This window comes from Felis catus, chromosome D2 (assembly GCF_018350175.1).
Source record: "Felis catus isolate Fca126 chromosome D2, F.catus_Fca126_mat1.0, whole genome shotgun sequence".
Taxonomy (NCBI): domain Eukaryota; kingdom Metazoa; phylum Chordata; class Mammalia; order Carnivora; family Felidae; genus Felis; species Felis catus.
In genome coordinates this window covers 80008530-80078656 of record NC_058378.1, presented here as the reverse complement: position 1 = coordinate 80078656, position 70127 = coordinate 80008530, and the positions used below count along the sequence as shown (strand labels likewise).

Genomic DNA, 70127 nt, shown 5'->3' with positions numbered 1-70127 from the left:
GTGTCCACATCCTAGTCTCCAGAACCTGTGAATGTATTATCTCACGTGGCACAAGTGACTTCGCAGACATAATTAAACTAAGGATCTTGAAATGGGAGACTATCCTGGATGATCCAAATAGGCTCAGTGAATCACAAGAGTCTTTATAAGGTAAAGGGGGAGACAGGAAAGTCAGAATCATGACAGTGGAGAGGGAGACATGACAACAGAAGCAGAGCTAAGAGACAGAGAGATTTGAAAATGCTGCATTACTGGCTTGGAATGGGAAGGGGCCATGAGCCAAGAAATTCAGGCAGCTTCTAGAATCTGGAAAAAGGAAAGAAATGGATTCTCCTCTAGAGCCTCCAGAAGGAATTCAGCTCTGCTGACACCTTGAGTTTAGGGCTCCTTGCCTTTAGAGCTAGAAGATGATAAATTTGTAGTGTTCTAAGCCACTGCCCTTACAGCAATTGGCTACGGCACCAATAGGAAATGAATACAGGGCCTTAGTCCCTCAGCTGAAGAATGACGTTGGCCCACAGTGACAACATGGTATCGTGGGCCACTGACAGGCTTGGACCCGGTCCAAAAGCTCATGACCTTTCTCTGAATATAACGGGTGAAGGGCATTATATAAATTAGGCTTGCATTTGGCTGCGTGTAATAGAAATGCAAGTACAGTTGCTCAACCAAATAGAGGAACGATTGCTCGGATACCAGGAAGTCGAGAGGAAGGCGGGCCTGGGCAGGTCAATCGCTTCCAGGACCATCAGGAAATAGGCTACATCCGTCCCGTGTTCTGCTACCCTTAAGGTGAGGCTTTTACCTTCATGCTTTCATGGTGCCTGTTGCATTAAAATCACCTGGAGGACTTATTTAAAAACACAAGTTTGGGGACGCCTGGGTGGCTCAGTTGCTTAAGCATCTGACTTCAGCTCAGGTCATGATCTCATGGTTCGTGGGCTCTCTGCTGTCAGCACAGAGCCTGCTTCGGATCCTCTGTCCCTCTCTCTCTGCTCTGCCCCACTTGTGCTTTCTGTCTCTCTCAAAATAAGTAAATAAACTTAAAAAATTTTTTCTTAATTAAAAAAAAAAACAACGTAAGTCTGGTTCCAGGTGATCTGGGATGGGCCTGAGAATTCGCATGACTTAGAGGCTCCCAAGCAATGCTGTGCTTCTGGTCTCCGGCTCTAGATGAATGTTTCTCAGTTTTTTTAACCACATGTTTATTTACGTATTTTTTTTTTTAATTTTTTTTTTAACATTTATTTATTTTTGGGACAGAGAGAGACAGAGCATGAACAGGGGAGGGGCAGAGAGAGAGGGAGACACAGAATCGGAAACAGGCTCCAGGCTCCGGGGCATCAGCCCAGAGCCCGACGCGGGGCTCGAACTCCCGGACCGCGAGATCGGACCGCGAGATCGTGACCTGGCTGAAGTCGGACGCTTAACCGACTGCGCCACCCAGGCGCCCCTTATTTACGTATTTTTGAGAGAGAGGGTGAGCCCAGGGGAGGGGCAGGGAGAGAAGGGAAAACAAGAATCCGAAGCAGGCTCCACACTGCCAGTACAGAGCCTGACACGGAGCTCAATATCATGAACCGTGAGATCGTGACCTGAGCTGAAATCAGGAGACAGACGGGTAACTGACGGAGCCACCCAGGCGTCCCAGAGTTTCTCAAGTTTTAAGGTAGATGTGAATTTCCTAGGGGAACTTACCATAAAATGTATATTCTGATTTAGTCGGTCTGGGGTAAAACTTGAGATTCTTCATTTCTTTTTTTTTTTTTTTAATTGAGATTTTATTCTTAAGTAATCTCTCCACCCAGTGTGGGGCTTGAATTTACAACCCTGAGATCAAGAGTTGCGTGCTCTACCGACTGAGCCCACCAGGCGCCCTGGGATTCTGCATTTCTTTTTTTTTTTTTTTAATTTTTTTTCAACGTTTATTTATTTTTGGGACAGAGAGAGACAGAGCATGAACGGGGGAGGGGCAGAGAGAGAGGGAGACACAGAATCGGAAACAGGCTCCAGGCTCTGAGCCATCAGCCCAGAGCCCGACGCGGGGCTCGAACTCCCAGACCGCGAGATCGTGACCTGGCTGAAGTCGGACGCTTAACCGACTGCGCCACCCGGGCGCCCCGGATTCTGCATTTCTAACAAGCTCTCAGGTAGGCTGCTGATGCTGTCCACGGATCATACTTCAAGTAACAGGAGTCTAGATTCCAGACTCTAGCATGACCTCTCATGCTTATGGCAGCTCTGAAATTCCATGATGCTGTGGTGGTGTTTTGTTGCTATTGTTTTCTTTTCCTAAAACGAGATCACTTTGCAGAGGAAGATGTTCGAGACGTGGCCCACCTACGTGCACATTGTTAGTAGAGGTACTGATGACCTAGGTTGTAAATTACGTTCACCATTTGCTTCTTCCCTCCTTCCTGTCGCTGCTTGGCAGGTCACCTAGCGGACAGTGAGGTGAGGCTCAGGCTGTCAGCTCCAATGCTTTCGAGCAACCCTGGACAAGGATGTGTGGGAGAGGACACAGTGCGTGATACTTTCCTGGGACTTCGTCCTTCGTTGGCCTCTTCTTGCCATGGAGACACCAGTTCCCTGTTTGTGCAAAGAGTGGGGAGTTGGCAGTTTTAAATAAGTGTGCGGAATTATTAGGATTGGCATCAGCCCATCGGCACACTCACATGAGGTACTTTTTGTCAGAGAGACTCTTTCCAAAGCTGTGGGCAGGGGTAAGGGATTTTCCCTAAGGGGGTAGGATCCAATATAGACCCATATCCATATCTAAACATTTCTGGATCCTTTTTTTTTTCCCTTAATTTTTTAAAATGCTTTTGATTTTTGAAGGAGAGACAGAGAGTGAGCAGGGGTGGGGCAGAGAGAGAGGGAGACGCAGAATCCGAAGCAGACTCCAGGCTCCGAGCTGTCAGCACAGAGCCTGACGCGGGGGCTCGAACTCACGATCCGTGAGATCATGACCTGAGCCAAAGTCAGACGCTTAATGGACTGAGCCACCCAGGTGCCCCTCTGGATCCTATTTTTACTTTCATCTTCGCCTGTACCACCTCTTAAGGTGTGGGATTTCCAATCCATTTTAATCGGACTATAGAGCTTTGGGTTTATGCTACGGGGCCACCGTGTATTCCTTTGAAATCTTCAGCCTGCTGAATGCTGGGATGTCAGTGGGTGCAAAGACAAATGCATGGGCCTTGACTTTAGGAAAGTCCGAGGATCAGTCTATACCCCATACGGTGTGATAAGGTCTGTGCCCATCAGCAGTCCTGGACCTTGGCGAATTGATTTCCAAAATGGGGGAGAGGCAAAGTGAGCGTTGGGAAGGCTGTAAGACAATTTACAGGATCAAAGAAAATGCAGGGCAACCAGCCCTCAGAAAATACTAGAACCATCAGCTCTGGGGGTGGGAATCAGCAGACGACTTTGTTCAGGCATCACTGCTGGGCTCATGCAGCCCCCGCTCAGTGTCGTGCGGCTTCAGATTCCCAGGGGAGAAGGCCTGGAAGGTCCCGCAGGAGCCCACTCCCACCCCCTGGCTCACCGGGTCCCTTGCTTGGCAGTCCCACATCTGAAGGGGGGTGATCTGAGCAAAGTCAAACTACTGATACCAGAAAAGGGGTGAGGGTGCTGATCAGGCAAAAGCAAGATGCCTCCCAAGGCCGTAGGGAGGGCTGGGCACCGTGTGGGAAGGAGCGCCCCGGGGAACCCCGGTTGGGCAGGGCAGGACTCACAGAGAAAAGAGCACTTGGACAGAGGAGACTTGAAGCTGAAAGCAGGTTCGCAGGCAGATGTGGGACGGAGAGAACATTGCTGGAGCGACACACACGGGTGTGAGAGCGAGTCCTACCGGGGGCCTTGTCTCGTTGCCAGGACTGGAGGCCCTCTCAGGGTGTGCGATGGTTAATTTTGTATAGCACCTTGACTGGGCCCTGGGACGCCCAGCTATTTGGTCAAACGTTACTCTTGCTGTGTCTGCGAGACCATTTTTAGATGATATAAACATCGCCATTGGCAGACTGAGTGAAGCAGATTGCCTGCCCCGATATGGGTGGGCCTCATTCAATAAGTTGAAGGCCTAAATAGAGCAAGAAGGCTGACCACCACCCCCCTGCCCCCCACGACTATGCCAGCAGTTCTCCTGGGCCTCCGGCTTGCCGGCTCATCCTGTAGATCTCGGGTCTTGCCAGCCTTCATAACTGCATGAACCAATTCCTTTAAAAAATCTCCACCTCTCTCTCTCTCTCTGTCTCTCTCTCTCTCTCTATCCATATAGCCTATTGATGCTGGTTCCCTAGAGAAACCTGACTAACAAGGGTGGCTCCCATCAAAGAGAAGAGGAAGGTTTATAAGGATACACAGAGGCTCCTGGGGTCCCGGAAGCCCCTGCACAGCCGGCCTCTGGAGGCGTGGAACTCAGGCAGGGGCTGGTGCTCGCCCATCTGCCAGTGTCTCTCGCAGATTCCCTGCTTCGCTCCGCACATGTGTTCTGTTCTGCTCTCGCAGCTCAGGCCGAGTGTCTACTGCCTCATACCATCCGTGATCATGTGGCCCCACGGTGGCCACCCCGTCTCCATATTTCTTGCCCACTGAGCTCAAGCTCCCACCACTGGCAGGAAATGTGCCATTGGGTCTTGATCAGACTCTGGGATCAGACTCCTGGGGTCTGACTCAGCCAGGTCACCTGGTTGAGCTGACTGCTTTAGGCAGCCCAGGAATGGGCCAGCCCAAAGGCTGGGTGTCCCCTCTGCTCCCCTGGCCCACTGACCAGTCGCCGGGATCCAGAGGCTGGGCAGAGTCTCCGAGAAGGCAGCACGTGTGGGCAGGAGACCCACACACATCTCACATGGAACACCACCGTGCGGGGACCAGGCAGTGAGTGGGGTTGGATTGTGAAGAACCCCCACCCCCTGCTCGGTGCTAAGGCATTTGGTCTTCACCCCGCGGACCACGGTAGCCACAGAAATGCCGCGAGCCCTGGTGAATCAGGTGAGGTCCCTCGGCGTGAGCCCAGCTGAGGTAGCCGACTTGCAACCCACAGATGTGCTTCTGATGGTTTGTTTTTCAACATTTTGAATTGCTTGCCAGCATTGGAAACTTTGGACTTGTCACATAGGAATCCAGCTTCCCAGCTACTCGGGGGCAGCATGGAGATCAGGCAGCGCTGATCAGCATTCTTACAAGGTCGCCACCCACCCGGTGGAGTCACAGCAGCCCCCGGTCGGGGAACACTGGCACTCCAGCTGGGTTTACTGGTTTAGGCCACGGCCACGGCCACGGCCAGGTGCTCTCAGGGCTGCAGTCTGCACACCCACGTGAGGTGAAGAGCTTGGGGAGAAGGCAAAGCTAGGGGCAGGGGGACCAGAGACTAGAAGTTAAGAGCATGAAATTTAGGGGCGTGCCTGGGTGGCTCAGTCAGTTAAGCGTCCAACTTTGGCTCAGGTCATGATGTCACGGCTCGTGGGAACGTTTGAGCCCTGCATCGGGCTCTGTGCTGACAGCTCAGAGCCTAGAGCCTGCTTCAGATTCTGTGTCTCCCTCTCCCTCTGCCCCTCCCCTGCTTGTGCTCTCTCTCTCTCTCTCTCTCTCAAAAACAAATAAACATTGAAGAAGAAGAAGGGGGAGGGGGAGGAGGAGGAGGAGGAGAAGAAGAAGGAAGCATGAAATTTAGGCACAGATGTGGGGAACAGAGGGCTTTGACGCTTACCTTGCAGGACACTTGCCTAAGAATGACGATCATACTCATCTCCAATCAACAGGAAAGCAGATGCTTCATATATTTGCAAAGTGCCACCTTGGCTCCTGTCTTTATTCTGCACGCAGTGTCTCCCTTCGGAAGGGCATTAACACGGCATTCGATGCTCACAGTGAGCAACAGCCCAGACTGCATTCATTCGCATCCCTCTTCCTTCTGGCCCTGTCCCTCCCTCATCACTTCTCACCCAATATGTCCTCAGCTTGTCACTTGGCATTTCTCCCCCATTCTCCTTCTTCCAATTACATGTCTCTATTTTTCCAGATGCCCAGAGCAATTTGGTTTGCCTGGCAATCCCTGTGTCTTGGGCTCCTCCCGGGAATATCGTAAAACAGTAGGAAAAAACACTGAATGTAAGAGCCAAAGCTGGATCCCCAAACCTGCGCCACAGTCTCCTCCTAGGTAGTGTTGGGCTTAGTTATTTCCTGGCAGGGCCTCTCACATATCCCAGCTCCGTGTGTAACTTTGAAGGAAAGCCATTCGATCAATGTCTGAGATTAGATTTCACCCTGGGGCAGCAATGTGATTTCCTTAATCAGAATTTTACCAAAGCAGGTTCCGAAATCTCACCGCCCAGGTTCAGATCTTAGCCTCACCACTTCCTCGCTCTGGGGTCATGGGCAAATCGGGGATAATAACAGTGCCTGCTTCGTGGGGTTGTGGGGAGGATGAAATGAAAAAACCCCGAATAAGCAAAGAGCTTGGCCGAGTGCCTGGTTCAGAGCAAGTTCCCCAAAAGAGCAGCTATTATTAATATCGTCATTATCGGAAAAAAATTAACATGGATTCTACTTATCAATGTAACCCCTGCTTTATCCCCTTCTTTGATGCTTCCTCAACATTGCTGAGATAAAGAAGTTGATTTTTTTTTTTTTTGTAACCTGTTGATTTCCAAGAAGAAATACTGATTTCCTAGAGCAAACTATGCTAAGTACACATTTTTGTTTTGGTTGCAATGGGGGACGGTGGGAAGGCTACCGTGTGAGCTTTCACAAGTGAAAACCTCCAAGGTGGGTTTTTAAAAGAACTTGCTCTGCTTGGCAGTCGGAGTTCAAAGCCCTGGTGGGAAACTGTAAATGATGCTAGCCTTTAATTGTAAATGAACTCTCCAGCAACAAGGGGTATAGAGTCAAGTAAACGTTGACAACTGATTCTGCTGTTATCAGTAGTTTCCTTTTAAAATCCAGTGCCTTCCATCCCCCCCTCCCCCTCCCATTTTGCAGACCGTTTCGGAATTGAAATACATCTTGGGGAAAACTGGCTGAGGTCATGAGTAATGGGGTTGCCCACAAGGCTATCCCTGCAGTTGACTTCTCTCCCTTTGTCACCAAGCCGTGCCTTATGAAGCTGTCTCTTTGGCACATAGGTCCTGCCCAGGGGGCTGGCCCAGAACTGCAGGGTTTTACCTAGAGAATTTGTTTGTTTTATTGCAGGAACATAAGATGTTATCTAAGGTGCTTTGACACGGCTCATAATATTGCTCTCCCTCTGCATAAATAGCAAATTCTTTCCGTGTTAACACTGTTCATGTCTCAGGCAACAGCTCTTCAAGGCTGTGCTGGAATTATAGGCCACTTTGTTTGTGGAATAGCTTGGGAAGCTTGGCACCATTGATTTGCATCAGTGCCTCTGGAATAGCCTTTGCCTTCTCCTTAAAGATACTATCTAAACTGTGAAATTCATTAAATAGCCCCAGAAATGGATCAGGTTATTTAACACAACATCCCTAATGGCGCAATATCTCAGCTGTCTGCACTGATAGTGAACATTGTCTTGGACAGTGTTATCAGCCCAGGACACCCGCTATGAATATTGATCCCGAGCTTGTTATAGCCATCAGTTGCCATCAGGACAGGTCAGGGTGGGAGCCCACCTAGCATCAAAGCAATTTAAAGACAGCACTCAGGCAGAATTTTAATGCCCACGTTGAAAAAACAAATCAACTCCATGCACAAAGGGAAGGTGGCTTGCTGGATATGGATATATTTATTATACAGGAACACCTCGGGTATAAATACATGGGTGAGGACATTAGCGAGTGAACACAAGGCCAAATTGTACCAATCGGAGGTCTCACTGCCTCCTGGTCATTCACAAAGCCGGTGGCCAGAAAGACGATTCCCTAAGGCCTCCCCCGCCCCTCGCCAAATTGCAGAATTTTGCCTGTCTGTTGGGTGGGGTGGTTCTCTCTAAAATGGGTAAAAGGGAGCATTTTCTATTCCTTCAATGCTGCTGGTACACACTGCAGTGTTTCTTTTGCATCATCTATTTCCAGAAGCCAAGCACATAACCTGAGCTGCACTGAACACACGTATTAGAAAGAGAGATGAAAAAAATAATAGTAAAGGGCCAGGAAAAATTGATAATAACTAAAAGAAGTTATTAAAGATGGAGTCTTAACGAACGTGGCCTTTATGCGTCCTTGACTTTGTCTCCAATTTGTTGCTTCTCCCTTTTCTGCTCCTTTTCTATATGTGACACCTGCGGACCCCAAAGGAATGGGGATTCGTATCATTGAAAGAAAATTCTTTTGAGGCAATTTATAAAGCGAAACTGGAAATGACCCAGGCTGGGATGGCTCTTAGCCGTCTGCAGCCATCCCTGTCCCTCTGGTTTGGGTATGAGGTGCCTCTGGAATGACAGCCCATCTTCCCGTGAAAATGGCCTCAAGGTTGCCAACAGGAGAATAGAAGGACTATGGGATGGCACAGATGCCCATTCTGGAGCTACCTTAAGCAGATCTCTTTCTACCCTGAAGAACCTAGATATGAAAAAATATGAATGTGGGTGGGAAAAAGTAAAAGGGGGCTGGGATCAATATAGGGAGGGAGGGAGAAAGAAAAGGAAATTAAAAAAGAAAAAAGCGTGTGATCTGGGTGAGAAAGAGCTGTCAAAGCAGAAAGCAAAATACCCTAGTGGGTATGTGTTCAGGAAGGTTCTGTGATGTGCAATCCAGGGTCCTGGGTGCCACTGTTTAGTTCCAGGGCCACCTTCTCTTTGGTGTTCACAGGGCGTGCATTCCCTCTGGTGGGAGGTGGGCCAGGGGGCTCGGGCAGGGCACTTCCTTTCCTGCTTTCCTGTAAAAGCACAATCCATCAGGCTTTAGAACGAGAGCTGGTTTGAATTTCGGCAGGGCTTTAAAGTCGGCAGGGAATACAGGGGCCGCCTCTGGGAGGGGCCACAGGTTTGAATGAGAAAAGCTACAAGAAACCGGCAGATAGGGTCTTCTCTTCAACAACAGATGGGATTAACAGCGCCCCACCCACGCCCGCACTTTAATGGGCCAGTTTCTCCACCTCTTCCTACTGCTACCTTCTCGGACCATAGTAATTGCCAAGTCATTGTTTGGGAGCCCCATGGGGCAGGGAAGAAAGGAACAGCAGAGTTTGAAGTGGTTCTGGGAAGAGGGGTGGGAGAAACCTCAGAATTTGCCGCTGGGATAAATACTTACTGCTCATAGACCGCTCCCCAAGCGATGAGAGGAAAAAGGAATGTTAAGATGGACCTGGCTGGGGGAAGTTTCCCCCAAGGACTGATGTGCATCATTCCATGGGACCTGGCGGGGCAGATGGGAGCCCTTTCAATTATCTCTGTTCTCTGACTTCAAATTCAAACCAGACAAGCATCTTTTAACCTTTTTCCTCCTGGGGCTAGAAGGAGATGGGGGTCAGAGATGCAACCTGGGTCCCAGAGACCCAATTTCTGTTGCAAATGATTGAATCTGTAACTGTGAAGAAGGGCTGAAGGGCATCAGGGTTATGCTTGGCGTCTCAGTAAGCGGGGGGCAGCCACCCTCGCCTGGCTCACCGGGCCTCACCAGGGCATCTCCCTCCCCTGGCTTTGAACCCGCAACCTGACACGGTTTCCACAGCGGCGGGGCACCCTGGCGGGGGGCGGGTGGGGGGGTTGGACCTCTCTCCAAAACCCCTCCAGCTCTCCTGACCCTGCTGGGCTAGGCTCCGGCTGGGGGCAGAAGGGAAGAACTTTCTCCCTCCATTTCTGAGATGGCAGGATATACTGGAAAGGATACAGGTCCGGGAAAAGAAGACCTAGGTTCGAATCCGGACGCTGTCACCAGTCAACAGTAACCCTGGGCAACTCCTCATCTTTGAACCTCAATGTCCTCATCTTTAAACGGGGATAATAGTTTTGCCGGGCCACTCCCACCTCACAGGGATGCTCAGAGAATCAAACGAGATCGCGCAAGCCCTGGGGCACTGTGAACCGTAACCCGTGAGAACGTTAGAGCCTTTCAGTCCGAGGTGACCAGGTCTGAGGTCACCCCTGTGATCCACAGGCGCGGCAGATGTGCTGAGCGTTGCCTTCGAGTAATCAGTGCTGGCCTCAATTACATCCCCAATTCAAAGTCACGGGGGAAAAGTCACAAACGCAAGCGCAAGTGAGTGTGTGTGTGGGGGGGGGCGGGGGTGTCCCCCAGGAGGGAATCGTCGCGCGATCCCTCGCTCGCGCACGCCAGCAGTCCCCGTGGGTCGGGCGGAGGCGCGCGGAGCCGGCGGCGGTGTAGGGGCGGGAGCGCGCGCCGGGCTCACGCAGGCGCCCCCGTGCCGAGGCCAGCGGCCCCCGCGCGGCGCGGGGCAGTCGTGGGGCTGCGGCGAGCGCGCCCCGCACGTGGTGGGGGCCCGGGCCGAGCAAGTGCCAATCCCGGCGCTGCGCCCCCGCGGCTCTCGCCCAGCCCCGCCCCCGCGCCCCCCTCCCCGGCTTCACTTGGCCGCCGCGACCCTCCTACTGGCCGGAGAGCGGCGGCCCCGCCACAGCCGAAGGCAAGCCCAAGCGCGGCCATCCCGGACCCCGCGCCGCCGGCCTCGGGCCCGCGGGCGGCGGGCATGCTGGCATGGCAGGACGGCGGGGCCAAGGCGGCTCCCGCCCACCACAAGATTTCCTTCTCTGTCCTGGACATCCTGGACCCGCAGAAATTCACCCGCGCTGCGCTCCCGGCCGTGCGTCCTGCTCCCCGGGAAGCCAAGAAAAGTTTGGCAGAGGCCGAAGCGGGGAAGGACGCCAGCCCGGGGGACTCAGCTCGGCAGCGGGAGACCCCTGGTAAGGATGCGAAGCGGTCCCCAGTTCCGGGAAGCCTCAGCCCAGATGATGCCATGGGGGAGTTGGAGGCGCGCGGGGGGGAGAGGGGGAGGGCAACCAGGGACAGAGTGAGCGGCCCTTAGCGGAGCGTTCGCCAAAGGGAGAAGGCCACCCGGGACGAGGTACAAAGTGTTGCCTTGCCTCTGTGTCGGAACTGAATTGAAGCAGAAAAGAGGCCCCCAACATCCTGGGTCAGGGATTTGCCTACCGAAGCTGGTCCCTACTCACCGGCCAAGTCACTAAGCGCCACAGTTCTATTTTTTGGCTCGGCAGTGGAAACTAAACAGCGGGCGTCCACCTTATTATCCAGGCTCACTCATTTATCGGGCATTTAATGCGCCCGCTACGTGCCAGGGCCTAGCCTAGAGACGGGGATAAAAGTCATGGAAAACTTCAGAACCCACGAGGTAGAGAACATCATGAATACTGCCTCCATTTTATGATTGAGGAAACAGAGGTAAAATCATGTGGAGGGGTCTTCGTGAGTGCGAGGTCAGGTTTAAGCACCGCGTGCCCACTTCCAACCACCCTTCCCACCATAGAGACACCTGCAGAGATGCCGCTGCCCCAGGCGCTCTCTCTCCCCAGACCCAACCATTGACTGGGGTGGGAGCAGGGATGGAGTGGGGCGAGGGGAGGCCGCCGTGGTCCTCTCTCCTCGAAACATTTTGACCTAACTCTGGTGGACACTTGATGAGAAGCCTGGGAGAGTTTGTGTCCGGGAGGTGGGACAAAAGACAGCAGGATCCGTGCTGGGTGAAGCGTGGGCACGAGGCTCCCTGGAGAGACGCTGAGTCCGGGCGCAGGTCCGAGAGACGCTGGATGTGGCACAGCCCCCCGCTTCTCCTCCCCAAGTTTGGCAGTGATTGTCTGGGCCTCCGGGCGCCTCTGGCGGCTGCGCTTGGGCCAGGGTAGTCTGCCTGGTAATTGTTCGGATCGCCCCTCGGAGGGGCCGCTCTCCCCTCCCCCCACCTCCATGATCGATATTCTATTACTGGCGCCTGCATATCTCCTGGCCGCAGCTTGCAGGTACCGACTTCAAACCCCCTTTCCCTGTCTGATCCTAATATTGTTCGATTAAAACTTACCTTTAATAGATGACATCTATCGATCCGGCCCCGCACAAATCTGAAACTCTATTAACACGGCAGGAGAGAGAAGATGGGAAAGAGGGAATTTCACTTTAAGGCGGGGGGGGGGGGGGCTTAATAACTTCTTTTTTAATTGCTAGGAGTTCCAGACCAAAATAGGCTTCTAGCGACCAGAGAGACACAGCCCTAAACGCACTTGACATTTCGATGTCTCAACGTACAGTGATCCTGCCCTCCCAATATTGTCCAGTATGGTCATTATTTTTTCTTAATGCAAGGTGTCACTCATTCATTCAAAACACACTTCTTGGAAGTCAGCTAGGCGGCAGCTGAGTAAAGGGCAAGAGGATACCGCACCCCTAAACCCCAAATCCTGGCTTGCGAGGATGTGTGGTCGCGGGGGTGGGGGAGGGGGGAGCGCGATGCCGGAGAGGGGCCGACCTGGGGGCTCTGAAAAAGAACAGGAGGAGGAGGTCTGGGGACCCGGAGGGGCTGGGTCGTGCGGGGCTTCTGGTCACCCGCCCCTTTTCCACTAGATGCTGCGGACCGCGGCGCGGGCGCGGCGTCCCCCTTGGAGGGCTCGGAGGCCGAGGAGGCCGAGGAGGAGGAGGAGGAGGCCGAGGACGCTGGGCGGCGGCGGCGGAGGGAGCGGGCCGCGCGCCTGGAAGCGGACCCGGCGCGTTCCCCCGAGTCCCGGGCGGCGGCGTTGGCGGCGGGGGAGCGGGCCCCCGGCGGGCTGGCGGGCTCCCCGGGCTCGCCCGACTCCCCGCGGCCCCGGCGCCGGCGCACGGAGCCCCGCTGCGCCAAGCCCAGGCGCGCGCGCACCGCCTTCACCTACGAGCAGCTGGTGGCTTTGGAGAACAAGTTCCGGGCCACGCGCTACCTGTCCGTGTGCGAGCGCCTGAACCTCGCGCTGTCGCTCAGCCTCACCGAGACGCAGGTCAAAATCTGGTTCCAGAACCGCAGGACCAAGTGGAAGAAGCAGAACCCGGGCGCCGACGGTGCGGCGCAGGCGGGGAGCGGCGCGCCCCAGCCCGGGGCGCCCGGAACGGCAGCCGCGGCGGGCGGCGGCGGCTCGGGAGGCAGCCCCGGCGCCCCCGGGCCGGGCGCGCTGCCCTTCCAGACTTTCCCCTCCTACTCGGCGGCCAACGTCCTCTTCCCAGCCGCCACCTCCTTCCCGCCGACGGCCGCCGCCGCCGGGGGCCCCTTTGCGTCCTTCCTCGGACCCTCCTACCTGACCCCTTTCTACACCCCGCACCTATGAACCTGGAGCTTCTCGGGGTCCACTTCGTCGGGACTCACAAATGACTGGCGTCGTCGTGTGGTCCCGGTTCCACCGAGGGGCGCCGACGTGCACGGCCCGCCCCCTCGTGGTGAGCGGGTGTCTGCGCGCCGCTTCCTTTCCAGCTGTGGGGAGGCGCCACCGGAGGGCAGGGAGAGGCCGCCTGCCGACTCCCGCAGCGCCCCTTGCCGCCGCGCCGACCCCCTGAATCCACGAGATCCGCAAAGGGGATCAAGGATCTGCCGTCTTTAAAAGTGCCCCGAGATGAAGGCTGTCCTCAGAGCTTCGCGTTTCTGAACTTGGCTCTTCGCTTTGGGTCAGGCTCCATTCGGTTCAAGGGCTCCTTTTGAGGGTCTGGGTGTCCCGAGCTGGGCTAACACTGCTGCACTGCGGGGTTGCAGATGCCGGGGACCCGAGACTTCCTGCCCACGGGTCGCTCACAATTAGGATGGAATCTTCGAACATTTTAGCTCACACACGTGGTAAGCAGCTTGCCCTTTTCGGAGCGGATGGTCTCCCTTTCTGTACTTGATTATTGGCCCCAAACCAAGGCTTCCTCCCAAATATTGAACGAGCTGGGTCCACGAGCACACACTGCCGCGGTGAAATGGACTATTTTTCAGATGCACAAATTTCTACGTTTTTAGATTTTCATTTCAGATTGGGACTTGAGCACAATTCTTGTTCCAAACGGACTCTCCTGAGAGACTAGGTCTCTTACTTTTCTGAGAAGCCCTAGAAGTCTCTGCTAGGAAACGTAATGGCTTTGTGGCCGGGCTTACCTGCTAACGCAGACACAGTCCGCCGCGCTGCACTTTTCTGAGCAGTTTCCCGAACCAGGCAATGGCCTCAAACGCGTAAAAATGATAAGGAAGGGACCAGTGGTTCGAAGCCTATGCCTCAAGCTGCCTGTTTTGATTTCCAGTCTTTGATATTCTTAAAATTTCAGTCCTGGCTCTTACGTCGGTCCGGGCAATTCCTAGGCCCGCAAATAGTGAACCAACAGCTGGGAGAGCGGAGCTCCTCCAGCACACATGACTGTCATGAATTGGACTTTTTTTTTTTTTTTTTTTTTTTGAGCAGCAGGCAAAAGTTTATATTAGAGTATCAGATCAGAAAAGAATGGTATGAAAGCTGTCTTTACAGAGAGGGGACATTCGAAAGTGAATGCCTGCTGGGCTATTTTTTAAAAGCACAAACTCAACATTATTAGAGCTTCATCGAGAGCAATTCTTGTTCCAAACAGACTCTCTGATGGCATGGTGAACATGTGAAGGGTTGTCAAGGGTGTGAAGGAAGTATTTCTTGGGCTAAAGCAGAAGCAAAATCGTACCCATAATGGATTCAACTGCCACAGCTTAATGTATGGCCCTTAGTTCCAACTGCTACTTTTTTCTCCCTTAAAAAATTAGTTACTCTGTAAAATTCTCATGCCAGACTTGTTTGGAATGCTGCTTTTAGTTTTCTATGTAATGTGTTTGAAGCTCATATCTCAGAAACCCAGCTCTGCCTAACCAGGTCACGTTTATTTCTTCCTTACCTGGATTTGATTATTTGAGGCCTGCTGCTATCTACGTGGATAGCATCCTGCTTGCCATTTTTTGATAGCCTGTGCCCTTAAAAATTAAATTTAATGATCACGGGCTTCTAAAGTGCATGCAGTTTGGTCTCATGAACACATGATATCATAATTTTGAAATATCTAGTTCTATGGTTATCAGAAATGATAGAAAATATCCCCCCTCCCTTATGCCAAATTCAATGAAGACTCCGTATTCACAGGACTCTCACAAGATTTGAGAATGTGTATCATTTAATTGCGTATTATTTACTAATTACTCTTTTCCTTCTATTTTAAAGAAGAGTGTCCCCAAACGGTGCATTGTTTCTAAAAGACAATTGATGCCAGATGAGATTAAACATGCAGTTACTATGGTAGAGAACATTTTATTCGCTTTACGCGTTGATAAACACTCCCTCAATAACTGCTCCTTGGCTTCTGAAAAGCAACACCCATGTGTCACAAACAGGCAATTCAAGTACACAGAGGCAAGATCTGTAAGGAGAAGCTGGATTTCCATAAGATGTGGAAACATTTCATCTCTCAGGTACCAGAATCCCAGAAGACTCCAGTCGGAAGAGAGGGACCAGGGAGGGAGGCGGGAAGCTTATCTGCGGACTAGCTTGAGGTGCTGTCATTCTTGACCTTTCCTGGTAGGACACCTTGTAGCAGGGTAATGCTCCAAGTGTGTGACTTTGGATTTGTGCTGCTTTGAAAGGCCCCGTGGCTTTCCAACCAAATCCATGGATGTGTTTGTCTAATAAATCCTTTTTGTAATGCTTTCTCATTTAACTGTTTCTTGTTTTCTCTTAGCAAAGTTTTCAACTATTTTTGTAATTATCAGAGTTTGTATGTGTGTGTCCCCTCCCCTCGCCAGCGAATATTCACAAATTGAGGGTATCTCCACCCTGACACTACTTTTTCATGCCAGGTTAGGTACTTTGCCAAACCCATGCCAAACATACACGGAGTGGCTACCCTGGCAGGCAGTATATACAAACACACAGGGCCATTTTCTTTTTTTTTTTTTTTAATTTTTTTTTTTAACATCTATTTATTTTTGAGACGAGAGAGACAGAGCATGAACAGGGGAGGGTCAGAGAGAGGGAGACACAGAATCTGAAACAGGCTCCAGGCTCTGAGCTGTCAGCACAGAGCCCGACTCGGGGCTCGAACTCACAGACCGCGAGATCATGACCTGAGCCGCTTAACCGACTGAGCCACCCAGGCGCCCCAACAGGGCCATTTTCAAAGCAAAAGTGAAGCATCTTACAGAATTTTGTTAGTGGCTACAAATTAAATCAACACCTATGTACCAGATTTTTAGGACATTAACTTCCTAGACTTACTTTGCAAGTTCTTAGTACCTTATAAAGTGCCTGGTAGGTCACTTTTTGGAGTTGCGCCATCCATTGGTCATAGATTTCTGATGTTAAAAAATGACCATTTCAAAAAAAAAAAAAATGACAATTTCAGATCCCCACTTGAAACCCCACAGCCAAGAAAAAGGGGAGTGAGTGGAGAGCGTCTCATACGTTGAGAAATCCCCATCCGTTTTATGGGCACGGATCAATTTAGTGTATTTGTCTTTTTAGAAATAACTGCTAAGCACCTATAGAACTAGTTTTTAAAAAAAATTTTTACATTTATTTATTTTTGATAGACAGAGAGAGACAGAGTACAAGTGGGGGAGGAGCAGAGAGAGAGAAGGAGACACAGAATCCGAAGCAGGCTCCAGGCTCAGAGCTGTCAGCACAGAGCCCAACGCGGGGCTCGAACTCACAAACCGCAGGATCATGACCTGATTGGAAGTCAAACGCTTAATCGACTGAGCCACCCAGGTGTCCCTGAACTAGTTTTAAAAATTATCAATAGGCCAACAAGATATTCTTCAATAAATGCTAATAAGTACACTTAAAAACATAATTCCCCCTCAGGGTGCCTGGGTGGCTCAGTCGGTTACGCGTCCAACTCTTGATTTCGGCTCAGGTTGTGATCTCAGGTTTGAGCCCCATGTCCGGCTCTATGCTGACAGCTCAGAGCCTGGAGCCTGCTTCGGATTCTGTGTCTCCCTCTCTCTGTCCCTCCCCTGCTCACACTCTACTCTGTCTCTCAAAAATAAAATAAGCATTAAAAACTTAAAAACAACAACATAATTCCCCCTTAAGGTCAACTGAAGGGAAGCATTTAAGCGTGAATGAAGTGGGAAGACCCGATTCAGGGAAAGAGAAATAGGAAATGTCCCTTCTTGCTTCTAGTTGGAAGAAAATCCCCCGGGAGCCCAGTTGTGGAGACAAAGGGAGAGGGAGCCTTGGAGACAGGAGGACTCGGTCCCTGCAGGAAGTGGGAGGGGAATGGCAGCTGGAGAAAGCCAGGCTTCCCCATACCTAACCCTCCCTGGTTCTCTGGGGCTGTGGTTATCAAGGACCACAGGTGAGACCTGTGACCTCTGAGTGGCTGGGTTCGAAGCCACTTCCACCCCCGAGTCCATATATGAACTTGGCAAGTTCCCTGTGTCTTGGGCCTCAGTTTCCTCACCGTGGTGCCTAGCTCAGATGAGCAATTTGTATGGAAAACACTTAGTTCCTGGCACACTGAAGGTAGTTGTTACTCCCAGCTTGACGCCGGGAAGGACAGTAAGCACGCTGTACCTAGCCCGACCACCTCATTTACAAAATTTTTACTGCAGCATAATAAACATACAGAAAACTGAAAATACCCGACGCGTACAGCTTGGTGCCTTTTCACAAACAGAATACACCTTCCTAGGGGCACGTGGCTGGCTCAGTCAGTGGAGCGTGTGACTATTCATCTCGGGGTTGCAGGTTCAAGCCCCACTTCAGGTGTAGAGATTGCTTAAAAATAAAATCTTGAAAAAAAAATATACCTTTATAATCAGCATCCAGATCAAGAAACAGAACAGGATGAGCATCTCAGAGCCCCCTTGTGTCCCCTTCCAGTGATTGCCTCCCCCACGGACATCCGAAAGCACAGATTACTCGTGCCTCGTTTTCTTTTTCTTTTAATTATGGAAAAGGAATCCTGCAGTATATATACTCTTTGTGCCTGGCTGTCTTTGCTCAACATTATTTATGAGTTTCATCCATGTTGTGTGGCATATAGTTGTAGATTATTCATTCCTATTACTGTTAGCATAGCACTGTAGACACAACTCATTTATCCATTCTACTGGTGGTGGGGGATCAAATACTCCTTCATTATTTTGACTGAACTGTCTTACACACATCTTTTGGTAAACATATCTTCCTATTTCCGTTGATAATGTATCCAGCAGTGGGGTTACTGGGTGCGCAGATGCCTAGCTTTGGATACAGCCAACCAGTCTTCCAGCGTGTGGGGGCAATTTCCATTCCCACCCGCAAGGGAGGAGAGTTCCAGGTGTTCCACATCCTCCCAACATATAGTACTGACCACCTTTTCCATCTGATGGTCCTGGAAGCTATGTAGTAGGCATCGCACTCTGGTTTTAAATTTCATTTCCTGACGGGTAATGATGTTGACTGCCTCTCCATATGCCTGTTGGCCATTGGCGATCTGTTTCGGTGAATGCCCTGTCACATCTGCCCACTGGTAAGACAAACTGAGTCTTAGAGAGGAGGGGACTTGCCCCAGGTTGTCCGTGTTACCGAAGAGACTGAGACTCGGCGAGGTTATGAGACTCGCCTAAGGTCTCACAGTAAGAGAAGAGCAGAGCCTGAAAGCTGGGCCTGATGACTCCAGGATGATTTAAATTGTACATGAGGCCACCAGTCATATAAAATATTTGGTAATTTTTTTTTAATGATCTGAGCGCTGCTTGGGCATTTAAAAAAAGTTTATTTTTGAGAGAGAGAGAGAGAGAAAGAGAGTGCAGGGGAGGGGCAGAGAGAGAGGGACAGAGGACCCTGAAGCAGTAGTTATAGCTAAGTATCAGTGTTGGAAAGAAAGGGTATGCCATTGCTCCTCCGTCCTCCCTCCCCCTCCTCCTTCCTTCCTGCCAGACTTGTACTGAGCACCCATTCTGTGCCAACTGTTTTGGATGGTGGAAATTTAAGTCAAATGAGTTCCCAGACACAGGGTAGGTTATAGTCTGTGTATTCCTATCTTTTCTGTGATCATGGTGGTTTGTGGAGACAGAAAGAAGACAACCCACGGGGCACCTGGGTGGCTCAGTCTGTTAAGCGACAGACTGGCTCGGGTCACGATCTCATGGCTCGTGAGTTTGAGCCTTGCCTCTGGCTCTTGTGTTGACAGCTCAGAGCCTAGAGACTGCTTCCGATTCTGTGTCTCCCTCTCTCTCTGCCCCTCCTCTGCTCACTCTCTGTTTCTCTCTCTCTCTGTTTCTCTCTCAAAAATAAACATTAAAAAAAAAATAAAGAGGACCCTTTATTTTCCCTCTACCACTTACCAGCTATGCAATCTGAGGCGAGTTTCCTCAAATGTCTAAGCCTCCAAGAGGCACATATACGCTCTTAGTAATTGTTAAGGTTCTTCTTGCCAGTGTAGAGATTGGCTTATGTAGGTAACCGAGGGGTTGGACCAAGGCCCAACCTTGGGATTTTTTTTTAACGTTTTTGTTTATTCTTGAAGGAGAGAGAGACACAACATGAGCGGGGGAGGAGCAGAGAAAGGGGGAGACATAGAATTTGAAGCAGGCTCCAGGCTCTAAGCTGTCCGCACAGAGCCCAATGCGGGGCTCGAACTCACAAACTGTGAGATCATGACCTGAGCCGAAGTCAGACCCTGAACCGACTGAGCCACCCAGGCGCCCCTTAAAGATTTTGTTTTTAAGTAATCTCTACACCCCATGTGGGGCTCAAATTTAAAACCCTGAGATCAGGAGTCACAGGCTCTAATAACTGAGCCAGCCGGGCACCCTGGGGACTGCATTTTCAATAAGCGCTCTTTTTTTTTTTTTTTTAAGTTTTATTTATTTAAGTAACTTCTACACCCCATGTGGGGCTGGAACTCATGACCTTGAGATCAAGAGTCAGCATGCTCCTCTGGGCCAGCCAGGCGCCCCAATAAATGCTCTCCCGGGCAGCTGCTGATTACACAGTGCTCATCCTTTGCGAGATTTACTCTGGCCAAGAACACAGGGGGCGGGAGAGGACAGTAGACAGTCCACACAAAAGAGCTGAGTGGACAATCTTGTAAAATTATTTATTTTACAAAATCGATTCCCTTCTTGTGAGTCATTTTCTTTCATGTGTAGTTAATACATGTACAAAAGGAGCTGTTGTTCTCTTTGCTTTTATTTTCTTAAAAAAAATTTTTTTTTAAACATTCATTCATTTTTGAGAGACAGAGACAGAGAGAGAGAGAGAGAGAGAGAGAGAGAGAGAGAGAGACAGACAGAGTGTGGTTGGGGGAGGGGCAGAGAGAGAGGGAGAGAAAACATCCGAAGCAGGTTCCAGGCTCTGAGCTGTCAGCACAGAGCCGGACTCGGGGCTCAAACTCATGAACCGAGAGATCATGACCTGAGCTGAAGTCAGATGCTCAACTGACTGAGCCACCCAGGCACCCTGTCTTTACTTGTAAATAACCTGCAGATCCTAAGGCAAAAGGGGCCGGGTCTGGGGGACAGTTAGGCTGCACTTTGAGAGCGCCACACTCATGAGGTCCCAAATTACCACCAATGTGCAGGAAGGTTTCAAAGTAACCATCAAAAGGCTAGTTTCTTCCCTTTTTAAAAGGTCTTTTCTTTCACAAATACATTTTTTTTCTAAGGGGTTCTGGGGTGGCACAGGGGGCTCTTTTTGGTACATCATCATTTGTGGCTCTAAGTCACTCTAAGTTCTTAGGGATTCAGAATACTTAGTTCCTATGAATGGGGCACTTGGGCGCCTTGGTTAAGCGTCTGTCTGACTTCAGCCCAGGTCACGATCCTACAGTTCATGAGTTCAAGCCCTGCATCAGGCTCCGCACTGACAATGCAGAGACTGCTTCGAATTTTCTCTCCCTCTCTTTCTCCCTCTGCCCCTCCTCGGCTTGTGCTCTCTCTCTTTCAAAATAAATAAACTTAAAAATTAAAAAAAAGGGGCGCCTGGGTGGCTCAGTTGGTTAAGTGTCCGACTTCGGCTTGGGTCATGATCTCGCAGTCCGTGGGTTCAAGCCCCGCGTCGGGCTATGTGCTGACAGCTCGAAGCCCGGAGCCTGTTTCAGATTCTGTGTCTCCCACTCTCTCTCTGACCCTCCCCCATTCAAGCTCTGTCTCTCTCTGTCTCAAAAATAAATAAACGTTAAAAAATTTAAAAAAAAAATTAAAAAAAAAAAAAGAGTACAGTACTAAGTACCATAGAAGGAAACTAACCAACTCCTCTTGGAGCCTAAAAATCCCCACTCACATCTAAGCAAGATTCTGATGGAATCTTTTTAAAGACATCAAAACAAAGTTCAAGCACATCTCTAGTGTAAAATGAACTTCTTTCCATATAGTTCAGTAATATTGGTGAATAGAGCCCATAGCAGTTATTCAAGAGATACCACAAAAATACCGCGTCTTGTCTGATAAATTCACAAGGTGTCTTAATAAAAATACCTTAGGGGCGCCTGGGTGGCTCAGTCGGTTGAGCGTCCGACTTCGGCTCAGGTCATGATCTCACAGTTTGTGGGTTCGGGCCCCGCATCAGGCTCTGTTCTGACTGCTTGCTCAGAGCCTGGAGCCTGCTTCAGATTCTGTCTCCTTCTCTCTCTGCCCCTCCCCCGCTCACACTTTGTCTCACTCTGTTTCTCAAAAATAAATAAAATGTAAAAAAAAAAAAAAGAAAAATTAAAAACAAATACCTTATTCTTGAGTCACACTTCTAAATCTTTCAAAACGTTTTAAATCTTTAAGCTTATTTATTTATTAAAAGATTTTATTTTTTATTTTTTTTTAATTTAATGTTTATTTATTTTAGAGACAGAGAAAGACAGAGGGTGAGCAGGGGAGGGGCAGAGAGAGGGAGACAGAATCCAAAGCAGGCTCCAGGCTCTGAGCTGTCAGCACAGAGCCTGATGCAGGGCTCAAACCCATGAACCCTGAGATCCTGACCTGAGCCGAAGTCGGAAGCTTAACAAATTGAGCCATCCAGGCGCCCCAAAAGATTTGATTTTTAAGTAATCTCTACACCCAACGTGGGGGCTTGAACTCACAACCCTGAGATCAAGAGTTGCACGGTCCACCGACTGAGCCAGCCAGATGCCCCTCAGCCTTTTTTTAATCGGGAAAATATACATTACGCCGAATTTACCATTAAAGCATTTGATTTAGTGGCAAGAGGTATAGCCACAATATTAAGGAACCATCTCCTCTATCTGCTTCCAGAACGTTTTCATCCTCTCACGCAGAGACCCTGCACCCATTAAGTAGTTACCATCCATCCCCACTGCCTGTACATTACAGCCTGTACATTAACAGCCACTAGTCGGCTTCCTCTGCACATTTGTCTTCCCTGGATATTTCCTATAAATGGGATCATATAAAACACGGCCTTTCTTGCTTAGCTTCTTTCTCATGTAACGTTTTCATTGTGTTCACCCATGTTTTAGCAGGTGTTAGTACTTCACTGCTTCTCATGGCTGATTAATACCCACCGTAGGGAGAGCCCACATTTTGGTTATCCACGCCTCAGTCGATGGACATCCGGGTTCTTTCCACACTTTTGCGATTGTGAATAATGCTGCCGTACACATTCGCGTAAGAGTTTTTGTTTGCACGCCTGTCTTCAGTTCTCTTCAGTATGTAAGTAGGGGTGGGATTACTGGCTCACGTGGTAATTCCACGTTTAAGTTGTTAAGGAATCCTAGAGTATTCTGCACCCTTGTACATTTCCCACCAGCAACAATGAGGGCTCCGATTTTTCCACATCCTTACCAACAATTTTTATTATTACTGTTTTTTTTAATTTTTAATGTTTATTTATTTATTTATTTTAATTTTTTTTTTCAACGTTTATTTATTTTTGGGACAGAGAGAGACAGAGCATGAACGGGGGAGGGGCAGAGAGAGAGGGAGACACAGAATCGGAAGCAGGCTCCAGGCTCCGAGCCATCAGCCCAGAGCCCAACGCAGGGCTCGAACTCACGGACCTCGAGATCGTGACCTGGCTGAAGTCGGACGCTTAACCGACTGTGCCACCCAGGCGCCCCTAATGTTTATTTATTTTTGAGAGAGAGACAGAGACAGAGAGAGACAGAGCATGAGTGAGGGAGGGGCAGAGAGAGAGGGAGACACAGAATCCCAAGCAGGCTCTAAACTCTGAACTGTCAGCACAGAGCCCGACGCTGGGCTCCAACCCACAAACCGTGAGATTCTGACCTGAGCCGAAATCGAACCCTTAACCGACTGAGCCACCCAGGAGCCCCTGTTATTACTGTTTTCAAATTAAAACCAATTAGTCGGTGTAAAATGTATCTCATTGTAGTTTTGATTAGTATTTCCCTAATCACTAATGATATTAAACATCTTTTCATGTGCCTGTTGGCCATTAGTAGGTCTTTGGAGAAATGTGCATGTAAACCTTGCGCTCACTTTTTAATCGGGTTGTCTTTTGTTGTTGAATTTTAAGAATTCTTTGTATATTCAAAACACATACCCTCCTCCTCCCCCTCTTTTTTTGACATTAAAATATACTCCAAAGACTCCTCCCTCCCTTCCTTTGCGCAATTACTGAGCACCAGCTGTGTGCCAAGTGCTATCCTAGCATCTGAAAATGCAACAGGAAGACCCTGGCTGGGCCTGGGAGAGGAGCTCGGGTGAGTGAAAGTCACAGACAGGTGCGCACCTGGTGCAACAAAGTGTAGAAAATGCCACGGCTTTCTTGTCAGCCGTTTCTGTATGAAGCAACACTCTCCTTAGCACGGATGTCATTTGGAATTCGGGCTGGAAATAAATAGGCTATTGATGTCACTTCTGCCATGCTTGTTCTATACAGATCTGGTTTGTGTTTTACAAAGGTCTTGCCAGGCATTTATAACTCCCAGGGTGTGGCAGACATTATTAACATAGAAGCTAATGTTATTTGCGAGATATGTTCAAAGGATCAGAGTTACTTGTTTTCCTGAGATGAATCGTGATTGGGTTTTTTTGCCCTTACAAACTTGCTAGCTTTGGGTTGCCTGGGTGGCTCCGTTGGCTAAGCATCCGCCTTCGGCTCAGGTCATGATCTCACGGTTCGTGGGTTCGAGCCCCGAGTTGGGCTCTGTGATGACAGCTCAGGGCCCGGAGCCTGCTGGGGTTCCGGGGACCCCTGGGTGGCTCAGTCGGTTAAGCTTCGGACTCTTGATTTCGACTCAGATCATGATCTCATGGTTTGTGAGTTCAACTTCTACTTAGGGCTCCATGCTGACAGTGCAGAGCCTGCCTGGGGTTCTCTCTCTCTCTCTGCCTCTCCACTGCTTGTGCTCTTGGTCTCTCTCTCTCTCTCAAAATAAATAAAAGCTTAAAAAAAAAATATATATATATATATATATATATGGCGCCTGGGTGGCTCAGTCAGTTAAGCGTCCGACTTCGGCTCGGGTCATGATCTCACGGTTCGTGGGTTCGAGCCCTGCATCGGGCTCTGTGCTGACAGCTCGGAGCCCGGAACCTGCTTCAGATTCTGTGTCTCCCTCTCTCTCTGCCCCTCCCCTGCTCATACTCTCTCTCAAAAATAAATTATGAAGATTTTTAAAAATTTAAAATAAATAAACATTAAAAAAATTTAAAAATTAAATATAAATAGAATTTCTAACATTTTCTTCCTGCACATCCTTATCACGTCTTACACTTCCTCCCAGACTAAATCCTGACACATTGCTTTTCTCTGCCTGGGCGGCCAGCTCCTCTAGCAGGCAAGGCCTCACCTTAATCCCTTAGCACCTGCTACATTTTGTCTGGAGTCATTGCTTCTTCCGTCTGGGAGAGCCTGCCCGTTTCTTTCTCTCTGTCTCTCGCTCTCTTTCTCTGCCAATTCATCCACATATCTTGGGGATCTTTTACCTCTCACACTGGAATATGTTGCACCCAATCAATTGCCATTAAATGATCGAACTACCTTTTCACCTTTTGGTGGGTCTCATATGGTCGTATTCTCCGGTGTTTGGGGTGGTTCTCTTTTTCCACAGCCTTTTCAGAAATTTGGATAACGAGTCTGAGGCAACACCACACTAAAAAAGAAGTTGTTCATAACTTTTGTGAAGCAATAGAAGCAATTTTTTTTTTTTCCCCTTTCAGGTCATCACAGATGTATCAGCTCAATAAAAATCAACTACTTAGAAAAATGGCCACACAGTTGAATGTCGCAGTGGGAAATTGCTCTAAGTTTTCCGACTGCCTTCAATTTGTTCGCTACCCCTTTCAGAGACGGCACCGTTCCGTGGACCACGCCAGGCTGCTTTGCTCTCCTCGGAGACGTGGATTTAGCGTCTTAGCCTTGAAATTGGAAGTGCAGGTCAGTCCTGTGACCTGGCAATCCTGCTTGTAGGACTTTATCCTACAGCTACACTTTTATGAAATGTCACAGATGAGGTTATCTATTGTGACACACTTTGCAATAGCAAATGATTGGAAATAATCCAAGTGTCCTGCAATGGGGCTATTAAGCAGCTGTAAACAAAAGAATGAGGGCCCTCTCTCCCTATTGACACAGAGGGAGCTCTGGGGCACATAGAACCTGCTCTCAGGGGTGTTAGAAAGTGGAGAAAATAATGGCATGCATTTGTGTTTGCTTCTATTTGTACGAAGAGTCGAGAAACCAGAAGCTAATACAAAGGGTTGCCCTTGGTAGGGGATGCTGACTGGATGGCTTTGGGGCAGGAGGAAGAGTTCTTGGGGTGTACTTTTAAATTTGCTTTGACTTGTAAATGAGGCAAAGTATTAACTATTTGCAAAACAAAAAGAAGTTGCTTGGGAGTGAAAGTGTCGGAGAGGAAAGTAGTTCTATAGAGTTCTCAAAAAAGAAAGAAAGAAAGAAAAAGAAAAAAGAAATAAAGAGCTACATGCTTTATACAATTGGATGACTTCCAAAGTTCCTTCAAATATCTCACTCTTTGGAAATTAGGAAGAAAATTGGAACTGTTTTTTTTTCCACAATCTGCCCAGCAGGGCACTGGGCTACCTCTCTGGATTTGTGACAAGTTTCCTTTAGAAAACTAACATACGTGGGAAGGTGTTACCAACGCTTGTTCAAGGACCAGAAGAAGGCCAGCTCAGAATGAAGTTCCTAACATAATCCAGCCCAACTGTGCTTTGCTTCCTGACCTCCAAGGGCAGATGAGAAAACTCTAGGGTGGTCATGAGTAGGGCCAGAGTGCGAACAATTTCTGAGCTATCTGAGCACCACTTCAACTGTTAAAAAGTTGCCTTTTCGGGCGCCTGGGTGGCTCAGTCGGTTAAGCATCCAACTTCGGCTCAGGTCATGATCTCACAGTTTGTGAGTTCGGGCCTCGCATCCGGTTCTGTGCTGACAGCTCAGAGCCTGGAGCCTGTTTCGGATTCTGTGTCTCCCTCTCTCTCTGCCCCTCTCATGCTCATGCTCTGTCTTTCTCTGTCTCTCAATAATAAATAAACGTTAAAAAATTTAAAAAAAAAGTTGCCTGTTCTAAATAAAATTTACTCCAGCAGATCCCAGTAGTAAAACAGTTGCCTTTAAAAAAAAAAAATGTTTGATTTATTTCTGAAAGAGAGAAACAGAGTATGAGTGGGGTTGGGGCAGAGAGAGAGACACACACAGAATCCGAAGCAGGCTCTGAGCTGTCAGCACAGAGCCTGACGGCGGGGGCGGGGGGGGGGGGGGGGGGCTTGACCTCGTGAGACAGGAGATCATGACCTGAGGCCGAAGTCGGAAGCCACCCAGGCACCCCAAAACAGTTGCCTTTTTAATTGGCACTTCTCTAGCTTTCTAAGTACAAGACATGATTTACTTGGATTTCAATAGTAATCTGCAGAAGAGGGAAGATTCAAAGCCAGGTGATGATGGTGAAGTTTTGTGAAAGAACCTTTACTCATTATTGTAAATAAAAATATTAATGCCCCCGTGGTTTGAGCCACTGGGTAGGTTAGAAGTAGGTAGATCTTTTAGTGTCACATTTATTAGAGGTCTTCAGGATAACCCATTTTACAAGACGGATAAGTGAGCAGTGGGATCTCAGGTTACCCAGGCAAGGAGTGGAGTCAGGATTGACTTCTAGATGCTCTGACTTCAAATAAAAGTTATCCAAGTTTTGGCACTCAGAGTTAGCCTTCATGGAATCAATACAAAAATCATTGCAAAATACACTGAGCTTATTAGTATCTGGATAGATAAGGATGTAAATATTTAACTAGCACTTGAGATTTCTCTTATTTTTTTAAGTCATGAGCAATGCAAATAATTTCCAGCATAAGTGGCTGCAAACTCACTACTTGGATTTTTTGTAAAAAAAAAAAAAAAAAAAATTGACTTTAACCTTGAACTTTACTTGAAATTCCTTCTTCTGATTGTCTCAAGTGTGGAACTTGATAGGGTGGGAAACCTGGCTTCTTGGCTCATCCATTACCTATTTGTTGTAACATTGGCTGGGGCCTTTACCTTGGAGTCTTGGATTTGTCTTTTTTTTCAACATTTATTTATTTTTTGGGACAGAGAGAGACAGAGCATGAATGGGGGAGGGGCAGAGAGAGAGGGAGACACAGAATCAGAAACAGGCTCCAGGCTCTGAGCCATCAGCCCAGAGCCTGACGCGGGGCTTGAACTCACGGACCGCGAGATGGTGACCTGGCTGAAGTCGGACGCTTAACCGACTGTGCCACCCAGGTGCCCCGGATTTGTCTTTAAAAGTATTAGATTACATGTTTAAAGCTCTTCACCTCTAAAATCTACTATGCATTTATATCTCTAATTCATAATTTCAAAATACTACATTTATTATGCTTCAACATTGAGGATTAGCTGACTTTTCACCTCCACGAGACGAGTCTCTTTTTAAACACTTGCGATCGAGCTGATTTAAATAGACTTCTCCTCTAGCTGGGTAAGCCCAAGTGGCTGGTTGGCCTCTATCCCCCTTCTGGTATTTTCCATTCTTTTTCTACTCAGACTTCCAGGCACACGGTACACTCCAGCTATAGTCACCAGATCCCAGAGTCCTCGAGGCTCCCTTCCTGGATCCAGTTCTGTCCCCATGAGATGGTCCTCATGGCCCATGCTAAGGGCTGGTCTACCTCCTCCTCTCCAGCACTCAACAGTATAAACTTACTGCACCCAATGACATTCCTCCAGCACTTAGATAATGGACAATAATGGTTTGAAGTGTCCTCTTTTTTTCAACCCCAGCTTCCAGGGCTGTCATCTGCACTGCTGTTCCTAGTCTGAGAGTGAGGAGGGCTTTGGGCCACCGGGGCTTTTGGAATCTCAGGATCATACTCCCGTAATGGCCACTTGCTCTGTCACTAATTCCTGTCCACCGGAAAACAGTGTAGTCCTACTAAGGCACCACGAAGATGGTTTCTGGGAGGCTGTAAAAATCCCGCGAGACAGGTTCAACCTTCAAGAACTTATAGCCTCCATGGGATGATAAGACATAGATAGAGCTAGCAGGTGAAACAGTGACAGCAGGTGGGTGACCACTGTGGCCTTTGTAGCCAGGAAGGGTGTCATGTGCCAGGTGTGGAAGGACAGGAGCTGCAGCTAGATTTTTTTTTCTTTTTTTTTTTTTTTGGTTGCATCTAGACTTCTTAAGTGGAGTTCAGCTGCTGGGGAGAGAAAATAAATACTCCTGGCGGGCAGATCCTCCTACTAGCACCAACATTTTAACTGCAACATTTCTGAATCTCTGCCTATTGTTCCCAGTTCAGACCTAAGTTCAGAACTTTTACCAGCTACTCCTCCCCACCTCTTGTTACCATTTTGCTTACCTTGCTCCTGCCAGATCCCTTCTGGACTTAAGCAGGTTTATTTCAGATTCAAATGTCTGCCCCACCCAGCCCAGGGCTGTAGCAGCTGGGAGGACGCGCCCTGCAAAGTTGCCAAGTCTTTAGTAGGAAGGTATCTTTTTAGGGTAAATGAAATCTGGAGGGAAGGAAAATTTCTCCTGCTGGGTAAATATCACCAAACACTTATTTTCTGAGTGTCTTTACCAGTCTTTCTCCTTGGCTGTCAGCTCGGAGTTTTCCTTTTTACTCAAGTCAAGGCCAAGTATATGTAGGCTACACTAATGACAAGTAATAATGAGTTAGACATTGAAGGAAGCAATGATAAGTCAGAGGCCTGCAGAATCCATAAATTGTTTTACTGGGTACCAAATAATTGAGGGTTGCCGATAGGAGAAAATGACTTCTTTCCTCTTTTTGTGTAGTTATAGCTCTTTTAGATGGTCAAGGTTGCGAGATTTCAGTTCACTCCTGTTGAAAGAGCACTTCCTGAATTTCTCCTTCCTGAAGTGACCCCTGTGCTCTTGCTTGATGTGAAACCCTCTACAGAAGCAGGCATGTAGGCGCTCAAGGGACTCTGTTGAGTGAACTAATGAAATGAATTTAGGTGTTGGATGGGTCTGTCTCTATATCTCCCAGATTTATGGCTCCTGAATAATTGGTTGAGTCTATGAATAGTTTTAGAGGCTCAAAAACCTTTGTCAAGTATGGTCTGTTTTACATGTTTCTAGATTGTACAAGTAAAAAGCATACAAATAGAGCAGCTCTGTGTCTTGGTTGAACACAAGCTGCTTTCCAGTCCAGGGCTCCAAGGTCATGTTATGCTGAAAAATAACTACTAGTGGAAAAACCATAAAATATTATCATGTTGTTTGTAACTATTGCATTTTTTTTCTGATAAGAGAGAAAAGAGATAAAAGCCAGACATTCTCAGGTGTTCTTGAAAATGAATTTTTTTTGGGGGGGGGGGGTAAAGAGCATCTTATCTGTGAGTCCAAAGGTAATGCAACATATTTTGAGGTTACACTCAGATCTTGGGTGTCACGTTCCCTTCATGAACTCAGAAACGCCTGACCCTACTTGCCAAGGCAGAGCTGAGGATTCCTGGGCTCTGTAAGAGTTTCCAGAGCTAGGCTTGGCTCTATATACCTGCCCAGGTTTGTGGAGCAGGACCTTGGAGGAAGGATCCCTCTTTGAACTCTAGGGCAGAATGACCTAACTTCCAAGAAATCACACTGTGTTCAGTTTTGTGGAGGGACATCAAAGAACTAAAAGGCAAAGTCCTGCTCTCAGTGAGCTCCAGAGAGCATGTGGCTGTAACAACTGGAGTAAGTGACATTGGTCTAGGGCAGGTGGAGCCAAGGAGGACTGAATCCCTTTTGGTGCCTTGCTCTGGGCATCTGTTTACAGCACTGCCTCTGTCCCACACCATTTTCCAGCCCTGACCACATTAGCTTGGACTTTACTTTCTACTCAGCTAAGGCTAACCTTAGTTGCTTATTTGTGCTGAATGTCTCCCGTGTGCCTCCCTACCCCATCCACTCTCCACCCTTTCCCACAGAACTGGTGTCCCAGGAGGGTAACCTGCAGAAACTTCCTTAAAGGGCTCCCTAGGTCTCTAGCTTTTAATATGTTCAGCCCACGGAGAACTCTGGCAAGAGGTGAGAGTTTGGATGCTTACCACTCCAGCACCCTCCCAGTGGGGTCACTGATGACTACAGCTCAGGCAGGTGGCCTCTTCTTTCTTTTCTCTCTTTGGGTTTTGGGCACCCCTCCCTGCAGGCCAGGATTCACAAGGGTGCACTGAGCCCAGGTTGCTTTCCACCCTTGTGGTTTACCACTCCACACTTAAATAATTCCTTTAACAAATGCATCTCAGATTTCCAGTTTGGAGTGTGCCATTTGTTTCCAGCTGGGAGCCTGACCGACCACTATGGTTTCATGAATCATGGTGCTGTCCTTTGTCCCTGCCATTGTGTCCACCACCCACGGAGAAGGGCAGTAGTACACAGGGCCGGGCTGCCTCTCACCCGTGGGATAACCCTGGGTAAGTGGCTTCTCCTCTCCCAGTCTCTGTTTTCCAATATATAACAAAAATTGTGTAGGCTAGGTGATGATGTGCAAGTCCCTTCCGATTCTACTACGAGATAATCCTGGACTGTCCATTTTGAGTTCTGAGTTTTTATCATGGATTGTGCAGGGCGCTGCAGACAAACTTACACGGGGTGCCACGAGGAGGTGGGCCGTGTGTTTACCAGCTGCCGTGATGACTTCTGGGGGTGAGTTCAGAAGCTCACAGGGTTTGAGGGGTCCCGCAGCCGTATCTGAGGTGTAGCTGGGTGGGAGCCCCACAAAAGGCTTTGCGTGGCAAGGAACGGGAGCTCGGCCAAGGAGCCCTGGGCTGGGGATCGAGCCTGTGGTCCATACCCTCGTGGCTGGGGCCCAGGAGACTCCGCGAGCCCCAAGGGCGCCCAACAGACATTTCATCCTTTCAGGCCTCGTCTTCCCGCCAGCAAAGGGCGGGAGGTGAGCGACCGACTGAAAGGCACGGGCCAGGCCAGCACGGGAAGCGCAGGGACGCGGTGGCGTCCCAGAACAGTCGCGCCAAGGAGATTCGAGCAGCCTTTCGAACCCGTGGTGGGAGGCGGGGTCCCCGAAGCGCGGCAGTCTGGGGGGCGGGGCGGAGGCCGGGCGCACGGCGATTGGTGCCCAGCCCTCTGCCGCCAGCCAATGGGCGGCGAGGGCGTCCCGGGGGGCGGGGCGGAAGCCGCGTCTTAAGCTCTGTGACGCGCCGCCGTTGCGCTGCCGCGCTGTCGACGCCGCCTGTCCCGTGCCCGGTTTGGAGGTGCTGCCAGGTATCCGCGCTGGCGCTCCGGGGTCGGGACTTGGGTCGAGACCGGGGCGCCCCACACGACGGCCGGCGAGGCGGCCGGCCTGCGAGGCTTCGGTCCGGGGTCCGGGGCTTGGGGTCTGGGGGTAACGGGCTCGGGACGCGCTGGGCCTTGGCCGGCGGGCAGGCTCCGCCTCTGCGGCCGTTTTACGTGGCCGGCGGCGGGCACCGCGGGGCAGGGGAGCAGTGGGCCGGAGCGCAGCCTCGGCGGGCAGGGACGTGGCGCATCCCGGCCCCGAGCGGCGGGCGGGCGGGCGGGCGAGGGAGGGAGGCAGGCGGCAGAGAGAGGCTGGGGATGTGGCACCTCCGCCTTCCAGAGCGGGCTGAGCCGGGCCGGCCCTCGGTCCTCCAGGCCAGCGGCCCCCGACTCCGCGCCGCGGACCCCCCACTCCCCGGGGTCTCTGCGCCTTGGCTGCGCACCTCTGGGTTTGCGAGGAAGAGGTGATGGGGCGCCGGCTCGTGGGGGACAGGCTCCGGACACCGCGGGTATCCTGGGTTCCCGAGGTCGACCAGAAGGGTGCCTTGTGGGTGCGGGGAAACTGCTCAGTAAACGGTGGCTTTTGTAATGGGGCGGGGGGCGCTGATGGAGACTCTGGAAAAGGGTTCGAATCCTTCCGGGCAGCGCCTGGGCCCTGCAGCCAACCTGCTTATCTCTCCCTTCCCCCAACGTCGTTTTCTTTCCAGCCTTTGTCTGAATAAAAAATTGCAGAAGTAGAGGCTTATCTGCAGTAACGTGCAGATTCATTGGATGGTGTCAAGGGATTGGGGCCAACCGGGCTTTCGGCACGAAAACTTTATTCCTAGAGTTCCTTTGCCAGCAGAGCTGAGCATCAGTAAATTCTGGTTGAATTCGGTGGGGGCACTTGTTCTCAAGAACCTTTGATCCTCGCTTTTTTTTTTTTTGGCACCGTAAACTCTTCTTGATTTCAGTTTTGTCTCTTTGATAAGGTGATCAATTAAGGGAGAAAAGGAGTGGGTTTGAAAGGAATTAGCTTTAAGGAATTACTGATCTTTAATTTTCTCAATTCTAAATCTCTCCGGGTTTGTAAGAGTTTCTGTCGGTAAACTGGTTCTCTCAGTTTGAACCGGGAAGTGTCCCTTCTGTGATCCAAATTCTTTACCTCGCCTATTTTGAAAGAAACCATACACTTCTTTCATTAGAATATCCTGGTTTCATCTTCAGAGAATCTAGTTCCGGACTGTGAAAAAGATCCCAGTATGAAAGTAGAGTCTTTTTTATTTTTATTTTTGGAAGCATCTTTAAAAGTTTTAATTCCAGTGTAGTTAAGATACAGTGTCCTGTTAATTTCAGGTGCACAATGTGGTGATTCAACAGCTGCGTGTATTATGCAGAGCTCAGCGAGATAAACGTACTCTGAATCCTGTTCTGAAAGTTAGAATCTTCTAATAAAAATAAGATTTAAATAAAACTTTCTGTTTTGGGTTTACAGTTTTTCTTGGGGTTGAAGATCAGTTTTACATCCCCTCCCCCCCCCCCCCCCCAAGACGGAGCATAACTTTAAAGTAAAACTTGGTAATAAAAATTCTTGAAAAGGCACTTTTTCCCCTCACGCTGTCTTATTTATATTTCCCCCTGTACTCTGCCTTTGTTACATTCACTTGTGTGCGTATTTTATGCCCTTTACTGAGTTCTGGAGGGCGGACTGACTCCTATATTTTAATATTGAGAGGAAGGCACCAGGTTTGGGAGGTGTGTGGAGGGTGTGGTGTGGCTGAACCAGTCCTTTTTCGGTAGTAATGCCCAAGGTGTTTGCCAGTGACGCACTTGAGTTGAATTTTAGCCAGATTATGTACAAAAAAAAAAAAACAAAAAACCCTCAAACTTTTGTTGGCAGAACTTTTAAAAAAGGACTGCATTTGTGAATGGTTACCTCAAGAAGAGTAAATATTTGACCAACATAGTAAAGCCAAATTTACTCCGCAAGTTTTTAGTGGCCTTTTTTTTTTTGTAGGTTTATTTTTTTATTTTTTTATTTTTTCAATATAGGAAATTTATTGTCAAATTGGTTTCCATACAACACCCAGTGCTCATCCCAAAAGGTGCCCTCCTCAATGCCCATCACCCACCCACCCCTTTAGTGGCTTTTTGATGAACTTCTACTGGTTTTTCTTTTAGCATGATTAAAAACCCATAGTGCACTGCTGACTTAACTCTTCAAAATGCAGCCTTTTATGGAAATTCTGTTTTAGGTGTGTGTTGAGGCAGACAGGATGGATTAGATGGAAAGGAGTAACGATAGCTTGGAGAAAGACTGGGAGTTATGGAGATGACTGAAAACACTCAGTGTTAAAATTTTTGCTGTTAGTCGCAATGTGTTGTTTTCTCCAGCACCTGACTGTGGGCCTTGGTTAAACGCATGACAACAGCCTGGACTGGTCACAGTCATACACGTTGCTTTGACTCTTGAAGGCCATTAAATCTCATGAAGTGAACTTTTTTTTTTCATTTAAAGTTTTAATTTAAATTCCAGTTAACATACGGTGTAATATCAGTTTCAGGCATACAGTTACCCAGTGCTCCTCACAAGTGCCCTCCTTCATCCCCATCACCCATTTAACCCATCTCCCCATCCACTCTGTTCACCATCAGTTTAATTCTCCATGGTTAAGAGTCTCTTTCTTGGTTTTCCTCTCCACCCCCCCCATGGTCCTTTGTTTTGTTTGTTAAGTTCCACATACGCAGGAAATCGTGGTTGTTGAAGTGATCTCTTGATGGAAAGATTATAGTTGCTCCTGGTGGTATCTTAGGGAATGCTGGCTTCCTCCTAGAGCTAGACTCAACTCAGGGATGGACGATTTTATCTGCCCTCTGGATGGCCTTGCTCTCTCTGCTGCCTTGACTTCTTCAGGAGTCCTACCTGCATTTAGGAATGACCTCATTCATTTGACAAAGAATCCTAGCGGAATGTCCAAACCTGGGCTGGATTCTGGGGATGCAAAGTGAGTTTTAAGACATGGTTACTGTTCGGGGCACCTGGGTGGCTCAGTTGGTTGAGTGTCCGACTTCAGCTCAGGTCATGATCCCACAGTTCCTGGGTTCGAGCCCTACACTGGGCTCGGAGCCTGCTTCGGGTTCTGTGTCTCCCTCTCTCTCTACCCCTCTCCCGCTCATGCTCTGTGTCTCTAAAAAATGAATAAAAAAATTAAAAAAAAAAAAGACATGGTTACTGTTCTTTTAAGGAGCCTACTGGGATTGTACTAGGGGGCCAGGCATGAAGACGAGTGTCCTAAAGTGTTAGGACCTGGGACAAAAACATGCAAGATTCCTGGGAGTCTTCAGGGGGGGGGTCTTATGTTGTAAATTCTATGGGGGAGCGTGAAAAAAAGCTAATGGGTATAGTATTTATGCATACTACAGTTTTATACTGCAAAGTATAAAATTGCAGCTAGTTTTTCTTGTCATCTGTGTTTCTGATTTTTTATCAATAGAAAAAAATTTTCTTGGAAGTTTAAAAAAATTTTTTTTCACATTTATTCATTTTTTGAGAGTAAGAGAGCATAAGCAGGAGGGGCAGAGAGAGAAGGAGGCACAGAATCAGGAGCAGGGTTCCAGGGTCTGAGCTGTCAGCACAGAGCCTGACGTGGGGCTCGAACTCATGGACCACGAGATCGTGACCTGAGCTGAAGTCGGACGCTTAACCAACTGAACCACCCAGGCGACACTGCCCCCCCCCCCCCCGGCTTTTTTGGGGAAGTTTAAAAAAGAAATCATGGCAATGTTGATTTTTATATTGTAGATATTGTCAAGTTCCATTATTGGATTTAAGGGAGGAAGGGAACTGAGTGGCCATTTATGCCAGGTTTGGCAGTTTAACATTGTGTCATTTAATCCTCAGTAATGACCTTGAGTGGTTTCAACCTCATTTTACAAATGGGGAAATGAAGCTCAAGATAATCCAAAGGTCCTTTGAAGAGGCTCAGCTAGAATTTAAATCCTGGTCTCTAGACTCTGGACTTTCTGCTCTCCTCTCCTGGTTTTCTAATCCTTTTTGGAAGAGGAAATTACTGATACTGTCTATTTTTGAGCCCATCTTAAGTCTGTTCTAAGGTTTCTTGTATAGTGCCAAGCATAGTAACTCGACCACAGAAGGTTCTTTAATAGAAATATGTTTACAGGATTCTGGTTACATCATCACACTTTCAACTGCAAGACTTTTTCCAGTTGAAGATCCAGAGTTCATCTTTAAAAACCTTAAGGATGAGTATTAGCAATGTTTTGAATGTTACTGATTTGTCTGTGAGTTGTAGTTATTTTTTTAATAAGATTGTTTGAACTCTGCAGATAAATGGGTATTTTGTCCCATTTCTTTTGCAAAGTAGCTGAGTAAATAGTAGGAGACCATTGAATTTAGATAATTTCAAAGATTCCTTTCACTTGCAATACTGCATCAACCTTTTAATGAACTTAAACAATTTTTTTAAAAGTTTTATTATTTTGAGAGAGCAGAGGAGGGACAGAGAGGGAGAGAGAGAGAGAGCATCCCAAGCAGGCTCTGCACCATCAGCACCCCTGACATGGGGCTTGAGCTCATAAACTGGGAGATCGTGACCTAAGCCTTAACCAACTGAGCCACCCAGGCGACCCTTAATGAACTTAAAACATGCCTTAAAATGAACTTAAAACAGGAGCCTGGCTGGCTCAGTTTGTAGAACATGCGACTCTTGATATCAGAGTTGTGAGTTCAAGCCCCATGTTGGGTGTAGAGCTAACTTAAAAAAAAATCATGCTAGTTAAGAGAGTTTTTAGTATTTTTTTAAAATACCTCACTTAGTTTAGTAGTGCCTCTTTGCCAGATTCTAGTCACAGAGCTGCCGACCTTGATAGCATAATCATAGAGAATAGTTTTTATTTTAGTATTTGACCCTCTTCCCTACATACAAATGAACTTTTAGACCTAATTTTTGTAATCCGGGCGCACTTCCTAGGGGAAATGAACGCTACCTTTCTTTTAACCACAATCCATTTTTTTTCAGAGCTTTTCAAACCTTTATTTTCCCCTTAGTTTTGTGTGTTGCCTAACCTTTCTAATGTGACAGCTTAGGCAGGAACTCAGCTTGATTTTTAATAATTTTCTTTTTCTTTTTTTTTTATAAGTTTATTTTTATTTATTCTGAGAGAGAGCAAGCAGGTGAGGGACAGAGAGAGGGAGACAGAGAATCCCAAGCAGGCTCCGTGATGTCAGTGCAGAGCCCAACGCAGGGCTCGAATTCACGAACTGTGAGATCATGACCTGAGTTGAAGCTGAGTTGGACGCCTAACTGACTGAGCCACCCGGGTGTCGCTAACTTTTTTTTCTGATTATAAATGTAGTAGTTCATGATCATTAGAAAATATGGAAAGTACAGAATAGTAGAAAGATAACCACAGTGAACTTTTTTGTGCCTTTTTCAGGTAGTTTTTCCTTATATATGATCTTGAATGTTTTGTATATCCGTTTTTCTTCACTTAAACATATCCTGAAACATCCCTCCATGTCATACACTATAATTATTTTATTGATTTATTGATTTTGTTTATTTTTGAGAGAGAGGGGGACAGAGGGTCCCAAGCGGGCTCTGTGTTGACAGCAGAGAGCCTGATGGGGGCCTCGAACTCACAAACTGTGACATCATGACCTGAGTCGAAGTCAGACTCCTAACTGACTGAGCCACCCAGGTGCCCCTCACTATAATTATTTTAAATGACAGCACGTTGTTATGTATGTGATTATGCTGATCCGGTCTCAAATTATTGACCATCTTTTATCCATGAATGTAGCATCTTAGGAGTGAAATTACTGGTCTAAGAGGACAGACCCTTCCAAGGCTATGATTGTGGCTATAATTCTTTTCAGATGGTGTTTCGTTTTTAAGTATTACCATGGAACGCCGTGTTTTATTGCTGATTTGATCAAGTCAAAAATTGTTTTTAGTGGTCAAATAGAACATTATTTCTTACTGAGTAGGGCATAAAGAGGCCAAGAAATAAAGTGGAGGGGGAGGAGGAGGAGGTTTTAGACTGCACAGTAGTATTTTGAAGAAGTTCTATCTCGTTTGCATCGCTAGACCTTGCATTTTTGTGAACTGCTATCTCCGGTCCGCTAGTTCCTATATAACTTTGTTATTGATACATGCCTCTCTCAGATAAAACCTGGTGAAAGCTAGGGACCTTCTCCTTAGGAAAATGCACTTATGCATACAGTTCTGCATTTTATTTCAGGAGTTCTCGGATCCTCTGAGACCGTCGTTGGATCTCAGATCACAAATCTGCATTCTAATTTGAACTGTGGGAAGACAGGATAGTTGGTGAGTCCTGGCGTGCCGGATTTTGTTTAGTAATTGCAAATTCCTGAGCATACAGGATTTACCAGGTCGTGCCAAGCTGAAAGGGAAGCCAAGCTCCAAGTATTAAATTTTTGTCAATCTGGCAGTTCAAGTGGAGTTCTGCGAGATTGTGTGATTTGACTTGTCATTCATGGAACTCTGTCTAAACATGAGTTAACTAGTCTTTTTAAAAAATAAATATAGACATACTAAGTATGCTTAGTATTTGGCAACTTTCTACTAGTCTTGAAATTGTCTCTCTTTTTTTTTTAATGTTTATTATTTTTGAGAAAGGGAGTAAGAGGGTACAAGCAGGAGAGGGAGAATCCCAAGCAGGCTCTACACTGTCCTGCAGAGTCCATTGCAGGGCTGGATCCCACGAACCACGAGATCATGACCTGAGCCCAAATCAAGACTGAGACGCTTAACTGACTGAGCCACCCAGGTGCCCCAGTCTTGAAATTATCTTTAACCCCCTGCCCAGACATAGTTGCTATGCATTTTCTCCACGTTCCTTTTTCTTCCAAGCTTCTTCCATACCTCAGTCTTTGCTTCACGGTTTATGATGACTATTAACGGTCCAGGTGGATACAGAGCCCTAAGGGAAGCTCTGTGGCGGGGCTGGCTTTAGGGCTGGTGGGGACAGATGAGGGGGCAGCCGCGACTCTGAAATCTATACATAGGTTGTGAGGAAATGTCCATTTGCTCAGTGATGTTTACATTTTGTTACTAAAACTCTTAGCTCCTTGAGGTTTGTTCTCTAGTTCCTGATTACCTTTTTCTCCTTTCAATACTTGCTTTTGTAGGGCAGGTTTTTGGGGATAAGTTTTATAGAAACACCCATCCTGGCAGAGTAGACTTTCTTTTGGGAATTGCCAGTTTTCATCTGTGTGTGTGTGTGTGTGTGTGTGTGTGTAAATAAATGTATATGATATGTATTTTATATAATTTATAAAATATGTAATATATGACATGTAATATATGTTTTGATCAGTTCATCTTAATGTTAAAGCTATTCAAATGTTACTATAAATTACCAAATGATTTTTTTCCTGGTCTGTTTGCCTTTAACCTTTGTTTATGATACTTTTGTCCTTTGGAAACTGTAGATATTTGTGGCTCAGTAACAGATTTTACATTTTGTAGTTTCTGCCTTTGGTGTTATACTTAAAACACCCTTCCTTTCCCCCAATAAATCACTTTTTCCTCTCTACACCTTTTTTTCCTTTTGGATGGTCCCTATTATCTTTGTAGAAACCAAATTCTTTCTCAGTGTCTTCACTCCTTACGTACAAGGACGGAGTCGGTACGCGAGGTATTTCTCAGTCCTGCCGTCACCTCCCCATGACACGATGACTCCTGGGCAGGCTGCTTGCTTGTCTGATGTCTCCTTACTGGGGGGTGTGTGTCCATCTGAAAAGATCCTGTCCCCACAGCAGTGCCTTTTTAAAAAACAATTTAAAAAATTGTTTTTAATGTTTATTTTTGAGAGAGAGGGACAGAGCTCAAGCAGGGGAGGGGCAGAGAGAGAGGGAGACACAGAATCTGAGGCAGGCTCCAGGCTCCAGGCTCCGAGCCGTCAGCACAGAGTCTGAAGCAGGGCTCGAACTCCCAAACCTTGAGATCATGACCAGAGCCGAAGTCTGACATTTAACCGATGGAGCCACCCAGGCACCCCGCAGCAGTGCCTTTATAATCGTGGCTAAGTCCACAAGACCCGGTCCCATCTCTTTAGCCCCTATGCTGTGCAGCCTTGCCTGAGGCCCCCAGAGTGAGTTCCTTGTCCTTGACGTGCCCTCAGCACGGATGACTTAAAAAAAGTATGTGTGTTTATGAAAAAACTCTCAAGTGGCACAGAAGAGTGTCAGTAAAAGCCTCTGACCTCCCATTCATAGTTTTTTCGATTTTCTTAGTGTTCTCCCGGAGTCCTTGCGCGTAGTACTTTGTGCCCATCCTGCTGTAGCGCTTGTCAGGTTTTACTCTAAATGGTTTTTAAATTGCGATTTAAAAAAAAAATGTTTATTTTTGAGAGAAAGCGTGCGAGGAGGGGAGGGGCAGAGATGGAGGGGGACACAGGATCTGAGGCAGGCTCAGTGCTGACAGCAGAGACCCCGATGTGGGGGCTCGAACCCACGAACCGTGAGATCATGGCCCGAACTGAAATCGGGAAGGGCCGCTCAACCGCCTGAGCCACCCAGGCAGGCGCCCCTCGCTCGTTGTCTTGATGCTTTGGTGGACTGTGGCAGATGCCCCGTGTGGGATGAGCCCACACACGTGGACTCTGGGAAGATTCTTATTCTTACTGCCTTCTCTTCTCCTCCGACAGGTGGGTGGTATTCCTCCCTGAAAGGCACGATGTTTTCCAAACTAGCTCATTTGCAGACGATTTCTGTGCTTCGTCGCGGAGTTCATTCCTCAGTGGCTTCTGCTACGTCTGTTGCGACTAAAAAGACAATCCAGGGCCCTCCATCTTCTGATTACATTTTTGAGCGAGAATCTAAATATGGTGCACACAACTATCATCCTTTACCTGTAGCCCTGGAGAGAGGAAAAGGTACATTTTGAATTAATCCCCCCGTCCCTTTTGCTTGAAACCTTTTGTAAAAATTGCTTTTAAATTTTCTCAGTATACGTTTTCCCAGATGCATTTAATTTCTATATTACAGGTCTAGTTAATTCAACATTTATTGAGTGCTTGCTGTATTAGGTATGGAGGGGAATACAAGATGAACTTCATTATTCAGTCTTTGTCACGATGGACCTTGCCAGGAGGGACTGTAAGATACATAAGCAAAGTACTCGACCGTTGCTATTGTTTTTGTCCTTTAACTTTTAATTTGGCACAACTTTAGGCTTAAAAGTTGCAGCAGCCGTGCAAAGAATTTTCTTTTACTCTTCAGCCAGATTTCTCGAGTGCTAACATTTTACCACCTTTGCTTTATCTTCTCTTTCTCTTCACACACCACTGCGTTTTTTTCCTGAACCGAGAGGAAGTTGCAGACACGTGATGCCTCTTGATACGTAAATACTTTGTGTGTCTCTCCTGAACTACAGAACTTTCTCTTACATAACAACAGTGTAACTATCAAGACTGGGAAGTTAACACTGAGACAACCCCATTTTCTCATCTACAGACCTGATTCAGATTTCATTTGTTGTCCGGTAGGCAAAGGAAAATCTCCAGTCATGGGTTATATTTAGTTTTCAGGTCTGTTTAGTTTTCCTTAATCCAGAACGGTCTCAGTCTTTGTCCTCTTGACCTTGGTATTCTTGAAGAGTACAGGCCAATAGTGTTGTAGAACGAACCTCAGTTTGGAGTTGGCTGGCAAGGTAGGGTCTGCCAGCCTCCCTCACTGCAAAGTTAATATTTTTCCCTTTTAAATATCTTGTGGGGACATGACTTGAGACTCTGCAAAGTTTCACTCACACTTTTGGCATCCGCTAATTATTCTCTGCCTGAATAAATGATTACTGATAGTTGCCAAATGGTGATTTAATCCACATTTTGAAATAACAGCCCTAACCTAATAAAACCAAAATTTATTACTTAGGTTTGGGCCAGACGATGATGTATGAATATTAAACATTTTTATCATTTGCTGTATTTTATTTGGGACCAGCACTGTGATCTAGATTTTGAGCAAAATCTAGATTACAAATTTGGAAACAGTTTGGTGTATAAAAATATTCTTGGAGTAGCAGATTGTGGATTCTGGAATCTGAGTGCCTGGGGTCAAGTCCTGGTTCCATGTGTGCAGCTTGGGCTAGTTCCATATCGAAGTGTCTCTTTCCATATGTTTGTACTGTAGCGTGGTAACACTCTCATGGGGTGGTTTTTTTTTTTTTTTTTTTAAATAGGTTCGTTCTTTCTTTCTTTCTTTCTTTCTTTCTTTCTTTCTTTCTTTCTCTAATGAGAATGTACAAAGACGACTAACACAGTACATTGAATACATGGTAAAAGTTAGCTGGTAAGCCACCTGATATGTTTTAATATCTATAGTCAAGCTAAAAAAATTTTTTATAAAATGTACATAACTTAAAATTTATCATTTTATTTATTTGTTTGTTTAGTGTTTATTTTAGAGAGAGAGAGAGGGAGAGAATGAGTCGGGGAGGGGCAGAGAGAGAGAGAGAGGGAGACACAGAATCTGAAGCAGGCTTCAGGCTCTGAGGTCAGCACAGAGCCCGACGAGGGGCTTGAACTCAAGAACCGTGAGATCACAACCTGAACTGAAGTCGGATGCTTAACTGACTGAGCCACCCAGGTGCCTCTGAGATATTTTAGTTTTTTTTTTTTTTTTTAAAGTTTATCTGTTTTGGGAGAGAGCATGAGTGGGGGAGAGGCAGAGAAAGAATCTCAAGCAGGCTCTGCATTGTCAGTGCAGAGCCTGATGTGGGGCTTGAAACCACAAACCACGAGATCATGACCTGAGCCGAAATCAAGAGTTGGACGCTTAACCGACTGAGCCACCTAGGCGCCCCTTGTATATCTTTTTTCGAGAGATGTCTATTCACGTTCTTTGCCCATTTTTGAATTGGGTTGTCAGATACTAGATCCTTCTCAGTTAGATGTATGATTTGAAAATCTATATTCCCATTCTTTTGGTGGTTACAGTCAACTAATCATGATTTTTAGGTCACGTATAACTTCTGCCTTTAAATTCCAAACCCCAGTTTTCTAGGATTAAAGATTTCGCTCTACAGTTTATAGACCGTTTCATGTTAATGGTGTTCCTGTTAAATGTGTAGTTTCAAGTTGGACAGATAAAATGTAATTCCTTGTAAACCAGATTATTTATAACCAACCTTACTATGCATGAGCTAAACCCTGCTTTAACAACCATTCTGAATTAAGTAGAGGTTCATGTATTCAGAAGGCTTGCCAGCGATCTTAATCTTTGAACTTCCTGTAACTTAGTGGTTTTCTAAAATAACTTTTTATATATTTAGGTATTTACGTATGGGATGTAGAAGGCAGAAAATATTTTGACTTCCTGAGTGCTTACAGTGCTGTCAACCAAGGGCATTGCCATCCAAAGATTGTGAATGCCCTGAAAAGTCAAGCAGACAAACTGACCTTAACATCTAGGGCTTTCTATAATAACGTACTTGGTGAATACGAAGAGTATGTTACGAAACTTTTCAACTACCACAAAGTTCTTCCTATGAATACAGGTAAAATATGTTTTTTCATTAAATATCCAAGGATGTGATCTTACTACTTTTTTGATAATTTAAGATACATTTTTTTAAACTGAAAAATTTTCTTCCTTGATAGGAGTGGAGGCTGGAGAGACTGCTTGCAAACTTGCTCGTAGATGGGGCTATACTGTTAAGGGTATTCCAAAATACAAGGCAAAGGTGGTTTTTGCAGGTATGTGATATTCAGCATTAACCTCTGTGATGTCAACATACGATGCTTTTACTGTTTTAATTTACTGATAGAATATTTGTCATGTGTTTGCCTCATCCATGATATACTATCTGCTGAATGTTTCATAAAAATTGAGAGTTTTTTTTCTTTTGGGATTATTTCCAAGTATTTCCACATAAATGGGATTTTTCTCCCTAACTACCTACTCCTCACTCCCTAATATGAATGACTATATGATTTATTTCTCCTCTGCTTATCTGAATATTTTCTTTTTCTTTTTTTAATTTTTTTTTTTTTTTTTTTTTTGAGAGAGAGAGAGCGCGTGTTGGGGAGGAGCACAGAGAGAGGGAAGCACAGAATCCAAAGCAGGCTCTAGGCTCTGAGCACAGAGCCCGACACAGGGCTCAGACCCACAAACCGTGAGATCGTGACCTGGGCCAGAGTCAGATGCTTAACCAACTGAGCCTCCCAGGTGCCCCATGCTTATCTGATCTTTTCATAGCCGTTTTCTCATTAATTAGATGGTCTTACTGGTAGGGCATTTTTGTCGGGTTGTTGAGGTTGGGTTACGTTAGAGAGGAGCCATGTCCTAGGTGTGGCACGAAGTCTGAATCTTAGTATTTGATGTATTGTTGTATCATGTTCTCAGAAGCTGGTGGAAGAGAGGACTGGAGTTGCCTTGGCTATATTTCTGGGAATGGTTGAGAGGAATGGCTTGAATACTGAATACCAATTCAGATGATGTAATCTGACCCTCCTCTTCTCCAACCCCCACCTTGTGTTGGCATCTTATTTGTTTATTTAGAGTTTACTTCTATTTTTGGACGTACAAAAAGGTACACGTAATTAATGTCTACAACTTGATGAGCTTGGAGACAGGTGTATGCCCATGAGACCGTCACTCACGATCTATGCCATTAACCTTTCCATCACCTCCAAAGGTTTCCTTTTGCCTGCTTATGTATTATTGTTGTTGTTGTTAATGTTTATTTTATTTTTGAGAGAGACAGACAGAGTGTGAGCGGGGGAGGGGCAGAGAGAGAGGGAGACACAGAATCGGAAGCAGGTTCCAGCCTCTGAGCTGTCAGCACAGAGCACGACATGGGGCTCGAACTCAGGAACTGAGAGATCATGACCTGAACTGAAGTCAGACGCTTAACAGACTGAGCCACCCAGGTGCCCCTGCCTACTTTTTATTATTACTAGTTTTACCTTTTGCTCATTTTTTTAATTGAAGTATAATTAATATACAGTGTTATAGTAGTTACATTAGTATAATGATTCAACAATTCTATACGTTATTCAGTGCTCATCACAATAAGTGTACTCTTGGTCCCCTTTATCTATTTCACCTATCCCCCCACCCACCTGTTCTCTAGTAACCACTGGTTTGTCCTCTGTAGGATTGTTTTTAAGGGTTTGATTTTAATTTTTAAAAACATAAAGTGTGGATAAATTTGTCATGGCACATGGTCAAAGTTCATTCTATGGTAGTTGAAATCGTTAAATATTCTGATGGGCAGGTGTAGTTGGTATTTAGGGGTGACATTACTATTTCCAAAGAAGAAAAACTCTTTGCTCAGCTCTGTGACTTGCCATTTGGAAATCTTGTGCCTTAGTTGTAGGGCAGTGTAACTGTTTCTTGCAAACAACAATGGCATTCCTGGTGATTTTCATTCTTAACAGACTGTATCAGTCTCTATCATATTAGCAAAAAGTACAAAGGTGTTTTTACCCGAGCACTGAAAGCAACTGGTGAGTCAGTGGGGGTAGAGAGACAAAGAAGACCGTCCCTAACTGGAAGCCCCTTGCACCTGCAGAGTGAGTCACAGAGGAGACTCCTGAGGTTGAGTGGAGGAGAGCAGATAGGCTCCTGGTCTGACTGGTGCCTTTCCCCCCCCCCCCCCCCACACTATTTATTTGTTTGAGAGAGAGAGAGAGAGACAAAGTGCAAGCAGGGGAGGGGCAGAGAGAGAGGGAGACAGAATCCGAAGCAGCCTCCAGGCTCCGAGCTGTCAGCACAGAGCCCGACGCAGGGCTCGAGCTCGTGAACTGCGAGATCGTGACCTGAGCCAAAGTCGGCTGCCCAACCGACTGAGCCACCCAGGTGCCCCTGGTGCCTTTTCTCTTCAACAAGCTTGGTCAGTCTGTGTGCCATTGGTGGTGGACAAGTAGAGTGGGAATCACTTGTAGGTGAGAGAGCCTTTGCAGGAGTCATGTTGAGAGATGCTTTGAAGCCAAAATACAGTAGTTCAGTACTGGGTTAAATTGAGTTGGTGCTGGCACAGGTGGCAGAAAGATATTAAAACAAAACAAAAATGGGGGTGTCTGGGTGGTTCAGTCAGTTGAGCATCCGACTTTGACTCGGGTCATGATCTCTCGGTTCGTGAGTTCGAATCAGCTTTGGATCCTCTGTCCCCGCCATGTCTCTGCCCCTTCCCCGCTTACGCAGACTCTCTGTCAAAAATAAATAAAACATTAAAAAAAAAGAACCCCCAAACCTCGCTGTCATTCTACATTGTTTCTTTCCTAGCTTGAATTTAACCCGGTTTAAATTATCTCATGCATTTGCTTTACTCTGGTTCAGGTTATGCTGTGTCTTCCCTCCTGGCATTTGTGTAAGCTCCTTGAGGGCAGGAAGCTTGCCAGTCATGGTGACCACTCTATCCCCGACACTTAGAACAGTGCCTGACCTATATAGTAGGGCCTCAACGTTATTAATGAAATAAATTAATGGGTAAAAAGATGTTCCTGAACAAAGGCTGACGTTAGTCATTTAGCACATAAAAGATTCTAATACCAAGGAAGGCAAAATTGAAAGTGTTTAGATTGCCTGAAGATGTTTTCTGCAAATGAAATTTAAAATTCATTCTGGAGTATTGGGTGTTTAACAGGGATGTACTAATTCTCCATAGGGATATTGTTTTTCTCCTATCACTAGCATAAATGCACTGAGTCTAGAAAACCACGTATTGAATGCCTCAGTTGTTAGGGTTTGGGATTCTTGGAAGAAAAGACAAGTGTTTATCCTTGGGGTCTATACATTGCAGTCTGGAGATGAGTAGAGGAGTGCCTGAAGTAGCAATTGCAAGGCCAGACCTGGGTGGTCATGTGCATGTGAACCGTGGTGTTTAATATCAGGTTTATTTTAACAAAGGAAAGCTCACTGGAGGCTCTCTAAAGCAAACCCTCGTTTTTTTTTTAACAAATCAAACTTCTTAAGGCATTTTGGGGGGAAGTGCTTATTAAACTTGGGCGTTTGAAATCATCTCTATTTATTTCTCCTTTTCAGCTGGAAACTTTTGGGGCAGAACACTGTCTGCTATCTCCAGTTCCACAGACCCAACCAGTTACGAAGGTTTTGGGCCATTTATGCCAGGGTTTGAAATCATTCCGTATAATGATCTGCCTGCTCTTGAGGTACTTCCCTAGCATCATAGTGCTTTGGCGCAGACTAAATAGAAATTACAGTTGTTGGATGTATGAATCAAAATAGGTATCTGACCGCAGTGAACATCTGACTTAAGTTGAGCCCGGGTTGCAGACCTGTCTCTGTAATGGTCAGTTAGTTTCCAACATGGGGAAGTTGGGTGCCATGGTCTAATCCTGAGAACCAGCTAACTGCTGTTTGTGTCCTGCATGAGTACCTTGGGTAGTATGTGTTTAATTACTTCATTAGGTAAGGTTACTCAGTTTTCAGCTAGCTGCTTCAAATTATGAGTGGAGGGACGCCTGGCTGGCTTAGTGGCCGGAGCATGCAACTCTTGACCTTGGGGTTGTGAGTTTGAGCCCCACGTTGGGTGTATAGATTACTTGAAATTAAGAAAAAAAATAAATAAAATTATGAGTAGATGACTTGTAAAATAAAAAGATTCACTGAAATATTTGAAACTAATATCTTTAATCTTTAAAACTAATTCACTGAAATTACTATAAAAACTAATGTCTTCGTTTTTTTATTTTAAAAAAAAAATTTTTTTTTTCAACGTTTATTTATTTTTGGGACAGAGAGAGACAGAGCATGAACGGGGGAGGGGCAGAGAGAGAGGGAGACACAGAATCGGAAACAGGCTCCAGGTTCTGAGCCATCAGCCCAGAGCCTGACGTGGGGCTCGAACTCACGGACCGCGAGATCGTGACCTGGCTGAAGTCGGACGCTTAACCGACTGCGCCACCCAGGCGCTCCATTAGTTTTATACAGTTAAAACTAATATCAGAAAATATAAGGTAGAGTAGCTTAAAGCTGAAGTATTTGGAGCTTTTGGTAATTGAACATCAGAAATGTGAGTACTTTGAAGTCAGAATATAAGTTAGTGTCAAACTTTAATTTGCATACTTAACGTAAAAATATATGCAGCCTGTGTTTTCAGATTTCCAAATAGGCTAAAAAGGAAGTTACTAAAGTGTATTCATATTTTTTTGTAGCGTGTTCTTCAGGATCCAAACGTTGCCGCGTTCATGGTAGAACCAATTCAGGGTGAGGCGGGTGTCGTGGTTCCCGATCCTGGCTACATGATGGGCGTGCGAGAGCTCTGCACCCGCCACCAGGTTGTGTATCCTGCACCTGCCTGCCTGGCTCAGGGCTGGGCCGGTAGGGGAGAAGTAAAGGTGGCATCCCCTTTCCACTAAGGGGAGACCTCATTCTGAAGCCCTCTAGTACGCCCTATCAGTGGCCTGCCCAGAAGCTGACTTTTTACTGGTTCTGGCCACTGGCCAACCCAGGGCCCAGGCAGAGCTGCAGACTTCCTGGCCCCAACTGTGGTTCCTTCCCTCCACGCTAGCAGCCTGTGCTCATCCCCGGACCCTTGGTTGTGTCCCTCTCCTCCTCTTCCCACCACGCTAGTACGGATTTAAGAAGGAAATATTTAATTAATAAATGTTTGGAATAAGCAAGTGAGTTTATTTTTTCCCAGAGGGTAGTTCTGTCCCCCTCTCCCCCAAAGTGCTCACTTTCTACTGTGCGGAACAGCAGAATGGGCCCTTGGGGAGAGTGGCCTGACACAGGAGATGATTGCTTGTCTACCGGATGTTCACAGGATGGTGTTGAAATTATGTCGGTAATTAAAAAGATGTTCCCGTATCCGAGGGAATGTCTGAATGACAGATTTGTGTGGGGAAAGGTAGGAGGTCACTATCTTCCCTATGGAAACAAAACTGATAATTAATGTATTATGTTGTTTTCCAATAGGTTCTGTTTATTGCTGATGAGATACAGACAGGATTGGCCAGAACTGGTAGGTGGCTGGCTGTCGATCATGACAATGTCAGACCTGATGTCGTCCTTCTTGGAAAGGCACTTTCCGGTGGCTTATACCCTGTAAGTTGTAGGCTCAGCCCCTTGTTCTGTTCCCTACTCTCATGAAATCTGCCCTGAAGATATTTTTACATCAGCTGGTGGTGACAACAATGCCTTTCCCTTGGTTTGTTACACTCCGGGTGCTCTAGGTCACCTGGCACATGCATAGAAACATTTCGGAGGCCACAGAGTTGACCCACTTAGTTAAGTTCCACTGCAGAATTGAGTGTGCCTCACAATTTGCTACGGTCTTTCTTTTGGGTAGAAACGTTTCACCCCAAAAGTCCTCCTGGAGACCCCTGGGTTTTTTTTCCATTGTTCAGAAATCTATCGTGACTAATTGTGTAAAACCGTGACTGGTTAATGTAGAGGTTGGAGAAAATGAAGGTTTGGTTGTAGTTTTGTCCTTGGGTTTGCCATTCAGAGCCGGTAACTGGTCCTGGTTTAAAGGTAAAGGGCTTTGAACATAGTGCAGCACATTGTTTTTTAAGCAGTGAAACCAAGCCTTTTACCTTGAAAGTAGAAAGAATTCTAAAATACATTGTTGCAGAAACCGCTTTCCTCTTGGTTCCCAAATGGTCTGGTTCCGTGCCCTCAAAGTGCCCTGACGTGCTTACACTGTGTTTCGGGTATTGCCAGTTTGTCGCCGGTAGTTACGAGGAAAGAAGTGTAACTCTTGTTTGGGGAAGCTTTCTGTCCAATTTCGTACGCGCTTCATAAACACTTGTGTTCCTGCTCTGCTGCGAATAGGAGTGGTTAGTCTGAGGAATGATTTGGTTGGTACCGAATTCTCTCTCTCTCAGGTGTCGGCGGTGTTGTGTGACGACGAGGTGATGCTGACCATTAAACCGGGGGAGCACGGGTCAACCTACGGTGGCAATCCACTAGGCTGCCGCGTGGCCATCGCGGCCCTGGAGGTGAGGGCTGATCCAGCCGTGTGGTATCCATTTGTGGAGGTCGTGTTGAAGTGGCCTGTTGGTGTAATGAGACATACACAAGATGGCCGAGTATTCTAGAACATGGGGTGCAGAGGAGGACTTTAGGGGCAAGGCGCTCGGTAATTTATCCTTGGTCTAGTAGATGAGGATACTCTAGGGGTGTCTGAGTTGCAGTCACCTGGGGCTTTGGGCCCATAGGCCCTGGGTGGCTCACAGAGCTCTCACCCTGTGACCAGCCCTAGCCTGCAAGGCATTGATTGATTGATTGATTGATTGTAGATTTGAACACTTTTACGCTTCTTCCTTAGGTGCCTACTACAGGTGTAAAATTATGTGATCTCTAAGGATGGAATTTAAGGGAAAAAACAAAAGGAAACTATTGTAGTTTAAAAATTAAAGTTAACTTAGCCAATTGACTTATTCAACTAATAAGAAAAGATATCAGTCAGTTGCATTAAACAAATTTTAATTCTTATTATTTTGCCATAAAATCAGATGGATGGATTCGTGACTGAAGCAAGGCTCTATCTGAGCTTGTGAATGTTTAATTAGATATTAAACCAGTATAGGCTTTGGAAAACAGAAATGAAAGTTAAGTTACTCTAGTCTTTATCTGATCATGCTCTTCCTTTGCTTATAGTCCATGTTCTCTACTAAAGAACAACATAAAACAAGGTAGTCTTAGCATTTGTGTAATTCCTCTTTAAACACAGGTTTTGGAAGAAGAAAACCTTGCTGAAAATGCAGAAAAAATGGGTATCATCTTGAGGAATGAGCTCATGAAGCTGCCGTCTGATATTGTAACTGCTGTCAGGGGAAAAGGATTATTAAATGCTATTGTTATTCGAGAAACCAAAGGTACGGACACAAACGTTTTACTCATGATGTCATTTTCATGGGAAGAAAGAAAACACATATTTTGTCTGGTTGTTGGGTTCCCCTGTTTGAAATTGTTGACTAGGTCTGTTAGAGTATCACCTGATTTATATTAGTGGTCTTTGGAAATGGAGCCCTTTCCTACAGGAAGGATTTAACTACTTTGGCCTATTTTTGTTCTGTTATGTCATTTGTTATTCTGCCTTAGGTTAGGTCGGCAATACTTGTAGATTTCCAGTTACTTTCTGTTAGTCTGTACCCAGCACTTTCCTGGAGGGTTTCCTCTTTGCTATCCACCCCCTTCCCCACACTCCTTTGGGCTTCCGTAAAGGTAGCAGGAGCAGCAGTAATAACCTTGATGATGACGGTGATCACTTAACTGAGTGTGTGCTGCTGTTTCATTTGTAATAGCCCTCAAAAGCTCCTTGCCGGATTTTCCTGTGCCCACCCTTCCTTTTTTAAAAAAAATTTTTTTTTTCAACGTTTATTTATTTTTGGGACAGAGAGAGACAGAGCATGAACGGGGGAGGGTCAGAGAGAGAGGGAGACACAGGATCGGAAACAGGCTCCAGGCTCTGAGCCATCAGCCCAGAGCCCGACGCGGGGCTCGAACTCACGGACCGCGAGATCGTGACCTGGCTGAAGTCGGACGCTTAACCGACTGCGCCACCCAGGCGCCCCTCACCCTTCCTTTTAAAGCAGCGATTCCAGCCCTGGCAACACTTTAGAATCACCTGAGGAACTTTTTAAAGAGTTAATTCAAACTTGCCTCACCCTGGAGATTCTGATTTGATGGGTCTGGGGTGGTGCCCAGGCGTTGGCAATGCCTTTTTCCATGATTCTGATGTGCAGCCGGGGTTGAGCGTCGTGCCATAACAGGGTGAGAGTCTCCTTCCACGAGCTCAGGAAGCAGATCCGGTTTAGGAATGTGCCATGTTCACTGGGATTGGGGTATTGGTCATTCTGTGCCAGTTTCCTTCTGCATCCTACCCAAATTCTTTTTGCATTGGTTCCTCATAATTAATACAACAGCCTTTAGCACATAATTTTGTTTGGTCTTTTTCATTTTTGAAAAACCAACAAAAACTGTATGTCTAATCATACTGTTCAAACCTAGTTATGCACTTGCTGAAAAATAACTTCATTTTTAAGGATAAGGGCAAAGCAAGTTTGCACGACCAACCGTCTTTCTTTAGTAGGCCCTGGGTGTTGTATCCTGCCAGGCGAAGTGTTAACCATCCATCCGTCCTGCAGGGGAGTGTTACACATTTGTCTTTGATCAGCATGCATGTTGGGCCATTTTTCTTTAGATTGTGATGCTTGGAAAGTGTGTCTGCGACTTCGAGATAATGGACTTCTGGCCAAGCCAACCCACGGTGACATCATCAGGTTTGCACCCCCGCTTGTGATCAAGGAGGATGAAATTCAGGAGTCCGTGGAAATCATTAACAAGACCATCCTGTCTTTCTGAGGGTGGTGACTGTTTCCAGTGCTGCCCGGAGCCAGCTAGAGACGGCGGTTCCTGTAAGTCCCATAGCTTTCCTGTGCTTCGCGTGGGCACAGTCCACTCCTCAGCGTCCGAGGACTTTTTTTTTAAATACACTTTGTTTTTTTCCAGTTCATGCATAATAGAATGACATTTATAAACACGCAGTTTGCTATGTAACATGACTAAGAGAATGTAATGGCATCTATATTCGATTCAGTTTCTCTGTGTGTGTGCTTTCTAAGATGAAACACATCTACTTGTATATAGAGAGCCTTTTAATCAAGCCCTTCGGTATAATTTATATGTTTTTATAATTTCTTTACTGACACAAATGTTTTGTATTTGAAAAAGTTATATGGGGTGTTACGTGGAAGACTTGCTTAACCTTAAAAAGTTAAATTATAATCATTAAGTTTTAGGAAGCCTTGGTGGTTAAGCTTATATAAAATACTGGATTTAAGGAAACTTCATATTGGCCACATCAAGATGTACCCTGTGAATGTCATTTTTAACTAAGAATTCATGTGTAACATTCCCAAATTATGTTTTAAGTGATACGATTTGTAAAAAAAAAAAAAAAAGATTTATTTTCAGTTTTTCTTCAGCTTTAAAGTAAAGCTTATATTTAAAGTGTCTGTAGCGTGATCAGTGTGCTGTTCGTGATTACCCAGTGCTTTTAAGCTCCTTGAGAATGTTCTTCCCTTGCTTTATTTTGTGGATTTTCTAAGAACATTTCAGCTTCTTTGGTGATATCTAGAAACAGAAATTATTAAAAGAAAGTCTTTTGTTATACTCCCTTTTCCTCTCTCAAAATGATTGTTTTTCCTGTGCTTATGTGCTGGTATTTACTATTTTTATTAAAGGATCCTTATTAAGCATGGTATTACAGAACTTTTTTTTCCTTTATTCTTTTTTTTCCCCCCTTGAATATAGTATTTTGGATACTTTCTATGTCTGTAATTATAAGTTTATTTCATTCTGTGACGACTCGTGGATATATTATAATCTCATATTGGGGAACATTCGGATGGTTCACAATTTTTCACTCTTTAAACAAAGCTCGTTGCGATTGCTTTATGTTTCTACAGTTGGTGTTTTTGTAGTAGGTCTCTCGAGGCGGATTGCTGGGTCAAAGGGAATGAACTTTTATTTTCATGTTGGTTTTTTTTTTTTTTTTTTACAGTTTTATAATTTTTAAGTAATCTCTAACCCAATGTGAGGTCGAACCTACAACCCTGAGATTGAGAGTCACACGTGCTACCAACTGAGCCAGCCAGGCGCCCTGGGGATGAACTTTTATTAAAAAAAAAAAAAAACAAACACAAAAAAACCCAAATTACATTTATGTTTTTTTTGAGAGACAGAGAGAGCACGAGTGGGGAAGGGGCAGAGAGAGAGAGGGAGACACAGAATCCGAAGCAGGCTCCAGGCTCTGAGCTGTTAGCACAGAGCCCGATGCGGGGCTTGAACCCATGAACCATGAGATCGTGACCTGAGCCAAAGTCAGATGCTTAACCGACTGAGCCACCCAGGTGTCCCTAAACTTTTAAATGCAATAGTGCCACGTGGCTCCCTGCCACCCCCAGGTTCCCATAGCGCCATGGGAGTTCATGACTGAATGTGTGAGCGGTTAAGGGAGAGTCTGCTCTTACCACAATGGCAGGGCTTAGTGGTCTGGGTAGGGGTTTCTGATTTACATACTTGTAGGGACTAGACAGGTCTGTCTGTATGGCACTGGAGTGTGAGGTTCCTCCTAAAACGTTCAGAGGCTGCCCGTTCTTCATCCCTGGTTTGGACTACAGGACCGACTATTTCTGGTGCTGGTCCCAGTTTCCCAGCCTTCCCGCCCGGCCTCCCGGAGCCCCCTGCTTGCAGCCTCCAGATGTCCTTGTGGCTGCACTAGAATCCCCAGGGCCGCCGGAATCTCTGGGATGGCGCCAAAGCATCAGTAAGTGTAAAGCTCCCCGAGAGGATTCTGCGTGCAGTCAAGGTTGAGAAACCTGGCTCTGGGGTCTTACTAACATGCGGATCCTAACTCGGTGTGAGTGCTACCTGGGAGCTCCCAGTCCGTGCCGATGTGGATGATCCTGTCCAGAGATCCATTTGATCTGTATTCAGCAGTTCTCACCCATCCGAGAAGCCCTGAAGGCTAGGTGAATTTAACAAACCAACAAGCTTCCAGGCTTTTCGAGTTTGAGAAATGACCCTGTAGGAAAGCACGGGGTGCTCTCAGGGCAATTAGAACCCCCGGTGCAAGAAGGTGGGAATGTTGGAGAGTATGCAATTCCCGGCAAGGGGTTGGGGCTTTATCTGGCGTCCGTGGAGGAAGGGAGGGCAGCCGAGAAGTGGCATGATGCCAAGCATGTTAGGAAACCCTGCCAGGTGGAACGGTGCAGACCGGTTCGCCCAGTGCACGCATACTGGTTCGCTAGTCGCATCTGGGGCCGTGGGTGTGTGGAGTGTGGGGAACAAGGCAGGACGACCCAGTCGCTTACTTCATTTTATAATCTGTGCAGTGGGGAGCCTGGTAAGGGGGAGCCCAGGCAGTGGGGAGGCAGGAAGGAGGCAGAGGCTTTAGAAAGAGCTATTGTCTTTCAAATCTCACTGTCCCCATCTGAGGAAGTGGGACAGTCCCTACCTTTCAGGAGAGGTCTGAGTATTAAAAGCAATAGGGCAGGTGAAGTCCTGACCTACTCCATCACTAAGTGAGTTGCCAACCTACGAGGTTCGGATGTTGCCTAGGGCATGTGATCACAGGGGTACCTCTGGGACTCCTCTGAGTCTCCCTGAGAGTCAGGAAACCTCTAGATGAGGGTGCTGGCCGGATGGGGTAGAGTTGATAGAGCTGTGTGCCCTGAAGGGGAGGAGCCGGCCTAAGGCAGAAGCCTCGGGGAGTACGGGATGCCCAGGTACAGGCCCTGAGCCGGAATCGCCCAAAGAAGGGTAATCCAGGTGTTCTGCCCTTGCAGTGGTCACACACCGTGTGCTCATTGGCCACATCTGTCGTAACAAAGTACCCCAGACTGTCTTCAATGGCAGAAGTATACTTTACAATCCTGGGGCCTGAAGTCTGAGGTCAAGGTGTCTGCAGGGTTGGTTTCTTCTGGGGCCCCTCTCACACCTCTCTCACTCCTGTGTGTGTCCTAAACCCTCTCCTCTGTGTGTGTCCTAAATCGTCTTCTTATAAAGACACCAGTCACTCTGGGTCAGGGCCCACCCTAATGACCTCATGCTCACTCAGTTACCACTTTAAAGACCTGATCTCCAAATAGTCACATTACAAAGTCCTGGGGGTGAGGGCTTCCACATACTAATCTGGCGGGAGGGGTACAACTCAACCCCTAAGAAACCCCAACAATGATTTGTTCTTTGGATTTTGACTTCCGAGGGCACCTGATCTAGATTTATCATCGTGCATGTAAGAAAATAGAGATTGGGATGAGACACCTGATTTCCCTAGGATAGTACTGAGATCACAGTGCATTTGAGGCAGTAGGAATTTCAAGTTCGCAGCCCTTTCCCTACAAGCGAGGGATATACCATGTGGGGGCCACTTGTAGGTTTAGACCTGTGCTTTTCTTTTTTTTTTAATTTTTTTTCAACGTTTATTTATTTTTGAGACAGAGAGAGACAGAGCATGAACAGGGGAGGGGCAGAGAGAGAGGGAGACACAGAATCTGAAGCAGGCTGCAGGCTCTGAGCGGTCAGCACAGAGCCCGACGCGGGGCTCAAACCCACGGACCGCGAGATCGTGACCTGGCTGAAGTCGGACGCTTAACCGACTGCGCCACCCAGGTGACCCTAGACCTGTGCTTTTCAATGCTGGCTGCATAACAGAGTCACACGTGGTGTGCTTAAAAAATGAATTTCAACATCCAGGCTCCACCTCAAATCCATTGCATCGGAATCTCTGGGGATAGGGTCTGGGTGTGTGTATGTTAATTGCCCCTCCCCTCATCTGGGGGTTTCTAACGTGCAGCCTTTGCAAAGTGGGTATTGGATGTAGATGTATGATGGGTATTGAGTACGCATGCAGGTGTCATTCACTCAACGTACCCTGCCAGGCACAGAATTGCACCGGGGTCATTGGTGAAAGAGAAGGACTTCATGGGCTTTTTAGTCAGTACATTTATTTGAAAAATACTTAGTACCACTTGGCTAGCCCCAGAGGAGAGGCAGTGGTTCAGAGATAGCATTTATTAAACAGTATGTGTGAAGCGCTATCACAAATGTGTTTTACACCTGGTACGATCATTCCCCTTTCACAGATGAGAAAACTAAGTCCGAGGGCAAAGAAACTTGCCTTGTAGTATTTAAAATAATTGGTGGAGGCCTGGAGCCCTGGGTGGGCTGGGCTAGGCTTCTGTGGGGAGGGAGGGGGTGGTCCCAGGTGCCCTAGGGACTGGGGGGTTGGGGGACAGACTGCCTCCACCTGTCTAAGGAGTGGTTGAATGGCCCCGAGTGTGTGTAAAAGCATTTCAATTTGTTTCTAACTTGCGAAATGGATTCTCAAAAGTACCGGCAGGAGACATTCAAATGAGTAATATATACAAAAAAGCGGCTTAGTCCACTTAGGAAAAACTCTTTCAAATCTATTTCAGGACCTTACTGTTTCGTGCATGTATAATGGCTCCGAGGAATTTTATTAGCGCTCAGCCTTCATTTTGATTAACTTGCAAATGAGATCTTTTCCCCCTACGCACCACCGGTCCAGTCCGCAAATCGTTAATGAAATATCTGAGCTAATGTGGCTTGTTAATTTGCATCACAATGTCAAGTGCAGAGCAGATGGTGGCCAAAGATAAGTGGGGGAGGGCAGAACTGGACTCAAAGCAGCCTGTTCTGCGGGACTATGTATGGCTCTGGCGGCTGCGGGAATGGGCCCCCGGAGGGCCTGGGTGACTTCTGACCTTGGTGGCCTTCTCTCAGGCCAGTGGGGTAGATGGAAAGTGAAAGATGCTAACTAGTAAAATTAACCAGCCCCCAGTCTCCCCTACCTTCCCTTTTATCACCAAGCGCTTTCACTTAGTGGCTCCTGAGTGCCAAACCCCATTATTATTAATGATCTGGAAGTCAATCCCTCCTGGGAGTGACTGGAAAAGAAATATGCAAATAGCATACAGAGCTGCAGGACTTGGCCAGGGTGACCTGGTTGCGGGAACCTGGCTGAGGGTCTGCTTCTGCCCCAGGAGCTGTAGAGCCATGGAGGGTCTACTCCCGATCTCTTAGAACACAGACCCAGGGGAGGAGAGAGGACTGCCCAGGGCACACAGCCAGTGTGGCAGGCCTGGGACGGGAGACTGGCGATGGTTTCCTGGTTTCCCAAACTGTGGGATGTGGGAGGGGGTTGTGGATGCGCTGTCTGCTTTGCTCTTCCCTCTGTGGCCTTTGGGAAGTCACTGCCTGTCTGTCCTTTATGCAGTGAGGGGTCGAATGAAGCCAGAATTTTTTAAGTTTATTTTTTGAGAGAGAGAGAGAGCGCTAGTGGGAAAGGGGCAGAGAGAGAGAGAGAGAGAGAGAGAGAGGGAGAGAGAGGATCCCAAGCAGGCTCTGCACTGTCACCGCAGAGCCCAACGTGGGGCTTGAACTCACGAAACGTGAGATCATGACCTGAGCCGAAATCGAGAGTTGGGTGCTTAACCAACCGAGCCACCCAGGAGCCCCAAGCCAGTATTTCTTAAAGCGTGGCTCTGGCCGAGTTGGCCTCTAGAGGGAGGCCCAGGAGTGACTTGGGTGAGCCTGAGCCCCCAACCACTGGGCTCTCAGCCCACCTTGTGAGCCCGCAGAGGAGCCAGGGGCTGAGACCCACCCCACCCCCGCAGAAGGTTTCAAATAGGGACGGCCAGAAAACGGCCACTGAAGTTTGTGAGGCTCTCATTCCGTCCGGGATTTTTAGACTCTCTTGTGACTTAGTTATTCCTCTAAATCAGCTCCTTGGACATGGTGTTGCGGGACTTTTTTGCCTCAATACCCGGGATTCGTTGTCTCACCGCTTTGAAGAATGAAGACGTGGACATAAGACGAGCAGCAGGCAAAAGTTAATCAGAGTATCAGATCGGAAAGGGAGAACGGTAGGAAAGTTCTCTTTACGGAGAGGGCGCATTCGAAGGTGACGGCCCCCGGACTATAGGCAAGGTCCTAGCCTCACTCACTTGATAACCTAGGGGTCCATTCCTGAGTGGCTCCTTTCCATGGCAGGAGGGGTGGTCTATGGCCATATCATTCCTTGTGGGTCCTATGTGTTATGGTTTACTACGTCTTTTTAGTTAGGTGTTTTATCAAATTCCTGAGGGAATCCTGAGGGGGAGTCGGTGGTGTTACGTCCTTTTTTTTTTTTAATTTTCTTTTTTTACATGTATTTATTTCTGAGAGACAGAGCACAAGTCGGGGAGGGGCAGAGAGAGAGAGAGGGAGACACAGAATCCAAAGCAGGCTCCCAGGGTCCGGGCTGTCAGCACAGAGCCCGTTGTGGGGCTCTGACTCACAAACCGTACGATCATGACCTGAGCCCAAGTTGGACGCTTAACCGACGGAGCCACCCAGGTACCACATTCTTAAGAGGAACCTTGCACGGTAAGGGAGTTGGCTGTGGTCAGATGCTCCCAAGCATTGTTCCAAAATGTGTGTTTTTCTCGACCCAGGGACCTCAGGTCCTGTCTTTCCCCTCTCTGCCTACCGAATCCTATGTTTCCCTATCACAATGGGAAGTCCCATTCCTGCGGAGAAGGGGCTTCGGGCTTGGGTAGAGAATCGGGCTGTGACGAGTTGCCTCTGGTCCCCAAGATCCGGCACCCCTCAAAACCAGGAGAGGGGTTTGGCCAGAGCCGCTCGCAGGCCCAGGGCCCAGAGCGCCTCCAGACGGCAGGGGGCGCTGTCCGCAAAGCTTTGCTCCCGGTCCCCCTCCCCACCAGAGCGGCGGGGGCGCGTGCGCTGGGGGCCGGCCGGGAGGGGCGGGGCTCGGGAGGCCTGGGCGGGGCCTGCTCCGGCGACCTCTGAGTCGCTGCGCTGCAGGACGGGACGGCGCAGGAGGTTCAAGGGCGGCGGCGACCTGCCCAGGCCTCGCGACCGCGCGTGGACCGCAGTGTGTACTTTTGTAAAAGTTGTTTTATTATTTTTAAATATGTTTCTTGTAGGAAGTTCGAAAGTGTAGAAACAAAGCTCCCACGGCCGCTGCCCGCAGAGACGGACGCTGTGGTCCACGGTGCCCTACACGTGGCTCGAGGGCTCGGCTTTCTGGCTTGTGGGGGCCTGCGAATCGCTTTCACCCTGTCAGAGCCCAGACGCCGTTCGCTGCACCCCTCTGGACCCCTTTTGTTCACTGTGCAGAGGTGGGGCTCCCGAGCAGCTGGAGAATCACCCACCGCCCGGGACAGTGACAGAAGGAGCCCTGTGGCCGACTTGACAAGCGAGGGCCGCCTGTGCCTACCCCGGGCAGGGGACAGGGGGCGCTCTGACACTGTGGGAAGGGGCCGCTTCCCGGGACTCGCCACGACCTCCTAGAACCAGACGTGATGGGAGGGATTTGCCGCTTGAGGTCCTGCAGGGATTGTGCAGGGGCGGAGGGGTGGAGGGTCGGGGTGGAGCGACCCGCTGGGGAGTGTGTGTGTGTGGTGGTGGTGGGGGGGGGGGTGGTGGTGCTCTGGCTCAGTTTTTGTCACCGTGCAGCCGGGGTAGTAATGTCTGTCCCGGGGGGTTGGAGGAAGGGAGTTGTGGGACCTGGTGCGGTCCTGGCTGTGACTGGCTAATCTTGTCGTGGGTCACTGAGATAGTGACAGTCCTGTTATAGCGAGGTCTCGCAGGCCCTGGGTGTGTGGGTGGCCAAGGGCAAGGCCAGTGCCTGGGGTCCAGACCTGGGCTTACTGCTCTCTTCCTCGACGGGAGGGAGGGATGGGGGGGAGCCAAGAGGGTTGCTATCCCTTGACCTCCAGGGAGGAGCCAGGTGCTGCAGGGAGGGGGTGGGGCAAGCTTGCTTCTGAGTCCTTTGAGGCTAGTTACCAGCTCCTTGGCCTTGGTCCAGTTTCCTCATTTAGAAGATGGGAGCAAGGTACTGGGTGGGGAGGAGTGTTGGGTTCTTGGTCCTGTCTGCCTTCCCCTCTGCCCCGACCCCCTCCTCTGGGAATTCTCAAGTTCTGGAGGGCACTGGGATGGCTTGAGACTTGATCAACAGTCCTGGGTCCTGCTCCACAGGTCTGGGTGGCCCCAGGAATCCTGCTGGGAGCAACCCTCTTGGGGTCTGGTTGTGGACCCCAGGGGCCCTACCCCTGGGCGTGGAGGTGCTAGGGTAGTGGAGTGTGGGGGACGTACCCACCCCAGACCCATTAACCTACAAGGCTGTGTCAAGAGTGAGGGATTTGGGTGGTTTGTGCGGGGGTGGGGGGACTTTGGGCAGGACCTGAATCAACGTTTCACTTAGGAGGGCTCATTGCTCCCAGGAAGCGAGGACACCCTGGGCTTGGGTGGCCTGGAGGTCTTAATCCTGGATTCACTTGCCCACTGCCTGTCCCTCTCCCCGTGGCTCTCAACCTAATAAGTGAATAGTGATCATGATCCTATCCTTCCTTCCTGATTGAGGGCCAGTTCATGCTTTAGATTCATTAATCCCTGTAGCAGCCCTGAAAAGTTGGTGGTTCCCAGACCCCATCCCAGGCAGCTCAGACGGCTCTGAGGGTCTTCAGACTTCAGGCCTCGAGGCCTGGCACCCACGTGGAGTCTTGGCACCCACATGGCCTGGTTACTGAAACTCCAGACCCTGTGATCGCGACAACAGTGACCCCGTGTTCTCCAATCCAAGAGTGGTCAGGGCTGATTTGGTGAGCAGGGCCCAGGGTAGGGCCAGATCCAGCCTGTTCTAGAGGCCGGGGTGGGGGAGGTGGCTTCCCCCCGTGGCTTCTGTGCCCCTCACCTGTTCCTGCTGCGTGGGGCTGAGCCCACCCCACCTGGAGCGTGGTCCTCTCTGGAGAGGTTCTGGCAGCTTGCCCTTGGGTGTAGCCAGGGCTCTCTCCTGTGGTAAGGAGGGGTTTTGTCCCCCCTCTCCCCCCCGCCACCTCCCATTTAGAGAAATGTCTGCCTTGCTGGAGGCTTCTTTAGGCTGCTCTCCCTCAAGGTGGGGGAGCTCTGCATCCTTGGGTGTGGGGCACATTGGGCTGCAGGAACAGTGCCTGGCCCCACTTGCCAGAACTTGGTCTCCCCTCCTGCCTGGCCTTGACTGTTTGTGCTTCTCCCCTGCCCAGAGTATGTTTGTTTGGGTTATAGCCAGCCCCTGGCACCTCTGTGGCAGGCAGCCCCAGCCCTGCCCATGGCCAGCCGCTTTTCCAGAGGAAAACGCAACCTCCCAGGAAACCCCAGCTCGGCCCTGACTGCAGCCTTGAAGGTGGGAGCCAGGAGGTGAGGGCAAAATTGCACGGAGGGGTAAACAGCTGAGGACCCCGTCTGGCCTGGTTGGGATGTCGGCTGGCTACAAAGGGACGCTTGTGAGGAATGCCCTTGGAGCAGAAGGGACCCATTCAGTTCTCCCAGAATGGGATTTGCCTACTAATGGGGTGGGGAGGACCCTGGCCCTGGGTGGGGGCCTTAACATATGCCAGATCCCTGCCTGGTGCTCTCTGAGAGTCAGGCCTTCCACTGCTCCCCTCAGCATCCTGGGGGACAGGGGCTGAGCTGGGGACCCCCCCTAGCTCTGGGGTGCTTGGGTGGGACTCCGGGGTAGGACAACCCTCACAAGCCGTGTGTTCCTTCACTCAGTGCACCGTGCAGATATTTCATATTCTCCATGTGCCCTGTCCTGAGAAAGTTGTGAAGCAGCTTCTTTCGTCTTGTAGCAGGACGGGCCTATTCCTGTCCCCCCTGCACAGGTGGGAAAACTGAGGCTCCGCGAGGTTAACTGATCTGCGCAAAGTCGCACCATGCTGGGGCCGGAACTTTCTCCTCGAGTCTGCCTTCGAGGGGTGGGTGGGGCCTGGGCACGTGATGTTGGAAAGTTCCACGGCGCCTGGACTGCGCAGCCCTGTCAGGAGCCGCGGTCCATGTGACCTCTCGCTACCGCGCCTCGTGGCTTCGCTGCACAGAAGCTTCGGGCACCCAGAGCTCTAGGTGGGCGAGGTGAGGGAGATGCCCGTAGACGCGCTGACGGGCAGCATGAAGACAGGCGCCAGGGGAGGGCTCTGACTTCCTGGGAAAGGGATCCACTTCTGTGCAGGGACACCCGCCCGTGCTCAGTGGCGGCAGCTGAGACTCATCTCTAGATCCTTCTGGAGATGCGGCTATTCTTGCAACAGCGGTAGCTTGTTTGCTTAGCGGTGTTCTGAATGCAGGGCGCCTGGGTGGCTCAGTCGGTTAAATGTCTGGGTCTTGATGTCGGCTCAGGTCATGATCTCCTGGTTTGTGAGTTTGAGCCCCACGTTGGGCTCTGTGCTGACAGTGGAGAGCCTGCTTGGGATTCCCTCTCTCTCCCTCTCTGTTTCTCCCCTGATTGTGCTCTCTCTCTCTCTCAAAATAAATAAATAAACTTAAAAAGAAAAAAAGAATGGTCTGAATGCATTTTGGTGGGCATCTGGTGGGCTCATTCAGGGTTGCCTGATTTGGGGCCCACCTTCTATACCTGGCTTGGAGGCCGGCACCCAGTAAGTAGGCACTTACCCAAGGCTAGTTTGGTTGGAGTAAATGGGTCCCAAGGCGGGGACTGAATAGAGAGCCAGCTGCCTGCAGGTGGAGTTTTGTGGGCTTTGGGGCTGAGCAAGGTTTGGCGGTCCCACCAGAGGCAGAGAGAGGGCAAGTGGGCTCTAACAGGGCTGAGGGGTCCTGAGTTGGGGGGGGGGGTCCTAGGTGACTCCCCGCAAATACACTCAAGTAGTCTTGGTGACAGGTGCCCGGCCGTGACGGGCTGACCACAGGTTCAGGCCCGGGGCAGCTCTTGAGTCCCAGTGCTCTCTGATCTGCACAGCTGCACCCTGCTGTGTTGGTGATTGGGGTCAGCCAGGGAGGCTTGGGGACTTCTCTGCGACAGGCCTCCCAGTGGTCTTGGGCAGACCCCTGCGTAGAAGCCACCGTGAATTCCTGTGGCCCAAGTGAGGGGAGAGCTGAATTGCCATTGTTCTCTCTCAAGGACTCAGAAGAATGTGCTTGGACAGGTGAAAAAATGGGAAAGGTTTGCTTAGCTAGCAGACTGTTCCCAAAGCAATTCACAATTTGGATTGAAAAGTGGGTTGCTATTTCTTAGGCTGTCCCTTAAAGCCTAGTAGGCTTTTCATTCCGGCTTGTGGCAGGAGAGGGAGTGTGGCTGGGGCTCTGTGGGGCTGGATGGAGCCCAGGAAGGCCTCCCGGGGTGTCTGAGTCTTTGGGGGATCTGACATCTGCCTCGGGTCCCCACCTCTACTCCGAGTTCGAATAAAGGATCAGTGGAGAGATGGGGGCCAAGATGAGAGATTCTGGAAATAAATCTGTGACTTCCTTGACCCTGTAAGATCTTACTCTTGAAACGATAGCCCTCGAATTTCAGAGCTAGAAGACCCTAAAGAACGCTAGGCGGCCGGGAAGTATTCAATGACACCCTTAGCAGGAGCTGAACTTGAACCCAGCTCATGGGACTTCCAACCCAGGGCTCTTTCTGGAGTCAGAAATCAGAGCTGAAGAAGCCTGGCTTCTGTCTGCTTTCTCTTAGACCCAAACCCTCATGTGCTAATGACAGTCGCTCAACATGACGAAGTAGATAATTTAGAAAAATTATCCAGGGAGATGTTTCTCGAATCTGGGTGTCATGGAGCAAAGTCACGCTTGTTACACAAATTAAATATTTGTGGCTGGCACCTGCTTTATAAGGTCTGCAGTGTGGGTTCCTGTGTCTCGGGCAGACCCGTGTGGTCGGAGGGGACACAGGATTTTATTACATCTGTTGTAGAGACGAGAAAGCTGAGATTCTGACCAGTGACTGATGACAACCGCACAGGATGTGGGAGGCACTCTGTCCCTCTGTGGTCCAGTGGTCCTTAGCCTCTGGAACACTCTTAAGACACTTGGGAGCTTTAACAGCACCAAGTCTTGGGGGGGGGGCCCACATGCGTCTTTGTTTTTTTTTTTTTTTAATTTTTTTTTCAACGTTTTTTATTTTATTTTTGGGACAGAGAGAGACAGAGCATGAATGGGGGAGGGGCAGAGAGAGAAGGAGACACAGAATCGGAAACAGGCTCCAGGCTCCAAGCCATCAGCCCAGAGCCCGACGCGGGGCTCGAACTCACGGACCGTGAGATCGTGACCTGGCTGAAGTTGGACGCTTAACCGACTGTGCCACCCAGGCGCCCCCCACATGCGTCTTTGTAACAGACTTCCCAGGTGCTTCGGTCGAGAACCCTGGGATCAAAAATTTTGATGATCAAATCCAGAAAGTTTGGTCGGTGATGAGACGAAGGGTCGGTCCACCCCCTGAACGTTGAATGACTTCATCGAGGACACCTGGGGATAGATTTGTTTTCCTGGGGTGAGGTCAGACCGTGCCGTTATGACTGCACGTTCGATACCGACCTGCGGCCCGCGTTCGGAGCTTAGAATTCATAATTCAGCAAACTTCATCGAGTCCCTACCACGGCTTCTAGAGAGAGAGCCCCCAGAGGCCAGCGAAGCCACGGGTTCGGGGCCCGTGCGGGTGGGATGCGTGCTGTTGCTTCAGTTTTGATCTCAGGGGGTGCCCCTTGCCGCCTGTCCTGGCTCTGACGTCACCGGCCATGTGACCACGTGACCCTCCGACGCGCAGGGTCCCCACGTCTGTCCAGTCTGCATCTGACACAGCCCGATCTCATGAATGCGGCGCATCAGTCAAAGATGTCCTGGCTTTGACTGCCTCCCTCGGCTCTGACGGTGGCTCAGGGATGTCCCCGCCTGGCCGCAAGGGTTCGGAACGCAGTGCCCATCCTTCACCGCGGGAGGGGCCTCTTGTTTCCAGTGATTTATTGTGCTTACAGCACTGATGTTCACAAGGCGCTGCGTATTTATTCCAGCACAGCAATTTGCTCCCCTAGGTACACGCGTGAAGGAAATCCCAAGAGTCTGAGTCTGGGAGGCTTTCTGAGGAGGTGGGAGAGGCTGCTTCCCATTTCCTCCACGTGCCTGGGTATCGTGGATCAATTTACAGAAAACTGCCAAGCAAATCTTGACGTGGATTAATTTCAGACATTGACTGGCAATTTCAACTCCAACCAGGGTTTGCAGGGGGCTTACAGGGCCAGGAACAGTGGCAGGGGCCCGAGGGTGAGAGTAAGAGAAGACGGAAGGCCCCTCAAGGTCGCAGGGAGGGGGAGACCAAAACAGTAAACCTCAGGCAAGTTAGGGGAGGTGCATGGAGACGCTGGGAGAGCTGGGTACCAGCAAGGGACAGCTGGGTGTCGGAACAGGTGTATGGGAGAGGTTTGTTTATTTATTTATTTAAAGTTTATTTAAAAAAAAATTTTTTTTTAACATTTATTTATTTTTGAGACAGAGAGAGACAGAGCATGAATGGGGGGAGGGCCAGAGAGAGAGGGAGACACAGAATCTGAAGCAGGCTCCAGGCTCTGAGCTGTCGGCACAGAGCCTGATGCGGGGCTCAAACTCACGGACCGTGAGATCGTGACCTGAGCGAAGTCGGACGCTCAACCGAATGAGCCACCCAGGCGCCCCTATTTAAAGTTTATTTTGAGAGAGAGCCAGTGTGAGTGGGGGTGGGAAAGAGAGAGAGGGAGACACAGAATTCCAGTGCGGAGCCTGACGTGGGGCTCGACCTTATGAAACCTCTTATGAGAGCGCAGAGCCTGCTTGGGGTTTTTCTCTCTCTCCCTCTTTCTCTCTCTCTCTGACCCCTCCCCACTCGTCATGCTCTCTCTAGCTGTCTCTCTCTCAAAATAAATAAACATTAGAAAAGAAATGGGTCCTTGTAGCCTACCAGGAATGTGACTGGCAAAGAAGAGGGGGAGTCAGGGGGCTCCTGGGAGGCTCCGTTGGTTAAGTGTCTGACTTTGGCTCAGCTCATGATCTCGTGGGTTTGTGAGTTCGAGCCCCACATCGGGCTCTGTGCTGACAGCTCAGAGCCTGGAACCTGCTTCGGATTCTGTGTCTCCCAATCTCTGCCCCTCCCCAGCTCATTCTGTGTGTGTGTGTGTGTGTGTGTGTGTGTGTCTCAAAAATAAATAAACATTAAAAAAAATTAAAACCCAAGAAGGGGAGTCAGGCCCAGAGGCTTGGTGGCAGGAGGTCCCGACGCACATCCACCTGTCCGGTCGGCATCTATACAGCGAGAGGGTTGAGCGCTGCTCTCTGATAAAGCCATTTGGGACTGAAAGACCTTGGAGAAGCTGGATCCGACCCTTGTCTCCCTTGGCTGGTTACCCTGCTCCTCGGTTAAGCCGTCTCTCTGTAAGGCTTTCTCACCAGCCTTCACTCCTCTGAAACGCTCTGCGCTGGGCTGGAACTCTGTCACCCTACGAACGGCTCTGGCGGTGGCTGTATACCCGGCACCTTGGATCTTTGCTACTTGAAGACGGCAAGCCGCTCTCCCTCACCTCTGCTAACCTCACCTGCATTAGGATGCTGGGCCCAGCTCCCTACCTCGAGATCTCTGCTGACAATCGGCAAACTGTCAGGCCAGAGATGGATGGCTAAACCTTCTGGTAGTTTCATGCCCCAGATATGCCCCCAATGTCTGCAAGGCCAAGACGTGGCCTCGTTGCTTGGTTACTACGTGTTTCCACAGTGCCGGGCAGGCATCACAGCGTGTGCCCCAGCCCTGCCCCGCGCTCTCCCTGGCCGGGGCTCCGAGTATCAAGTACCTTGGTCTGCTCCCAGTGGACTAGGGGGGTGAGGGGAAGCCTGACTGCATTATAAATATGCTTTTCGATTTTAAAAGTCATCTATGTTCATTGAAAAACAATGGTATAGAAAAAATAGGAGAACAGAAAATTCATCCGTTATCCCATCTTTCATATACAATTTTTTTTTTAAATTTATTTTTCAACGTTTATTTATTTTTGGGACAGAGAAAGACAGAGCATGAACGGGGGAGGGGCAGAGAGAGAGGGAGACACAGAATCAGAAACAGGCTCCAGGCTCCGAGCCATCAGCCCAGAGCCCGACGCGGGGCTCGAACTCACAGACCGCGAGATCGTGACCTGGCTGAAGTCGGACGCTTAACCGACTGCGCCACCCAGGCGCCCCCGTTATCCCATCTTTCAGAGAGAACTCCTGGTCATATGCTAGCATCTTTCCTCCTGGGCTTTCGGTCTACCCTCACATAGCGATCCCTTCCCCAACTGGAGCACTATGGGTAACATACTGCCGGAGAAGGCGGAAGGCAGTTCTCCATCTGTGTTTACCCGAAGAGCACCGTCTGTGGTCCCACTGAGTTATGCAGATGTGGAGCAGGCAGGCGCCTAGCTCCGGGGGGCCGGGGTGGATCTTGAGGCTCTTGGAGAGGAGGCTGGGCACCAGGTCCCCGTTCCCAGCTGCCCAAGATTGCGAGTTGGGGGAGATCCGTGGGGGCCACCACAGGGTGGTCCCCGTCTGGTTGTAGGGTCGGAGTCGGCTCATGATGTCTCTACAAGAAATCCATCTCTAGGAAAGGGGCCACTCAGATTGGAGCACAGGGCTCCGCCCTGGGGCAGAACGGCCCGCCCCTGGTCACTCTTGTCCACCAGGGCAAAGCGTCCGTGTCTGGTGGTCCGCGTCACCGAGGACAGTGGACATCTGTGCGTGACGGGGCGCCTTCCCCAGGACCCCCTTCCCGCCACAGTTCCAGGTTGGCTGGGGCCACCAGAGATGTTTAGCCTGAGATTTTGAGGGAGAAGGGAAGTGGCAGCCGTGTTCCCTCACCTTCGGGGGCTTGGAGGTGAGCACCGGGAGCAGGCAGCCCACACACGGCCTGGCTCATCTGCGGGCTTCCCCGGCTGGCCTGGCGGCAGGGCCTCCTTCAGCCTCGGCCACTCCTGGCCTGGGGCTGTTTGGCTTCGTGACGAAGGGCGTCGGAGCCAGGACGCCCCCATCATGCACATTGACTCCGGTGCATCCTCTGGGCTCGGCACCTCCTTGTTCTCCCTGCCTTCCCCACCTCGCATCCACCTTCCCTTCTCCACTGCTGACCTGGGGCTGTGTCACCGGCTAGAGAAGGGCCAGCTTCACAGAGACGGTGTAACCAGCCCCCACAACCGGGCAACGCCACGTCCCTACCATCACATATACGTATTTATTATACAATGAGTCCATTATATACATTATTACATAATTATTGTTATTGCACCATTTTAATTTCTGTTAATGTTTATTTATTTCTGAGAGACAGAGACAGAGCACAAGGCAGGGAGGGGCGGCGAGAGAGGGAGACTCAGAATCCGAAGCGGCCTCCAGGCTCCGATGTGTCAGCACAGAGCCCGACGCGGGGCTCGAACTCACAAACTGCGAGATCATGACCTGAGCCGAAGTCGGTCGCTCAACCGACTGGGCCCCCCAGGCGCCCCGATTGCACCTAGTTTACACATATGGAAATGGAGGCTGGGAGACTACCGGCCCACAGTCAGGCTGCTCCAGATGCCGGCTCAGCACCGGCCCCAAGGGACCCACAGTCCCCCGCGGACATTCTCCTCCACTGGCTGAGAGTCTCCAGACACTTCAGCAAAGAAGCAAGATAGGGAGGGTGCTCCCCATCACCGTCTTCTTACCCTGCTCCCCCTTTTCCGTTTCCTCCAAACTGTCAGTGCCCAGAGCAAGAGGTGGGCCCTCTGCCCATCAATCGGCCCTCAGCTGATTCGGAGAAGGGAGGAGGTGGGGTGCCTGGGCGAAAAAGGAGGAGAAAAGATAAAAGAACTCAGAAAGGAAGGGGCACCGGGAGGGAGGTCCTGAAGACTAAAGGGCCCCCCATGTGGTCTTCACCCCAGAAGAGGGCACAGCATCAGGGGGCCACTTGGCACCAACAGCTGGCCCTCTAAAATAAACATAGCAGCGTTGTAGGGAGTCCCCTCCCTTGTCCCCTGGAGACCCCGGGGCACCATCCCAGACAGAGGGGCGGAGCCACAGACTCCCAAGGCTGTTTTGTAGGGTTTTGCATGCTGGAGAGAAAACTCGGGCATAACTTCTGGGAACAGCCCCCGCACGGACTTGGGGAGGGGGCTGGGAAAGATACCACCTCCCGTCCCTCAAGAAAGAGTGCCCAGAAGAGAGGGCTGGAGCACACATCAGCTCTTTGAAGTGGAACGAAAAGAGTCCCTTTATACCTAGATTCACAAGTCTGTAACGTCACACGGGACATCGGTGTGGAGGAAGAAGGGGAACCCCAGCCCTGGAACTTCGCCGGGGCCCTGCGTCCACCGGCAGGCACCCTGGGCAGGGTTTGGTGGGCTCGGGGCACGGGGACTTAGAATGCATCCCGGCCCTGCCCACCTTCTTGCCGAAGTCACCTGACAGCTGTTGAAAGATAAACTGAGGCATATTTAACATTTTAAGGGTTTGGGCAAAAATCAATTCGAATCAGGCAGCATTCGATTTAGCAGATTGAAAGGAGCTCTGAGAAGCCGTACAAAAGAAAAGACTTTTGCGGCAGAAGGGAGCCAATACAACAACCTTGATGTTCTTAAGGTGCGGTCTGCACGATAGAGGACCTAAAATAATTTAGGATGTGGTTCCAGTGGGAGGTTTTATGTTGTCACACAAGTAGTATCCAGGCACCAGCAGCGGGAATTATTTTCAGGTGGGACTCGCAACAGGAAGTGACCCCTCCCTCCCAAGAGGATTTCATGGTGGAAGAACCGCATTGGATTTAGGGTCAGACAAACCTAGAACGCACCGCGTCTCTATCTTTTCTAGCCGTGTCGCCTTTGAAAAGTTGCAAGCCTTCTTTGAACCCCCATTGCCTCATCTCTAAAACTGGCAATACTCTTAGGCAATAGAGTTGTTAGAAATAAGAACACGTAGAATGCTTACGCTAGCACCTAGCCCACAGCACTAAATTAATAGGAGATCTTGAACATTGACGATTGGCAGAGAGTGCAACGGCGTGTTAAAAAAGGGTACGGATGCTGCTTCATAACTGAGCGTCTCAGCAGCTATTGAGACCTCTAAAAATGTCCTCCACCTAGCCATTCTTCTTCTGGAAACCCATCCCAGGAAAGTAACCTAGGATGCAGTCAAAATTCTGTGTACAAATATGCTTTTACAGCATAACTTACAAAGTAGAAAATGGGAGGCAATATGTCAACGTCAGGCAATATGTCAGACAGACGAAGGGAAACTCTCATTTTGGATTGTTAGACATTAGAAGAATATTAATG

General features: G+C 48.6%; 2 protein-coding genes across 3 annotated transcripts; both read left to right on the top strand.

Annotated features, from left to right (window-relative positions):
• The first annotated feature begins 10500 nt into the window (after positions 1–10500).
• NKX1-2 (NK1 homeobox 2) lies at positions 10501–15581 on the top strand. The gene is made up of 2 exons (XM_023241059.2): positions 10501–10816; positions 12483–15581. Exons 1-2 carry the CDS (start codon positions 10603–10605, stop codon positions 13208–13210), a joined length of 942 nt encoding a protein of 313 aa, XP_023096827.2. The 5' UTR covers positions 10501–10602; the 3' UTR covers positions 13211–15581.
• Positions 15582–31400: 15819 nt separating this feature from the next.
• On the top strand, positions 31401–52735 carry OAT (ornithine aminotransferase). Of its 2 annotated transcripts, XM_023241057.2 has the most exons (11): positions 31401–31520; positions 37776–37861; positions 40206–40433; positions 42830–43054; positions 43158–43253; positions 46546–46673; positions 47679–47801; positions 48442–48570; positions 49353–49466; positions 50201–50345; positions 51674–52735. In XM_023241057.2, the coding sequence occupies exons 3-11, from the start codon at positions 40235–40237 to the stop codon at positions 51832–51834; spliced, it is 1320 nt and encodes a 439-aa protein (XP_023096825.1). In that variant the 5' UTR covers positions 31401–31520; positions 37776–37861; positions 40206–40234; the 3' UTR covers positions 51835–52735. The 2 variants fall into 2 exon arrangements, with proteins under 2 accessions (XP_023096825.1, XP_023096826.1); XM_023241058.2 differs by lacking the exon at positions 37776–37861 and having other exon boundaries at positions 31416–31520.
• Positions 52736–70127: the final 17392 nt, after the last annotated feature.

Coding starts and splice junctions, on each gene's coding strand:
- NKX1-2 (XM_023241059.2), top strand. CDS start 10,603: ATGCTGGCATGGCAGGACGGCGGGGCCAAGGCGGCTCCCGCCCACCAC. Junction 10,817..12,482: donor TCGGCAGCGGGAGACCCCTG/GTAAGGATGCGA, acceptor CTTTTCCACTAG/ATGCTGCGGACCGCGGCGCG.
- OAT (XM_023241057.2), top strand. CDS start 40,235: ATGTTTTCCAAACTAGCTCATTTGCAGACGATTTCTGTGCTTCGTCGC. Junction 49,467..50,200: donor TGGCCATCGCGGCCCTGGAG/GTGAGGGCTGAT, acceptor CTTTAAACACAG/GTTTTGGAAGAAGAAAACCT. Junction 50,346..51,673: donor TGTTATTCGAGAAACCAAAG/GTACGGACACAA, acceptor ATTTTTCTTTAG/ATTGTGATGCTTGGAAAGTG.